This window comes from Lipophrys pholis (assembly GCF_963383615.2).
Source record: "Lipophrys pholis genome assembly, chromosome: 6".
Classification (NCBI taxonomy): Eukaryota; Metazoa; Chordata; class Actinopteri; order Blenniiformes; family Blenniidae; genus Lipophrys; species Lipophrys pholis.
The window spans coordinates 23,012,763-23,072,596 of NC_137629.1; the positions used below are offsets into that span (position 1 = coordinate 23,012,763).

The 59,834-nt window shown below is 43.2% G+C and overlaps 5 protein-coding genes across 13 annotated transcripts in view; all 5 read right to left on the bottom strand.

The window, feature by feature from the left end:
• kctd12b (potassium channel tetramerisation domain containing 12b) overlaps positions 1-12,515 on the bottom strand; it is a 15,975-nt gene extending 3,460 nt beyond the window's left edge. Inside the window, exon 1 of the mRNA XM_080465749.1 lies at positions 10,741-12,515. Within this exon, the coding sequence (XP_080321875.1) occupies positions 10,741-11,584 (844 nt within the window). The 5' untranslated portion in view covers positions 11,585-12,515. The remainder of the gene's footprint in view (positions 1-10,740) is intronic.
• Positions 12,516-19,804: 7,289 nt separating this feature from the next.
• Positions 19,805-25,702, bottom strand: znf711 (zinc finger protein 711). Of its 2 annotated transcripts, none has more exons than XM_080465882.1 (8): positions 24,525-25,702; positions 23,696-23,778; positions 23,492-23,592; positions 22,464-23,321; positions 22,216-22,362; positions 21,895-22,074; positions 21,361-21,495; positions 19,805-21,239 (listed from the first exon to the last, which is right to left on the bottom strand). In XM_080465882.1, exons 3-8 carry the CDS (start codon positions 23,568-23,570, stop codon positions 20,059-20,061), a joined length of 2,580 nt encoding a protein of 859 aa, XP_080322008.1. In that variant the 5' UTR covers positions 23,571-23,592; positions 23,696-23,778; positions 24,525-25,702; the 3' UTR covers positions 19,805-20,058. The 2 variants fall into 2 exon arrangements, with proteins under 2 accessions (XP_080322008.1, XP_080322007.1); XM_080465881.1 differs by having other exon boundaries at positions 25,299-25,460.
• Positions 25,703-26,865: 1,163 nt separating this feature from the next.
• LOC308111175 (SLAIN motif-containing protein-like) lies at positions 26,866-39,055 on the bottom strand. 6 transcript variants are annotated; one of them, XM_080465966.1, is made up of 9 exons: positions 38,693-39,055; positions 36,520-37,142; positions 33,559-33,695; positions 32,275-32,394; positions 30,081-30,221; positions 29,529-29,858; positions 29,264-29,407; positions 28,240-28,525; positions 26,866-28,143 (listed from the first exon to the last, which is right to left on the bottom strand). In XM_080465966.1, exons 2-9 carry the CDS (start codon positions 37,131-37,133, stop codon positions 28,089-28,091), a joined length of 1,827 nt encoding a protein of 608 aa, XP_080322092.1. In that variant the 5' UTR covers positions 37,134-37,142; positions 38,693-39,055; the 3' UTR covers positions 26,866-28,088. The 6 variants fall into 6 exon arrangements, with proteins under 6 accessions (XP_080322092.1, XP_080322095.1, XP_080322093.1 ...); XM_080465967.1 differs by having other exon boundaries at positions 27,116-28,117; XM_080465969.1 differs by lacking the exon at positions 29,264-29,407 and having other exon boundaries at positions 26,867-28,143.
• Positions 39,056-47,191: 8,136 nt separating this feature from the next.
• LOC308110701 (solute carrier family 25 member 53-like) lies at positions 47,192-50,162 on the bottom strand. Its single transcript, XM_080465181.1, has 2 exons — positions 49,975-50,162; positions 47,192-49,825 (listed from the first exon to the last, which is right to left on the bottom strand). Exon 2 carries the CDS (start codon positions 49,822-49,824, stop codon positions 48,964-48,966), a length of 861 nt encoding a protein of 286 aa, XP_080321307.1. The 5' UTR covers position 49,825; positions 49,975-50,162; the 3' UTR covers positions 47,192-48,963.
• A 2,057-nt stretch (positions 50,163-52,219) lies between these two features.
• Positions 52,220-56,124, bottom strand: prps1b (phosphoribosyl pyrophosphate synthetase 1B). 3 transcript variants are annotated; one of them, XM_080464945.1, is made up of 8 exons: positions 56,007-56,098; positions 55,786-55,911; positions 55,227-55,410; positions 54,662-54,760; positions 54,189-54,313; positions 53,766-53,939; positions 53,519-53,678; positions 52,220-53,339 (listed from the first exon to the last, which is right to left on the bottom strand). In XM_080464945.1, exons 2-8 carry the CDS (start codon positions 55,905-55,907, stop codon positions 53,247-53,249), a joined length of 957 nt encoding a protein of 318 aa, XP_080321071.1. In that variant the 5' UTR covers positions 55,908-55,911; positions 56,007-56,098; the 3' UTR covers positions 52,220-53,246. The 3 variants fall into 3 exon arrangements, with proteins under 3 accessions (XP_080321071.1, XP_080321070.1, XP_080321069.1); XM_080464944.1 differs by having other exon boundaries at positions 55,221-55,410; XM_080464943.1 differs by having other exon boundaries at positions 55,221-55,410; positions 55,786-56,124.
• Between the last annotated feature and the right edge of the window lie 3,710 nt (positions 56,125-59,834).

Below are 59,834 nucleotides of genomic sequence, written 5' to 3' on the forward strand. Positions count from 1 at the left end.
ATATAAGAGAAAAAGCTGCTCGTGTCAAACGGAGGCGGCACAGAATATTGTCCCACTGCCTTGGCTTTGTGGACACCTGAGTAGTAGTGTGCAAGTGTGTGACAGACAGTGCTTGAGTCAGTGTGTGAGGCCAAGTGAGTGTTGTCTCAGGGTGCATGTTTATATGTGCATACTGTATGTGTAGGTGTGGTTGTGCAAAGGCAATGCATGTGTGTGTGAGTGTATCTGCGCACCTCTACACCTCTGTGTGTGTGTGTGTGTGTGTGTGTGTGTGTGTGTGTGTGTGTGTGTGTGTGTGTGTGTGTGTGTGTGTGTGTGTGTGTGTGTGTGTGTGTGTGTGTGTGTGTGTGTGTGTGTGGCTTTTCTGGGCGTATACTGGCATTTGAAAGGACAAATAAAGGTAGAGAGTCCGAGGGGGGGGGGGGGGTTATCGGCTGGCATGAGCATGTTCTCCACCGTGTTTTCTTGTGTGTTTGGTGCATTCAGTGTTTCTCAGAATGAATACATGTGTTTGAGGGCTGCCTGAATGTGGGAGTATGGGGGCTTAGCAGTGTCGAGAAGAATAATCCACTGGGGGGGGGGATGGGCTCCACGCTTTCCTCCACCACTAAGCCTTATGGAGGAGAGCAGCGAAAGAGTGCACTCAACCCTTTCCCCCAGGCCACTTCTCCAGGGATATATGCAAAAGCTGAAGCGTTTTCACAGACATCCTCTCCCCTCGCTCCCTCTCCCTCTTTCTGCCTCTCCCATCTGTTCAGTGTGACACGTCTCTTCGTTGCCATCATTACTGCTATTAGCGACTCTAATGTGTCACTGTTTCCAGGGTTTAACATGTCTCCATTATAAAACGTATCCCTCCGAGTTTGTGATACTACTAATACTACCTGAATCTCTTTATCAACCAGACACAACAAATAGAAAAGGTTATAGAAAACAGTATTAAATTGGATATTTCAAAATTTGATAGATTTCTGATCGGATAGATGATTTGACTGATCATCTGCTTGTACTTGAATCAGTTATTTAAAGTTACTTTGGCCAAATCTGTTTTGGGTTTAGAATTAATTTCATTATTCTATTATGTGAAATTCACAGATGACAGATTTGAGAAACAGAGGCAACTAATACTCGTCAGATCCTCTCTACTTATCTCTGCTGACTTTAGTGAGCATCAAACCTCATAAATTCAAACAAGGCTGTCAAGTGTTTTCTTTCTAAGGATATTATATCCAGAAAATGGGACGAATGGGACTCACAGTGATATTTAAACTTTGGAAGAAAATCAAATAAGGGACTTGGGTGGCGTAGACAAACTGAACAAAACTTATTTCGAATATAAAGATGACACCGAGACAACATAAAATAAAATAACTGTAATTGTAACTAAAACTCAGCATAAACTAAGTAAAAGCAAACAGGAGCCTGTTTGCAAGCTTTGCCCCAATGTTCCCCGACATAACATAAAATCAAAGGCTCTTCTTTTGTATCTAAAAAAAGATGCACAATCATTGTAGTTCACGTTCACCAACATGATTTGACTTAAAAAACAGAGAAACGAGGCTGAATCGACTCCAAATATGTGAAAGCGATAGTGTCGTTACCTTGAATAGGACCCGGTCAATCAGCCTGTGGGAACTTTTTAAAATTCACTGTGGCCACTGACAGGTGTTGTGGCCTGAGGACGAGGAGACTGGCAAACAAGAGGAATCGCCGTCGCCATGGTAACGCCACAATGATGTGCAGGATGCAGAGCACCGCAAATGCATAGTAATGTCTCCGCAGACGAGCGGAAGCGTTTTATCCAGCGTGAAGCTGCACATATGGCTCCATCCTGCTGTTCTAAAGGGAGCTCACACTACATAGTCAGGGCAATTTGCAGCATGTTTTATATCTAATTACCTCATATTCAGCTTAGATTTCTGACTCCGCTTTGTGAAATGATCCGTGCAGCGCCTAATGAGAGTGTGAGCCCGACCTCCCACGGTCTTGTCATTCATTGTCTTTTCTCTCTGACAGCGAGTGCAATCAGACGTAGTGGTACTATATTCTTCAGACTAACTTTACACGCCGGGGCGTAAGCACAGTTGCCTGTACCAAAGTCACTGGAGTGCAGTCACGAGTCTCTGAGCAATTACAAATCTGTCAATCTACATAATGTGAACGAAATGTCTGACATAAACAGCAGGAGCCCAGAGAGCTGATGCCAAGTAATGAAAAGCAAAAAAGGGAGAAAGAGGTGTAAGAAAGAACAAGGTGGGTGGGCGGGGGGGAGGTGCTTGTTTTAAAAAAAGAAAAGAAGAAGAAATAACTCACAACATTTTTCAAAGCATCTCAAAATAAACTAGTGTTTTTTTTCCATTTTTTGCATCAACATCACTACCATGCCCCTGTGACCCGCTGATTTGACTCCTCTCTTTATCTTCTCCTGGTTTAAGAAGCCCTGAGCTGCAGCCTGGCTCCCTCTGCCCTATGACCAGCCTGCTGAAGCACCCTACCCCCCCCCCCCCCCCCCCCCCCCCCCCACCAACACGGTCCCTACAGCCTCCCCTGCCACCTGCTTCTCCTCGCCTGCCTCCTTTCTGCCAGGTTCTCACCGTGCCCTGCAGCACCAAGGACAGGGCTGACTGTTCAGATTACTGATAATTAGAAGGACAGATTAAGTATCCAGATGGCCAAGGTGAATCCCAACCTGACAACAGCACTGCAGACACATTGACAACTCAACTGCTTAAACAGAGACATGTTAGGTCAACAGAGGCCTTGACGCTCACTCACAGGCTTAATCCCCGCTGACAGTGACTGGTGGCATGCAAATATTATCATCATCATTACTATACTATTATATTGAAAGGATTCGAAAGTAAATCCTGTTTGTCATGCAAAAGAAGTCAGCATAGATATCACAGGTTGTTTGGCATGAGGATGTACCTTCACTGCCCACGCTGACCCTTGTCCTCTGCCGAAAGCACCAACCGTTACACTAACATCCGACGTGGACCATCAACCTGTTTGGAGGCGCCACAATACTCTGCCGTGGTCATAATGTCATGTATGTATGTAATCATTGTGTACAAATAGAAAGATAAATACATCAAATGAAGCGTAAAGTCCAAGCAGTCTTTAAAGGTCCGTATTCCCCTGCGACTCTGTCATAAAAGTTGTTCCCACGTTCCGGTCAAAATCCCCTGACTGTCAGTTTGGTCATCGCTGCTCACCATCTAATGCTTTTCTACCAACTCTTTTCTGTCTTTTAAAATCTAACTTAGCTTTTCATCTGGCTGCTTAGTGCCTCTGATGTGCAACCCGTGTCTCCCCCAGAAGCATCTCAGCAGCAATTCATCTGGGTCATCTCCATAATGCTGCCAAGGTCTGATGTGAGTGTGCTGTATCTCCCAGGGAAAAGTAAACCAAAAGGCTCCAACACAAACCAGGAGAAGAAAATAAATACTACCACACATTAGATCTGGTGTATCTAAAAATACTTATAGTGAAATAAAGGATAGGACTAACTTAAAAATAGAGATGCTGTTGTGTGTAAACATTTCAAAAAGAGTATTTTTTTTAAATCGCTGTTTCTCTAAAATACTGTGATTGTCACCCTCTTGTTAGAGGCAGGTTAAGTATTTAAATGCTGTCTGATTCATGCAATGAAATTACACTAAAAGCAAATTTAAAAAAAAAGTAATGAGAGGATGCTGCTTTACAATACTAATGCTACAGTCACTTCCTGTGTGAGGCAGTGGCTTTAGGACCCCTGATCCCACGGGGAATATGCTGCATTTAGAGCTGCAATAATTAGTTAAATAATGAATTGAAGGATGGCACTGGGGTGTAGTGGTTTGCACTCCGAGAGGTTCCCAGGTGCTGGAGATTGCACATTCTTGCTGTGTAAGCTTTGTCCAGGTGGTCTGCTGTACAAAACCTCGATATTGACTCTGTGTTGTCGGTCAGTTTGAGTATTAGTTCGACACATGGTTTTTTTCTCTGTGTGTTTGTTCTGTAAAGGATCTGTGCAGGATTCACTCCGTCTTCACCCACAGTCACACCTCCAGCCCCACGTACAGTTATTTATAACGTTGAGTCATTTTATCAACCAATAGGAGCATGGGTTTTTATGTTAAGGTGTATATGTTCAGGCATTTCTGAAGTTTAGATAAATAAAGAGCAAGCAGACAAAGAAAATTAACAACGGTTTAATATTTATTTAGGGTGTATTTCTAAAATGTTCTTTTTCCCACTTCTTAAACCTGTATTGGGCAAATAACCATATTTGATTCATTCCAGCTTCTTTTTTTTTTATAAAAGCTTATAAGAGCTTTTTTTCACAGGACATTGACACTTTGTTGTGATTAGGATGACATTTCCTATTTAAAAATCATTTTTCTAACTGTAAGATGTTACATATAGTGTCTTTTTGATCAGTTTACACAGTCTTATTGTGTGAAATATATAATTTTTGCAGTGCTTTAAGACTGACTCTGCCAGTCAGATCCATAAAAAAGTAGGTTCTTAAATATTCCTTAACAACAACTGAGTCTTGGAATTCTCTATTTCATGGATTGCCCTCCAAAGAGCGAAATACGATTATTTTCCTCATCAAGCGCTTCGTTCAATCAGCGCCAATCAACTCATCAGCGATGAAAAACAACGGTTTCTTTCAGTTCTATCCGTGTTTGTGTTAAAATAGGTTGAGCAGCTGGAAATAGTAGGGGAAGTTTCACAAACTTCCAACTGCTTCCTCTATCCGTTATTACCACAGCTTCCACCTCCTGTTGCCTAATCCAAGGTACAGTTTTATATTTATTTTGTCTCACTTCTTTGTCTTTCAAATGGTTCTGTCCTCGTCACATGTTTATAGCCTCTGCGGCACTGCATACGCAGAACTTTTTGAGTCTTGAGTTGTTCTTTTTCTTGGTCCCTCTTGAGCTGAAATTGGCTCTTGACACCTTGACTCACGCCGTATGTCTAATTTCATGCTTGCTTGTCCCCACCCCACGTCTACCTGGTGTTTTAAGACATCCCTCGTGAATGAGGTCCTCGGTCAGACATTATTTATGTGTCTTGGAGCTTGAAAGACAAAGCAAAAACTGTGAAGTCAAAGAGAATAGTGAGGTTCAAAGAGTGAGAGAGAGGAGATGATACAGTGCTGTGCATTAAGACGGACCCAAACTGCTTATTTTTAAAACCACTACACCTTGTCTAACTGCTGCAACCCCCCCTGACCCCGCATGGCGGAGTCCCCCTGGTGTTCAGAGCCCCAATATGTTTTTGTGACAGCTGCTCTCTCTGGGACATGTGTGTGAGGATGAGGGGCCGGGGCAGCTGAGCATGCGTGCCTGTGCTGGAGGACAGAGCGGTGCAGTGAATAAGGTACACATCTGGCTCAGTGCCCCGCTCACTATAAATAACCCCACACACAATGAGATGAAGATGCCCTTAGCCAGTGCTACTGTACTCTCTGTTTGTGAGCTCTCCTTGGCAGTGTGAATGAACCGCGCTGCCATCAACGGCAAACACAGGAGGTCTGGAGCTCACGTATGCATGCATACATGTGCAGATGAGCAAAACAAACACATCCCACACACTGATGGAGGAAAGAGCAGAAGGCTTCAGGCTGCTGCATGCTCTGTTCTCTGAGTACTACTTATCCTCCCATTGGACGAACCCTATCACCATGTAATTATTAGTAATAATGCTTTATACTCCTTATTGCTGTCAAGACAGGATGATTGGGGAAAATGGCTTTGGAGGCTAATGTATTCTCAACCGTTCAGATAGGATGGCGAAAAGAAAGCGGCCAATTAGATGTAAAAGCTCACGGCTCCAGGTCATTAGCCCCGCAGAGGAGGCTTGTTGCACAGCTTCTCCTAGCAACTTCCCTCCCTGTGTGCATTCGTGCGTCGCCGTGTTTGTGTCGCCCAGAGATGCCAACTGCCCGTTCAGCATGTTTGCGAGACAGGGAGTGGACCCAGCTCATCGTCTCAGCAGTGATTCACAGAGCGTGGGGGTCTAAATGCCAACCGGCGCCCTAAAAAAATAAAAAATAAAAAATAAAAAAATGTAATCCAGCATTTAAAAAACAAACAACAAAAGTCGATATATTCTGACACACATATCTAAAAGGTTCTTCAAATGCCAAAACATAAACAAGAGAGAGCCACAGATGGTTGCGGCTCATCGCTCATAGCGAACGGAGACGGGAGCACGCCGACACATCTGATCGTACACTCAGCTAAAGATGTGGAGAGAATGACTCACTCCATGTTATCACTCTAACGCATGCTGCATGTCTATTGATAAAAGAAGCCATCTGCAAACCTGAGATTGTTGTCAGTTTAAAGGTGCAGCTCAACAAAAAATAGCATGTCGTCTTTTTTTTTTTTTTTTTTTAAAGAAATATCAGCTTTCCCGTTTCTGTTGATGCAATCATACTATAGATCGATTTTAATCTCGACCTCACTGTGTGTGCTCGTGGATCTATATCTGTCAAGTGTGGTGTAACAGAATCTCTCTATGAGTGTTCACGGAGATGACTGACCGCAGAGGAACACATTAGAGTGTGGCCCCCGAGAGGTCGGCGTCAATATGATCTTCCACCTCCCAAATAACAGGACACTTGATGCTGGAGTTGCTTGGGGAGCGAGCTCGGATGGGAGCGCCAGATCCTCCTTGGTTAAATACCCTCCCAGTCTCCTTTCACTCGAGTCACATTTTCAGTCTCTCCTTGCCCTAGTTTCCAGTCCACTTTGACGTGCATCCTCGGCTCCCTTCCTTTCTTCTCCCAAATAGGGGAAGCACTGACCCAGCTGGCTCAGAGTCAAGGATGGTTCTAAGACAGGAAAGCAGACTGGCCAAAGCATGTTGCCACGTAGAGCTGCACAGGAATACACCGTGGCTCCAATCAAATCCCTCAAGGGAAAAGGCTTGAAGATGAAACACTGTTTTCTTTGCTTTTTGTAATTGGAAGCTCCAGGATCAGAAACAAATAAATATATATCGAGCAGATTGGTCGTGTACTATGTGTTGAAAAACGTTTTCCGAAGCACAAAGAAGCAAAATTGAATGACAAAATATCTTTATTCGATCACTTGCGGATAGAAAAAGGCCTAACAGTATGGCCACACAGGAAAATAAAAACCTGCTTGTTAAATATTTAAAAGGGGGAAAAAAAAAAAGGAAAACATTTTCTCACAGTCCGGACTGTGTGCCTCTGCTGCTGTTGTTCAGCGTCTGAGTGTCAACACTTCTCACACAGCGACTGTTGAATGTCGAGTCTCGGGGCAATTCGTGCAGGTAAAGACGGAGAGCGGTTTAGAACACCGATGCCTGAAATTTCACACGAGAAGCCCGGCTCTCCATGTCTGTGCTAATGACTGACCTCAGCACTCCCCGTGGTGCAGCGGCGTGCCGGAGGACAGTGACGGAGGAATGCTGCCTGTGACTGTGTTTGTTTGGGCTGGGGTGGGGGGAGGGGGGAGTGCAGGAGATGTATTGTCCTGGTCCCCCGAGGATTTGTCAGACATTCCAGACCGCAGCAAGAAGTAAGGTCTGTTTTCCAGGAAGAGAGCCCCATGAATTTTTCACAACTTCCGAAGAAGCGATGCGTCTGTCTGAGTCAGAGCGGGGATTCAGAGGTCTGCTCAGCATGTTGCGATCTCTCACCCGTGTAGACTATAACCACTTTGCAGTTCAGTTAAATACTCTTTATATTGGCAACGGGAATTCATTTCCCCCAAAACGACACTGAAACTGTGCAGAGAACCCTTCCTCATTGAAATCCTTGAAAATGTCCACTCCCGGTGTGATAAAACGATATGTCAAGACATGGATAAACACACTTGTACTTTTAATTATATTAAATTCAGTTGAACCAAATGATTTTTTTTTTTTTTTACCGGAATTGAAATTCATTCAAGAATGGATTTCTCGAATAGATTAGTGAAACACTTTATTAACTCTGCCCTACAATCTATTGTCTTACTTGCACTAAATACCCCTAGAGATTATTAACTGGCAGCATTTGGGGCAGGAAGTATGTTTCACAATAGACGCACTGTCACATGCTCTCCTCTCAAGAAAAGCTTTTTTTTTTTTTTTTTTTATAAGATTCTTTTTAAACTTATTTTCAAGGCACATAGATTCTTTTCTTCTTTAGCTCGATTAATCAAGTTACAGTTTGAATCGATGTCTCAGTCCTGAAACTTAGATCTGAACTTCACCGCGTTTGTAACCGTGGCAAGTAATTAGGCCATTTACTGACAACAAAAACAGGGTTTTGTAATCTGCTTTAACAGAGCCTGTTATCTATGCATGTCCCCGTTTCCATCTTGGCTCAGTTTTCTGGTCAAGTGTTCGATACAAGAACAAGCTGAGGGGGAAAGAAAAAAAAAGTGGGAAAGCAGATGGAAGGACGAGGGAAACAGTCCCCGAGGGTGGAGTACTGCACATTTAATATGAAGTATAGTTTGTGTCCAAGGACAGCGCCTGTAATAGCAAAAATGAAATGAAATGAATAGTTTGAATGGTTTCATTTTTGATTGACTTGTATTGTGACTGAAAATTAAAAAATTTAAAGCGCCATAATAAGAGGGCAAGTATTCGGTCGCGTGCCATTCAAAAGTGGAAACATTGCTTCTTTTTTTTCTCTGTGTGTGTGTGTGTGTGTGTGTGTGTGTGTGTGTGTGTGTGTGTGTGTGTGTGTGTGTGTGTGTGTGTGTGTGTGTGTGTGTGTGTGTGTGTGTGTGTGTGTGAATGGAAAATACAACCAGAATAGAAAGAAAACATCTTTTATTTGACAAGTCCATTTACTTTCTGCGGAACACTTTTAATTTCAGTGTCGTCTACGCCTGCAGCGGGCCTAACATATTGACTCAGATGTCGACAGCACTTCATCACACCGTAACACATTGTGAGCTTTTAGACAGTTTCAGAATACATTTATTGTCACCGTCAGACATGAAACTACAACCTGACTCCTCCTTCTAGCTCAGGTGAAATCCTGCACTACAATGCCTCGCTGACTGCTCCTCAGATTCATCTCATACTAAACCTCTTTCACAGACTCGACGTGTCGGATAGTTCTCCGACTGTGTCCGCATTTAAACGTAACGTACCGGATCCCATTGAATCTGTGTCTATAACTCATGTTTTAGTCTGAGGTATATTGTGCACAGGCCTGTCCTGAGGCAGAATCTAGAAATAAACCTCTTGCTTTACTCACCCCTGGATAACTTTAGTTATAGCCGCTCCCTATAAACTGCCCCCACATTGCCCCTGCTACAGTGGTGAGAAATCATTGGGCTTTGGCTGGCTACGGTATAATTCTACCCTTTCTCATGGGTATTGACTTACAGTAAGTGAGAGCTATCATCAAATATGCAGCAGCTCCAACTAATACTGAACCGAGTATCAAGAATAACATTGTTTACAGGACACTCAAAACAGGATCTGCCAGGGCGACTACTTTTTTCTTTTTTTGGTTTTTTTTTTTTCTTCTGCGAAAAAACATGAAGACATGGCGTAAGTCTATCCTGAACCATGAGTCACCGAAGAAATGCTCTTTGACATGGCGTCGAACGAAGAAATGCAAAAGAAGCCGAGCCAAAAGATAGAGCGGTGGGCTGTGAGTGATGTAACACCTTCCATCTCCTCTGCCCTCCCAGAGCGGGTGATTAAAAATACTGAAAGCTCTTTTGCACAATCAATGCACACACTTCATCTGACAACCTTTTTTTTTTTGTTTTTTCTTCTCCTCTCCCTCTATGAGATCTCCTGATATTTGAGCTTTCATCGTTGCGCATCAAAGCCTGTTGCTTGTACATTTCCCACACACACACAAAAAAAAACTGTCTTCTTTGAACAGAACACTGTTCAAACACACAACTGCATCCTGCTTTCACCCTTTCAAAGTTGAAAAAAAAAAAAAAAAAAGAATCTCACTGCATCTGTGTGGCTGTTTCAGCCCTCCTTCAGTCAAAACAACTGAATGGAGAAACTATGGCACGTTTCCAAACCACATGGTACTGGACACATTTAATAACAACTGAGGGAAATTAGATTACACTTCTTTCTTGTGCTGGGGCTGCTCATGTCCCTCAAGGCTGATAAGATGTCCAATTATTTGGTAATTTAGTTCAGAGGAGCAGCAGAGAGTCCGATCTGCTCAAGTAAGCTGGCAAATTATAGCACTGTACATCATGGCAACTCTTTGAAGCCCTTTCCCTTATGCCCTTATGACCGATTCAATAGTCATATAGACACACCAGGGCGCTTGTGTATAACAAGTTAGCTCTTGGATACAGTATTGTGCTTCACCAAGGCAGATGTAATATACAGACAGTACAAAAAAAGGGAAAGTATCAGTCTCTGCAGGAGAGGATGTGGGGTTGCTGTGGTTGAGGACTGGGGAACTACAACTAAGATGGAGCAACGGCAGAAGCGAGGGTAGAAGTTGAACCTGAGGGTGAGGGGGGGGGATAAGGTGTTCGGAGTGGAGGGGTAAAGCTGCAGATTGGACCTGCAGAGAAGGTATGAAGAGTCAGAGCAGCGGCTGGGTACTGTTCACAGGATAAAAGCTGGAGGCTGCAAAAGAGAGGTGGAAGGGCACAACATCTACGGTATATCTACTGGTGCAGAAGCCATCAGAGAGAGAAGGACAGGATGGCTGTAGGCTGGAGGGAGGGGGGCTCTTGGAGGTGGGGTGGGGGGACCGGGGGGAACAAAGCCGGTAGTCTCACTCACGGTAGAACACATATTCAGTGTAGCTGGTCCAGATCTTGTCATCCGTCTGCTCATGGGCAAAGGCGCAGGTTCCTGTGGAATTACAGGCCACCATGTGGAAGCCTGCATCTGCCAGCTTGTCAAAAGCCTGCTCCAGAAAGGTGAACTTCAGGTAGTAGCGGGATGTGTAGCGCTCAGGGGGGCGGTCAGGGTCACGGCTCTCATTCAGTGTTTCCCCAAACACCTCTTTGGCCAAGGAGGTCTTCCCGCACACCATGATCCGCGCAACCCGCCGGAATTTGGCATCGGTGTGGCTGTCCCGGCCCAGGGTGTACGAGCCTCGGTAGCCAATCGTGATGAACCCGGAGCGTTTGCCATCCATAGCACTGGGCACCAGGCTGGCACAGGCAGCTGCAGCAGCACCAAGGGAGCCAAGGTTACGGACAGAGTCAATTCCAGGTGAGGAGTCCTCTGGGTCGCTCTGGCAGCCCTCGTCACCCAGGGAGTTCTGCTTGCTGATTTTGGGTGCCAGGAGCTTGACGAGCTCGGGCAGGTTGAAAAACTCTGCCTCCCTCTGCAGACGGCCACGCTCTGGGAAGTGGTCTGGCAGAACGAGCTGCTGGTCCCGCATGTAGTCCAAGATGTAACGGAACAGGAAACCATCCCGGTCCACGAAGAAGCGTCCCTTGGTGTCCCTGGCCAGACCTTTAGTTGACTTTTGACTGAACATCTCCCATAGCAGAGAGTCCGGCACACTTGTGAGGGTGGAGTAGCGGGTTATATACACCTGGCCACCAACATTGAGCTCTATTATCTCTGGGAAGGGCACCTCCTCCCCGGATATACCACTATCGGGTAGAGCCATGGTTCTCTACACAGGTGCGCCTGGATGCAGCTTCAAACACTCTCTTTGCTGGTGCTAAAGTTCAAGCTGCAGGACTTGGGAGAGAATCCTCTCAGGGTGAATTGTTGTGGCCTGTTGCCTGTCAGCGGGTCCTGGTCCTGCTGCGGGTCGCCTGTGGCGGCGGAGCGGCTCAGCTGCGGTGCGCAATGGCTGTGCGCGCAAAATAAAAGCTCGCAAGTTGCATCCAAGACGGTGGAAATTAACAGTCACACAAGAAGCGGCTCCTATTCTAACTAGGCTACAGCTTCCACCTCTTAATTACTAAATCATAGCGCGGAGTGGATCAGGCAGCCGTGAATGGAGGCGTCATTTCCATGTCCTTTACGCGCAGAAAGACGTGGTATCCGGAGGATGAAATTCTGCTTTTCTCACCAGTTCTCCGCGCAGGAAATGTACCGTTTGCACAAGCGCTCATAACGGCCTCTCTTGATTCTAATTGCGGTCGTTTGTCCTGGCGCAAACCGGATCAGGTGGCCCAACTTCAATTAGGCAATTCATAGTTGCCGAGGTCCGCTGGTGTCGCGCTTCCAAAAACCCACGAGACGAAGACGTCGTGAGAGACCAGGGAGGCGTACGAAAAGGCGTGCGTCTTTTCCATCACTTGGGTTTGAGACTGACGCGTCCTGTCCGGCTGCTCCGTTCTCCTCCGCTCCGGTCTCGAGTCAGACTGTAACTCAAGCTGCAGCGGAACGGAGGACACGGCGTTTATTCCTCCCGGGAAGCCACGCCCACCCGAGGTGACGCCGCCTCGGTCCTGATCTAGGTCAAAATGCCCTCCTAGAATACTGTAAATGTAAAAAAAATAAAATAAAAAGAACCTTTACCTTTACCTTTTGGTGCAGTCTGAGTGATACTGAGGTGCACTCACTAATCTACTCATTCCCTCGTGTGTGTGTGTGTGGGCGGGTTTATCAGTAAGCTCAATTAACAGACAAGAAATAAAATTCCCGAAACAAAATTGTACCGCTTACAAATTCTTCATTCGAACTGATTTGCAATCGGGTATGATTTTAATTTAATGAGTTATTTTATGAGCGTTCACAAGGATTGCGCCTGGTGACTTCTACAATGATGGAACAGTGACATCTAGTGAATATTGTGGAGATTAATTCTCTTCATGATGAACTGGAACTGCAATGAATTATGCAGAATTGTCAGTGGAGACGTGCAGTCATCTGAACGGGTTTGAACACCTCTATGACTGAAGGCGTGTGTGGATTGTCGTTGCATCACTTTGATATTTGACCTTCAGTGTTGCAGAGTGCTTCAAACTGCTGCAATACTGCAAATTTATCTGCTGAAGAGGGGAAACGTTTCTCTTTTTTTGTTTTTCCTCAGCTCACCTGAAATCTGACTTTATCTGATCTGCGTGTGAAGCTTATACAACCTCCCTGCAAAAGCTTCAGACACCCAGCTCACAGTTCAGCCTAGTGAAGCAGAATAAATCCTGCTTCCAGCAAATAGATTCACCTTTACCTGGATGAATCATTGTTATCCCATTTATATAGGTACCCCCACAGGAAGAACATGCAAGCGCCACACGGAAAAGACCACAAGCCCTCAATCAATCATCAATTTTTGAAATTTGAAGTGTTTTCAACAGTATTTCAATATACTTTTCATTTTATGTCATCAATGAGAGAGAGAGAGAGATTAAAAGTCTTCAACTTTCTTACTGTAAAATTACAATGTTTGTATGTCTTTGATTTTTGTGCCGGATTTGGCCTTTCGATAAATGTCACATTCAGTCCATAATATTTAAAGATGACAAATAAAACCATCCACTCAGAGGCAGAGCTCCATTAAATACTCGCAAAAACAAGGCAGGATACATAAAACAAATCACACGCAGCAGTGGAGCGGGAAAGATTATATATGTTAATGTAGTTTTAAAAGAAGATGGTTGGGTACTAAGCAAAGAAAAGCAAAATGCGCAAAATAGAAATTCAATTGGTTGCACAGTTGAACAGTCTTTGGTATATTTTTCAATTTGACTTTAAAGATACCAGCTGAGCTGCTATTTCTCCGCCTCATCTAGTGCTAAAACCTGCAGCAAATATTTGGGGGAGCCCCATCCATATCTGTTCAGAGGACTCTGGGTTGTCATGCCAGCAACTGAACACTCATGGGTCACGCTGTGACTTTTAAATGCAGTTTATCAGATTAATGAACATCACAGCCCAAACACACACCTGTGGGCAACACAGGGGGAAGTCACAGACCTGCGCAGTCAACAGGCTGCCAGGTGTTAAAGCAATTTCCCCCTCCTCCTCCTCCTCCTCCTCCTCCTCGCCTCCCTGTCTCAGTGGCGCGACGTCCACCACCTTCCTCTCACTAATCAGCAGGCCAATTTTGCCAGTCTCCCAGCAATCTGTTGCTGATTTCCCTCGAGGACCCCGCCAGTCTCCAGCTGGCTCGCCGCTCTGCAGCTTCATCGCTATGGCAGTCTGGATCCGACCACTCTGGTTATGTGGGCCACCACAGGATCGGGAGGTAACATGACTGTGCCGACTGCCAATGAGATGAAAGTCCCAGCGTTCATTTGCTGAAATATGCAGGAGCAACATGCAACGCAACGGCAGAATCTTGTGGAGCCCGACACAATGTGCGTGGATGCAGGCCTGCATTTAGACATCTTAAGCATCAACCTTTTTGCACGGACTGCATATGAGCACATGACCCCCTGTTGGTTTCATCATTCTAATCACATCCACACCGCAGTTCACTGATCCCCGCAAATATGGATAAAATGACTGCATCAGTTAAATTAGTTTGACCTTCTGCAACTGCTGGATTATCTGTGTATGTCTGTCAATTCTCATCACAGTGATGGCCTTCTGAGGCTGTTAGGTGTGCCGTGTGAGCGCGTGTTTGATGCTCCGCTGATTCAAAATGGGCCGAGAAGAGGCTTGAAGCCCACGAGGGCTGGGAGATAGAGGCTCAGCACAGTCAGGCAGGAAATGGGGAAATGTGCTTACTGCCGTCGCTGTAGCTGAAAATGCATGAACACACAGACGAATTTAAAAACCAGAATCAACATGAAACTCCCTCTTTCTGAACAGTCAGATGATGCAGTGACAAAAGAAGGGTTACTCAGAGGAGGATTTCATGGATAGGTTTACATATTGATCCGTCGCATCCTTGGAGGTTTTTTTTTTTTTTTTTTTTTTGCTGACAGCAGCACCAGTTAGTGATTTATGAGTCGTTTTGTGGGATCAACGGAAAAGAACAAGCTGTTGCATCTATTTTCTAAGGTGTTTGCGGTGCGCAGGTGGGCCCAATTGCACAGCCTCATTTCCCTCAGTGCGAGACGTCGTAGATCTTTCATGACAGGTGATGTGGGGGCAGAGCAACACAACTGCAACACATCTCAGTGAGATTTTACTGCTGGATTTGTGCTTCTAGGGGAAGAGCCCCTGTAGGTCTTTGTACAAGGAGGACGCAGTCGTTTATCTATGAATGACGATCCTGAAAAACGGGTTCGCACGAGAAAATCGTGAAATAAAAGAAGACAATACGGAGGCTACAAGTTACGACAACAAACTTTTTTGATAGAATCAGTTCATTCTACTTTTCTTTTTTCCTGACTCAGTTTGTTCGTCCCCTTCGCCTTTCAGTGGTTACGCCCAAATCTTTTAATCAATCTGCTCACATCTCTCTGCCGCCTCTTGCAAACAAATCAGATCTTCTCTATAAAATATGCAACGTATACGAGTTTGACAAATGTGATTCAGCATTCATCTCTATCTCTCATTGATTTTTTTTTTCCCCATCCTTCCTCTTCTCAGTCGAGAAGTTTGTGATCTGATTTTGAACTGCTGATGAAATTCACGGTTTGAATCTGTGGATGATGCTCTTTTCAAATTCGTTTTATTTAAGAAAAGGACACTTCCCTATATGAAAAACAGTTTCAGGCGTGAAGATGACTACAAAGAATGTAATCAGTTTCAACTGTGTTTGTAGTTACGACAATGCGAAAGTTTCTCAATGTTTTTTGATGGTTTGGATTGTTTTCCATCCCTCAGCTCCTGAAATCCATTCCGCACATTAGACGGCAACACCAAACATGAAGCTGGAATAATGAAGCGCGATCACCAGTGGTGAGAATAACCACCGAGAAACCGCTGCAGAGCTCTGGGCTCAGGTCGGAATAAACCAAGAGATGAAAGACCCTGAGCTCCCCACAATGCATCACACTACCCACATGCCAAGCAGCCACGGAAACAAAAGCCAAGATATTGTGTCAAAAGTGGGGGGAAAAAAAACCTTGAAATGTTGTCAGTCATCCCAGTTCAATGGAGTTTTTTTAAACTCAAGGTTGACGGGTTTTGAAAAGCTATATGTGTGTATTGAGGAACAGAGCGACGTTGCACATCCTTGGTCTTCGAAGCAGAAAGCCAGAGCGTGCACATGGAGAACATGCAACCTCCCCACAGAACGACACCGAGGCCTGGAATCAAACCAGGGACATTTGATGCCGTGAGGTGAGGCCGCGAGACACTAACACATATAAAACTGGATTCCATTTCTTTAGTCTGATAAAAAAAAAGATAGTTTTGAGTTGGATTGATTGTGGGTAATTTTCTTCTTCCTGCTGCTCGGATGTGAGCCTGACAAAAATCCAGGCACATTAACTGTTGATGACAGAATTCCTTTCTGCTGCCTCAGTTTCTTGATTGGGTGTAACAGTTTGTTTTTTTCCCCTGACAAGATCCCTTGTTCTCAAACCAAAGGCTAACAGGGCCCAATTAAACTCATTTTGACATAAATAATGGAAACATGAACTATTCTCCAGCCTGTCAGAATTTCTCTCGGGGTCGACATGTAGTTTGAAATTGATAGATCCTAACACATGCATCAAGTTTACATTAAAAATCAATCACTTCTTGCAAAGACAAACTCAGCTATGTGCTTCTGACTTGGTGGGAAAACAGGGAGTCATATTCTCTGCTGGTTTACGGACTGACTGTATGGGCTGATTTTCCTCCCAGTGTCTGAGCTTTCTGGAAAGCCGCAGAGGCTCTGATCTCCCTTTGATGTGCTTGAAGCACCTCAGCCCGTACAGTATGTATCAAATCTTATTGCTGAGTTGAAAACGCCGTTAATACTGCAGTATTGCATCATAGCAGATGGGGGGGGGGGGGGGGGGGGGGAGACAAGTGAGAAAAGAAAAATCAGTATGCACAAAAGGAGAAGTCGGCACCAGGACAGAACTCTGAATGGCTTTAGTTTCCTCACATTTGAAACGTGGAGCTTCCAGAGTATCAGAGCAGTTTCACCCTGCGGTCCGCTGAGATGCTGCATGCAAGGCAGCACGGGAGCTCAGCCTTCATTCCAACACAGAAAACCTCAAATCTATATGAAGATACGTGAGATGATGGAGAGGCGTATCAGGAGGAACTCTGCACTCCCCTTCAGTGGCCAACCTCAGGCTCTGAGGTTTATATGGGCGTATTTCATCATTTGTAAAAGCCCCACTTCAGTTGAACAATCAGTAAATGTTGAAACGGTGCGACACAGAAACGGCCGTGACACACACACACCCCTCAACCACAAAAGTTATATAACTGAAGATGCATCTAAGGTCGTAGGCATGAAACAGGACCAAATAAATGTGTGTGAAGTGACTGTGAACATGAAAAGGTTGGTCTGGGTGTGTTTCATCCAGTGCAGCTCGATTGAAATTGTCTACAGTGAATGGTCTGATTATAAAAATAAAAAGGAAGCAAACATCTAACTGATAGTTGTTTTATATCACAGCCGACCTGGGAGGAGTCTGATGTCTCCTTCCAGCTCCCGCCATCTTTTTTGTTTCATTATCTGTGAAGTATTGGGGATAACTTTGTCGTATAGAATAATTTTTAATCAAACTATTTAAAGTGTCCCAAATTCCTTTTATATTATTTTTTATTATTATTTAATATTTTACTATATTCCTTTACACATACCCTTATATTTTTTTGGGGTAATTTATTTCTATACATTTTATATTTATCTTCCGCTTCCATAGTTCTTTGCTTGATCAATTGTCTGTAAAGTGTATTCTTCTTTTTACAGGCATTCTGTAAACCTTTTGTCATCCATGGTTTATCTGTATGTCTGTGTTTTGCCTGTGTAAACACTGGCAGGTGATCGCTGATGTCGTTGATCAATCGTGCACTCACTGTATTGTTTAATATGTCATCTGTAAATATGTTGTCAATTAATGACGCAGGATGTAGGACCAAATGATTTCTTTCTAATTAGGACCTAAATTATACTCTCAATTACGTTCATACGGTCAACAAAAAGACACGATCAGAAACTCACCCTCTCATCTACCTGTCGCACAGGTGAATATAAACCCAGTCAATCAACCCACACCAGCAACACACACACCACATCCCATAAGTGACGTCGGCAAAAAACATACTTTACTACAACTTTTATAAGATATTCTCAAAGACCCAAAAATCACTACGTATGATAGATGTGTTAACGAGAAACGAGCATGAGAATCATACTGAGCTTGTGACTTGTGCTAAAATTGATTATTAATGTATTATTACAGCACGGTGCTGTAGAGGTTAGCGGTTTGAAATTATAATCCAAACATTGTTTGGCTTTTAGGGCGTTTTATTCCCCCCCCCCTGGTGGCACTATTTCCTTCCACAAATTAAATTAGATGACTGCGTGTCGGCTTCAGCGAGTTCTTGTTGGATAAAAAGTACAAAGAAGGGTAAAAAGATAGTTGTTTATTTTGGTTCTTCCCCACCAGTAGTTTATCCACAATCAGACTGAAAGAAAATATAGACTAAAGGTACACGAAATGCAGGGATTTTTTAATATATACCACAATTAATTTCATGGAGACAGCATATGTGCATACTTTAAGGACTAATGCCAATATGATGACCACGGACTTGGGAGGAAATGGTCCCACGCTTCGCCTGGGATTGAGAAGGGAGGGGGGGGGATTTCTTCAGGACTGGAGGACTAGTGTCTGGGAAACTTTTCAGTGAGCACAAACAAAACACGAAACCAAATCACTTATCCATAGAACAAAAACAGTAAATGGTTTCACCCACCACTTGCAATGACAATTCGGTTTTTGATGTGGTAATGGATGGTGCCCACTTTCTAGATAACACTCAAAAACAACCTTTTACCCACTCACGAAGCTCGGTATGTTTACTACAACAGTATTTATAGATAGATTCTCGGATATATCTAAAATACCACCCCCCCCTCCCCTCGCACGTCTTTAAAATACAAATAAATGATTAAAGTGCTTTCTACTGACTCAAACACAATCTCTGAGAGAATGGCATTGATACAGCATGTTTGAGAGTTAAAAATCACTTGTTTTCTGACGAGCCGTGTTCATCAGAGCTTTACGGGAAAACCGACCGACGGGTGTAAGGCGTGACCGCAATCTAATGGTTAGCTGAGAGAGTACGTCTGTGTCATAGGTAATGTCACACATATGCAACTTGCGGTGGCAGTAGGATAAAAGAAACCACTTCATTCAGGGGTTATTAATGAGGCCAACCATCTGTCAAGCTCATACAATAATAATATTAATACACTGGTCGATTATCTGCACCATTATAGCAGGTTTGTGTGTCAGAAACGTGTACACTAGGGATATTCTAATAGACCAACTGCGCTCCTCTCCTCCGCGCCAGACACTGCTGAGCAAACCAGAAACCTTCCGATTCCATTTTTAAGACATATTTAACAGAATACAGCCTATAGTATTTATACATGATTAATTTAACGGAACTTGAGTGCTCAAGACTCGGGAGCAAAACTCCAAAATCATTTTAAGATTAACGGTTAGGTTTAATGAGACATCTTTTCTAGATGCGTTCATGTGTCAACAACGCTGAAAACCAATTTGAAACTGATGAATGGCCCCGTCCACTGAAGACCAGATGACTGCGAAAACAATTGTCAAGAGTAAAAGCTGGTTAATGAGGAAAAGATACAAGCTCATACTATGGAGGCGAACTTCTCCTGTACTCAGTCCGTGTCATTTGAAGAACTAGCACGACGTTTACAAAGCACCGCTTTCTGTTTTACGTGACAGTCGTCATCTTGCAGCATTTCAGCTGAGTGGGTATAAAAATATAGACATTTGAAACCCTGAATATATGTTCATATGTGATTTTCTGCAACAAAACAAAAGACAATTTACAGCTGTTCCACAGTACAGTCTTTTTTTTTTTTTTTCTTTTCCTTTAGATTTCACCACCATCTAAAATGTGTTCTTGGATTTTCCCCGGGGGAAGGAGGTTTAGACCCAATACAACATAGAACAGCATATATAATGTCGTCTTAATCAACTGCCGGCATCCGTGGGTTCTTTAATACACTAAAATTACCTCTGGGTGTGTGACACAGAATTACTCGGGAGAGAGAGAGAGGGGAGTGTGTTCGTGTGCACGACGACGTTACATCAACATGTCTTTGTGATGCCTGGCTATGTGTTGGCTCTTCTCTGAAGGCCTCCTAAAGCCCTTGGTGCAGTAGTCGCAGCGGTGGGGGTAGTCCTTGGTGTGGATTGAGATGACATGCCGTTTGAAGCCAGAAGCGTCCGTACTGTTGTATTCACAATACTGGCACTGATAAACCTTTCTACCGCTGTGTGTCTTCATGTGCTTCTTCAGCTCCGCAGGCTGCCGGAAACCTCGCCGGCAGCGCTTGCACTTAAAGGGGAGATCCTTCGTATGCAAGGACAAGATATGGCGACTTAAGGTGAACGTGTCGGGGGCGTTGAAGTTACAATGCCGGCACTGGTGCACCTTGTTGCCCTTGTGCGTCTCGGCGTGTTTCTTCAACTCCGAAGGCCGGTGAAAGCCTTTTTCGCATACGTCGCACTGGTGGGGGAAGTCCTTGGTGTGAACCGAGATAATGTGCCGCTTCAGGTCACTAGAGTTGGTGCTCTTGTGCTCACAGTGCGGGCACTGGTGGGTCTTGTGGCCTTGGACCATCTCTATGTGGCGCTGGAGCTCCCGGGCATCCGCGTAGGCCTGGGGGCAGTGGCTGCACTTGAAAGGCAGATCCGCCCCGTGCTTGCTCTTGATGTGAGTCTTTAGGTTGGACTGATCTGCGCAGCGGAACTCGCAGTGCGGGCAGTGATAGGGCTTCTCGCCCGTGTGGGTCCGCATGTGTTTCTTCAGCTCCGACGGGTGACGGAAGCCTTTGGCGCACTCGACGCACACGTGCGCAAAGTTCTTGCTGTGCACGGCGAGCAGGTGACGGTTGAGCAGACCCTGTTCGGCCGTCTCGTAGTCGCAGTACTTGCAGTGATGGAGTTTGGGCTCGCGGTCCTTGACGATGAGCTTGTCCGAGCCCAGGGGGCTGGACTCATGGTAGCGCCGCGTGTATTCAGTGTATTCTGGAGATCGCTCATTGTTGTGACTCAGGAGCTTGTGACTCTCCAAGTGGTTGTGGAAACTGATTTTCTTGTTGGTGGTGAAGTCACAGTCTGTACACTGGTACTTTTTCTTGAGCAGATGATCGGGGTGGTTTTTCATGTGGCATTTGAGGAATCCGCGTGAGCGAAACTTCTTCCCACAGAGGTGGCAAGGATACACAGTCAGCGGCATTCCATCTGGTCCAATGATAACAGCTGGAAGATGAGAGGGAAAGAAAGAAGACCACATAAAAAACTGAAAGATCAGTATTTGTTAAGCAAAAAAAATATTAGGAAAATACAACATATAGTATCAGTGCTAATAAGCGAGATTTACCAGTCTGACACTGCCGCGTGTCCCCTTTCTTCCTTTTCTTAGTTTTGGGTTTGACTACACGGTTTGCGCCGAGCCCCTCACGGATTTGCAGAAAAGGTGCGGCTGCTCCATTCTTCACCTGGTCAATAGTATTGCCTGTGCGGACGATGCAACGGATGAAAATGTATTGCCAACAGGTTGAATATTTAAATTTTACTCATCTTCTCTTAGGAAATCTGAACAATAGTATTTTTACTTAATTGGTTGTGTGACAATGTTCCGTAGTTTTCTTTTTTTCTAGCTATGAGCCACTTTCTCCAGACATCTGAAAGTATTCATGTAACAATTGGTTCTAAAGGAACAATTCCGTACGTGTGATTAAATGTCACGAGGGAAACATGCATGTGCCCAAGTTATTTGCCACTGCTGTACAAACTACAAACTTCTCAGTGTTGAGGAAGTCATGTGAAAGGAATTCTGTTGTACAGCAGACTCTACCTCCTGCTTTCTAAAGCAAACAACCTGCCTGACACAACAGACCGTAAAGGAACGTACCAACGTCGTCATCGTCATCATCGTCACTGTCATCTTCGTCATCCTCTTCTTGTTTCGGCTGGTTCTTGACTGCCATGTAGACCATCTTGTCACGGCCGACTCCCAGTCTGCCCGATGACGCCGCCTCGAGGTCAGGGTGGCCGTTGTGGTAATCATCCTCAGTGATCACCTCCGTTCCACCTGGAAATTAAAGAGACAGTTGTGTCACTGTGATGATCCACGTTTACTTCAGGAGTGATGACTTACTAACTTTTCTGTTGCACAAACACTAGAGGTATGTTTGCTGAAAGGGAGACAGGGAAGTAAATTAAAGGTTCTTGCCCAAATCATCATCTGCTTCGGCTTTAAAGATGTAGACCTTGATGACCTCAGAGCCGTCCTCTTCCTTCGAATCCTTGTCCTCCATCACCTCAGTGCTGATCTCAAGGGGAGTGTCTCCTATGTCCAACTTCTCTCCGACCTCATCCACTTTAACACAAACACCAGTGGTTATGCAAAAGAAAAAAAAAATACCCCAATGCAAACGTTTATTAATTTTCGTTGTGTTGGCATATGAAAAGCTGTCTTACAGGAGATCATGAGGTAATCCTCAGAGCTGCTTCTTGCATCATCCTCCTCGTCTGTCTGCAGAGGAACAGCCTCATTTGGCAGCTGTTCATGGATTATGGTTTCGGAGTTGGCTTCTGCCACCATCAGCCCTTCTGACACAAGTTGGTGGTCCAGTGTGTTGTCCTGATGGTCAGACAGCAGCTGAGCTACAAATACCTGGTCTGGCATGTCGTCATGATGGTGATTTGAGTCCCGAATTAGGTCAGATGTTAGGACATGGTGGTGATGGGCGTCCAGAGCTTCCTCTATTGCGACCTCGGTTCCCAGGATGTTTTCGGGCATGATGACACTGTGTTCTGAAGCCTCCATGTCCTCACTGGTGATTTCATGGGCCTCCACTCCTTGAGATTGCAGACTTTCCACATCTACCTCCAGACCTTCCACAACCTCAGCTTCTAAGCCCTCCACCTCCACCTCCTCCTCCAGGCCTTCGACAACATGAGCTTCTAGGCCCTCTACGTCCACCTCCGATTCCAGGCCCTCCACTACTTGGGCCTCGAGACCCTCCACTTCAACTTCCCCCTCAAGGCCCTCAACAACCTGAGCCTCCAGCTCTACCACATGTGTCTGTAGTTCGTCAACATCGTCGTCCAGCCCCTCCACATCTGCATGCAAGCTCTCCACGACTTCAGTCTCTAGTCCTTCCACCACTTCTGTCTCAAGACCTTGAACCACTTGAGTCTCCAGGCCTTCCACCTCAAGTTCATGTTCCAGCAGGATGCCCTCATCCGTCATCACATCGGAAAGAAGCATCCCCTCCGGAACAGACACCACAATGTGCTCTCCGTCGATGTGAGCCAGTCCCCCCATACCTGCAACTGTTAGAAACAAAAACAACATTTTGAAGTTATAAAAGTGGATTAAAACGTCCACAGTTCCTTAATTTGAACAATAATTTTATGAATAAAATCAAGATTATTTGAAGGACTTTGAATATTTTCAGTTGGAAAAATTTCCTTTTTTTTTTTGGCACTACTCAGCCACCTACCAAAGTCTTGCATGATCATAGCGTGGGGCATCTTCAACTCTTGAGTGTGAAGCTCCAGCACCCCTCCTCCTTGATCCATGTCTTTGCTCTGTGAAAAAGGACTGGGGGAGAAAAGGCATACATGTCACCAACATGAGACACACATTCTGACAAAACAAAGAGAAATGAATAGTAATATCACTGTGGTTACTATTACACACATACCTTCACATTTGCTGACAAAATCTTTTACCATAAAAGCAACAGGATACGTGAGGTGATTACTTTCATCAAGGTAATGAACCCATCTGAAAAACAAGGAGAAAACAAATTCTTTGTAAACATACTAAACATGTTTACTGACAACAGTCTATGCTGAGCATTATAGCACCCTCAATACATTATTATAATTATCTGTGTTGGTGTTACCACACAAGTTCTAAGTCTGTATGGTGTAGCCATAAAGTGTGCAGAATAGCAAACAAACTTTAAACTTGTGTAGTTAATCTAAACTAAATACTAAATAGCTTCTATTCCCAACAGCTTTCAAGATCACCTTATAGAAAATGCAGAAAGAGGAACTTCCCCAAGGGGATCAATAAAATATCAGTTTTTATTAGGTTTGTATCAGGTCTCTCAAGGTTATAGAAGCGCAAACAGGATAAAATTCCAATGTACAAGTTAGCCTAACTGCAGTGCAATAGATTTTTTTACAGATGTTTTGAAAACAGAACACGCAGAAACATAAAACATGTTTTATGGAATGGTCAATATGTTTATCGCTATCACAGATAATGATATTAATTTTAGATCTTTAAAACTGTTAATTTACACACGCTGAACATAGCTTGTGTCTCGGCCATAATGGATGTGATACGAAATTTTCATTCAGTTGCATTTTTAATAGAATCCGCATCCTGCTGTCACAGGGGAGGATGAAGAGGAAGAGGAATAGGAAGAGGAGGAGCGTGGTCGTGTTGTTGCGCACTGGCTCCACCCTACGACTGACAGGGGAACTGCAGGCAGCTCCGACCTGGGCACGTATAAACTACACCTGGTGCTGGTTGAGCCTGATGGCTGCAGCCCAACTGAGACAAAGCACGGCTCCGCTCCGCTCAGCGAACCGAAGCCGGGCTGGCGTGCATGCAGCTCGGCTTGCTTCTGGGAGGACGAGTCGTACTTGTTTTGGTGGGAGGAGATGCAGTGTCGTCACATGATGGTTCAAAATAAGACTTAATATGTCACGACTGCATCGTTCCGTGGTGACGTTTCATGTCGTTTTTTTTTTTTCCCCCACTCGGGATAATATTGAACATTAAAATGAGGCATTGGGTCTTCAACCGTATGGCATTGTGTCTGCACAAAAATAAAAAACATGCCCAGAGTTTGTGGACGCCAATGAAACTACGTTGGTTATGCAATCCAAACTAAAGCGGCTACCGCCCTCCACCCACCCGAGCTAACGTTAGCAAGCAGGCTAGGGCTGATTCTCCAAGCGCCATTTTGTTTTAGCATACCGGCTAATACAAGATGTGTAAAAACCGATCTAATGTGGCCTTCGGGACACCGTTTACAGACACACACATATTATTAATACAGCTGCAAACGCGGCCAACACCCTAAGATACGACGCGGTGTTATTTATGCGAGTGCGGTTCTTATCTGCGCGTCCATTCGGCTAGCTAGCGTGCTAAGCTAGGCGGAGCGGCTCGTGCCGCATTATCTTCCATGTTGTTTTTCCAGGAGGCTGAAAGAGGCCCGCTACGTCCGAGTGGGCCCCACGCGTCTCATTTCGTGTACCTTTATAATCGATTCGAAATAATTTTACCTGGTGACGCCGTCCTCTGAGTGTACCGGTGTTTCTCCCCCTTCTCAGATTTGTCAGTTATTGTTTTGGTTTATTTTTGACGGTAAGCTAAGTGCGGCCTGCAGTTTTGGATCCCCGGGCACTCTTTGCTAGGCCTCGGCCAATCAGCTTGCTTCCTGACGAGCAGAGGGAGGGCGGGGGGCACACAATGCGTGGCCTCGTTTACCGCTGATCCCTTACTATTTGCGTCATGCATAAGAGAGCAGAGTTACATTAACGCGGCCATTCTCTTATTAGGGGACACATGCACGGCCGCAACGGACACGCAGAATTCGCATATTACCACAACGGGAAATAATAATAATAAGTTTGAGCGGGCACTGTATGCATTGAGAGTTTGTGTGCGCACATGAGGCCTGTAGGCCATTTTGTCACAGGGGGTGGGGAGCAGGGAGCGCTCTTTTGAAACGCCTTTTTTTGCAGACTACAAATTTACAACGCATACAAAATAAAAGGAAATACTGTGGGAGACTGAGTTGACACCGTCAACATAATAATCCACAAGTGCAAAGTAGAAAGAAAAAATGATTTACATTTACTAATAAAATCTATATGTAATAGAGAAACTTAGTTTAGTTAAATTCACATTTACAGAAATTTATAGTGTGGATCCTAGGGTAGAAGCTACACAGAATAGAGACGTAAAAGGAGCAATATGAACATTGAGGGGGATTTAAATATTCTCACTAGATCAATACTCAATCTAAAATCCCGATGAACACGACAAAGAAGATATATTGAACTCCTAATGGCTATGTTGATAATGGATTATGATTATTGCATATTGATCAAATAATAAAATCTCAAGAGTATTCTTACGATGGAAAAATTCACACATTAGTATAAAATGTATTTGGTATTATTGAATAAGGGGCTGAACAATGGCTCTCACCTCACAGCGAGAAGGTCTGGGCTCAATACGGGCTGGGCTCTGTGGAGTTTGCATGTTCTCCTTCGTGTGTGCGCCGGTATGTTCAGGGTATTCTGGTTTCCTCCCACAGTCAAATATAATTTGATCACTAAATTATATTCACCTGTAAAACTTTATAACCATCAGATAGTTTATATTTTGCACATACAAAAATGGCTATATTTACCATAGGTCTTAAAAAATTCAATGCAGACAAAAAGTACTGTTTTAACCCTTCAATTTCCCCTCTGTTGCCACCAATAGGATTTTGCATGTGTATTTCTCAAAGATCATTTGTAACATCTGCAATAGTTAAGAACTACTAGAAACCAACCATGTGCTTATATGCAGTAAGTCATTACAGTGGTGTCAGGACAATGGTCCAATCAGAAGAGAATCACTCGCCTGTCACACATTTGAAAGATGAGCTACTTGTGACTGTCAGAAACCTAGCGATACTGATTTGACCGCCAGATATTGAAAGATAAAATTACCTTGGACTACAATCAACTCATTTCACATTATTTTGACAATTTTCATCCAAAAAAATCAAAATAATTCCCATCAATCTGCATATAAATTGGTTAATATCAGTTGATATACAGAAAATACTCCACTAGAAGTTAAGATTTTTATTTTAGCAAATACAGAAAGCACTTAGGAAGGTAATATAAACTTAAACTCCAGTACATGGTGTTGACACACAACCGTTTACACTGAGGTCTATAATCATACTAGCAAAAGGTCCGAGGCTCATTGGAGAATCGCTGGTTATTCACTCTGGGAATATGGATATACAAGCACCCTCTGGTCCGTGCAGCAGGAAGGTATGCAACGTGTTGGAATAAGAAAAAACAAAAATACAATTTGAGTTTCAGGGTCAACTTTAATAGTTTTTTTTTTTTTCACAGCTCCAAATTTTCAGAGGCACTCTTCACGAGGGTGCATAGCTGACTAAGGCAAAAGGCCTTTTTGTGCATAAACATTTTCTTCATTACAGTTGTTTCCAGAGGCAAATGCTCAAAATCTCCATGAGATATACAGTAAAAATGCCTGGAAAATACAGTACAGGAAGAGTACCTTCAACAATTCAAAAAGTACATCTGGAATTAAAAGAGTTGCAGCTGCATTGCACCTTGGCACAAACCTTTTCAGTGTTTTATTGTAATTTTTAAGGGCAGTGTGGTTTACAGGAGTTGCATTGCTGTGTGAGCAAAGAGCAAAACACCAATACAACACAAATCTAAAGAATTTCACTTTAAAGCACTCAAACATTCATAAGATTGCGCAAATCTTTGAGGAAAATAAAATGGAAGATTTGTCATATTGCAGTTGTACAATGGTGAAAAGGCAATCGGGCCACGGGGAAACGGCAAAACCAAGCATGCAATACTCAGCACCTTCATTTAAGTAGTATTCACACAAAAGGAAGAAACCAGCAATTTTTCTTCAATTAAATTGTCTTCATAACAAGTACATCAACAAAACAGCAACAACAACCCTTAAGATTCCAGCGGTTTCTCTCGATTACCATAGAAAAATAGGTGAAATAGACACATAAATCTTCTGGAAGCTCCAAGTTGGTCCATAGAACAAGTGGAGTGTGCATGTGGCGTGTCGTCACGTCTGCCTACACATCTTCTCTCTGTGTGGGTTGACAATGTTTCATGCGAGGGAAGGAGATTAACTCAAAATCATGTGCATCCCAGAGCTCAGTCTTTAACGGGGGACTGAGAGGTTGTACGACGCATTTGTGTAGAACGCAACTGTGTCCTTCGTGTGGAGACTTGATGGAGAGGAGTACAGCCGGGGTTGGGAAGGTCCTTCATCTCAGGAGAAACTCAGTAACAGCCATCTTTCCAGGATTCATCTGAGAGTTTAGTCATGCCAAAAGACCTGATTAAAAAAAAGTAAAATTGCAATCAACTTAATTACACATTTATAATTAGTAATATTCATAAAATTTGATATCGGTTTTTCTTGAGGACTCACCTCCTGGTAGGATGTGCGAGTTTACTTCTTGTCGACGCCTGACCTCGCCCCACGCCAGGCCTTCCTGTCCCTGTAGACGCCCTCCCGGGTGCATAGCCACCTCCGTTTGCAGAGCCCGGAGACTGGACCCTGCGCCCTGCTCCCGAAGACGGCCCCTGTATGACCGGCAAACCTCTGGAAGGCTGACGACCGGGTGTCATGGAGCCCACGGGAGTGACGGCTTTGACCGGCGTCCGCATGGAGAGAGGAGACTGGCCGTTGCTACGCATCCGACTACACGTCATGCCTTGACCGGGACACAGTTACAGTTGTATAACAGAACGTCAATCCACACGAAATTAAATATGGAAAGAACAGAAAGGCATTGAAGTTAAAATCCTCTTGTGGTGTCTCGGAGTTGTACACAAGCTTTGCAGGGTGTAGTAGCGAAGCGAGGGAGCAGAACTATGGGAGTACGATGTGGGGAATGTTAGGCGGGATGGACAGCCGCGGAGGAGAGGGTTGAGTTTGGGATGCATTTCATCACTGCAATTAGTTTTGATATAACTCTTACAGTCAATAGTCTGTCGTATTATTTAATGCGGAGCTGCTTCAGGGTCAAAACTCTGTGCGGTTCATTTTAAAAATCTGCTCCGTGCAGTTCGACACAGCTTCCATCAAAATAGACTAGATAAGTATTTCAAAACCAGAGCGAAGCCCCAAGCTGCTTCTGTAACGCATCACTGCACGTCTGGCAGAATCACAAGCATTGACCAGAGTGGCCTTGATTAACTTAGAAGGCTTGTGTGCCGGAGCTGGAACTCCAGTCGAATCCAGTGGAGTGGATGTCAGTGGTTACTGGTGAAACATTTCTCTAGCTCCCTTTAAGAACAATCCACCTGTGAAACTGGAGGAAACCTCACAAGTGATCATGCAGCGGCCAAGACGGGGTAAATTGGTGGGATTAGACTGCATCCAGCTGTACACATGCTGGTGCAGTTACACTGGAGGAACAGTGTGTGCAGGGTAAGGACAGGAGGGTTACCTGTGGAGGGGGTGTGAGTCAGGTGAGACATGCGGTTGCCAGAGCTCTGGAGGTTAGCCTCCATGCTGCGGCTGTTTCTGACTGCTTCCAGGGAACGTAGGCTGGTGCGGGGGGCCAGGTTAGGCATGCTGTGCCTCAACTCCTCTGGAACCACACACATTTAACAATAACATACTTATTACAACTGAGGTGCAAGAATCTCTATCCCTGATCAAGGTTGCAAGCTTCCTGATCATTGGTGAAAATACTCGTTATTACATCTCACCTTCACTCTTGGCAAATTTGAGCAGCTCTGCACTGGGACCCTGGAGGGATCGTCTGGGTGCTCTTGTGCGTGGGGCCCCGAGCCGGCTGCTGTATTCCTGACCATGGTTGGATGTGGAGGGAGAGAGGCACCGTGGCGAGCCCAACGGAGAGGGCGTGAAGCGGTGTCGGCGCTGAGGCATGGAGCAGCACTCGTCGTCCTCGTCCTCCAGGCTGTACGTGTCAAACTCCTGGTCGCTGTAGGTACCGCCGCGGCGCAATGACTGTAGGGAGGCCGTGGAGCTGCGGCGTGATGCAGATGCTGAGGTGGAAGCATAATCCTGCCTCAAACCTGTCAACAATTACAAACAAAGAGAAAGAAAAAGCACTTACAATGAGCCACACATTTAGAATAGTTCCTGTAATAAAATCATAAAGTGCATCCACAAACTATCTGCCCCACTTAAGATAACTGCAACAATAACCCTACCTTTACTGGCTCAACCACTTTGTCCACCAACCACCATAAACCATAAACCATGAAACACAAACAGACTGTATTTGTTCTACTCACTCTCTTCCTGAAGGCGAGCCATGATCTGCACATCAGTGAGATCCTGCAGCTTGTAACCCATAGAGATGGAGTCATCCGATGTGCTGAGCTCACTGTCGATGGACGACTGGGAGCTCAGGGCTGAATGCATACTGGTGACACCTGCAAACACAGAGCGAGAAACCTGTTACGACAACACAAATCAAAACAACGACGACCACGTCTAATCCTTCAATCTCTTGGCAAAAGACAGCACCGAACAGGTAAATCAGAGTACGCTTTCCTAAAAATCCAGCTTTTAATCCGATTATTGTACATTGTTTTCCAGAGCGATTTAATTCACCCCAAATTTATTTCTAAGGTGCATAAAAGACATTTTATGTAAAAGCATCCCTCTGCCCTGACTTCAGCTCCATTCAGCAGGACTCATCTTTAAAAAGCCCGTCTGCTGATGCAGCCCTGAAAAGCTGAAGCCAAACTTCCCCTGTGAGGCAACTGTCTGACCGACAACACACACACACACACACACACATGTGGGAAATGACACCATTGCCCAACAGCATTTGGTTATGTAAAACACCTGGGATTAGATAGGCTCACCACCCAACAAGCCAAGCATTCACAAGATCATGCAAAGATTGGTTATTTACGGGTTTTTCACAACGACGCAGCGCTGCTGGGCACTGCACAGCGACGTGCCAGATATTGTGTAACAATGTGAGAAACAACAACAAAGTGCGGGATATTTAGCGTGGGCGAGCACTGTGTAACAAAACGCCATACACCAATGTCCACAGGTCCTGAAAATAAAAAAAAAACAAAGCAAAAAACATATACCTTACATAATTACTGACCATCTTTCATAGTGCAATCGTATTATCTGCCAGGAATGCTGTGATCAATTAATTTGAATAATTAATGAGACTCATATAAGACAGATGTTCCATCACAATGTATGAGTATGTTTAGAGCGACTTAAGCATTCCGCATTTGAGAATGATGCAAGAAAAAAAAAGGTGTTTTAACACTTGCGATTATGCAAGGAGGAGAAGTTGAAGTGAAGCCAGGACAGTGTTTAATGTCCACAATCAATCCCGGATTCTGACGGGTGTAATGTACCGCTAAGGGAGTGGCCTGAGGCCAAAGGGACAGAAAAAATAAATGTTGGAGATGAGACCATTCAGCAGCGAAGTTTGTTCAACACGAGGATCACCGTAACCACCCTCAGCACTGTTCTCCTTTTTTTTCTAAGTTTTTTCTTCTTCCACACCGGTAATAAAAATGTTGCTTGACGAAGGTGAGATTTTATGAAGCAGCAGCAGCAAGAGCCAATCAAAATGTCAAATGGAGTTCACTTATATAGATAATTTTCCGCCGCTTCAGCTGTCTTTAAACACTTTACACCGTGGCCATTATGCAAGGTGCTTGACATCCAGTGGGAGCAATTTAAGATCTAAGTGTCTTGCCAAGAAAACTTCCAACACATGGACATGATGAAGGGATTGGACCACTGCTGGTGGGAGATGACTCACTCATCAAACCGGTGCATTCTTCATGACCACCTTATATTTCTGGCAATAGATGGAAACACTAACTTCCACATCACGGTGTCTTCTAGTGACGCTGAGCAGATAAGAGATGTCTAATTTTGATCAAACAAACGAGAAACAGTGATTTCCCTTCATTATGTGAAATCTCTAATTCTAATGTTTACATAATTACATATCTCATCGTGCTGGATGTAAATGATCTCAACTCATAACCGGGACTCTGAAGCCCATGGAAACATTATAATAGAGATAATGCAAAAATAAATCTGTTTGGGGTATTGCTGATATATGCAGTCTTACTATAATAGCAATCGTTGCCATGCAGTGTGAGCAATTACGTTCTTTTCGGTAAATACGTATTTTCTTTTTTGATGTGCATAGATAATTTGTTGAGCAGTAAAAATGACGTTTGCCTGGTCGATACGTCAAATCAATCCAGAGTAATTTAACTGAAAGATGGTTTGCAGTAATTTAAAACATATGTATTGAGTAAAGGAGGAAAAATCATGCAGAAACACAACATTTCTCAACAATTCAAATCCCCGTGAAGAGACACACTCATATCGAGTGACTTGCGTCTTCGCCATAACCGGCGTTACTCCCCCCCCCCCCCGTTTGTGTTGAGCAGACAATGAGGAGCACAGTGTGTTAATGTCATGCCATACCTGAGCTGCCACAGGTTAGTAGGGATTTGTTAGTCGATTTGTGGTACCCAGGAGAGATCAGGCCGGAGCCTGCTGAGCCTGCCTCTGACGGGCTGCTGTACATGTTCCTCCACCGAGACGCTGCAGGGGACAGGACAGGAGAGATCAGATACTCTCAGAGAAGAACAGGAATCGTACCCAGTGGCGTTTAACAGCGGGTTAGTTGTACACTTGAGAGGAGATCTGAGAGCAAGCTGGCACCGCGTTAGTCGTGAATTGGGAGTACATTTTCTTTAACTCCCGTCATACACCTTTCAACTGATCAGACTGAAATCTGCTCTTTGCTCCCAGGTAGTTTTATAGCTCACTGTTGCATTTTTTAAAAATTCCCACAAAAGGAGAGAAGGTAATCCAACCCAGGCCGTGACTTCATGTAATCATTCAGCTCTGCTGTTCACATTCTGCAGTGGCCAGGAAGTACAAGCAGCAAGCAGGATGAATAATGAATAGGGGGCGGCTTGGATCAGAGGCAAACGCCTGTCCACACGTCGAGGCGTAAACACACCGAGGGCAACTTGCTCTGGCTTTGTCATATGAATTGGATACGAGCACAGCAGAGGTGAACATTAAATAAGAAGGCAGGATATTCACACTAAGAGGGCAGACAGGTGAACGGGACTAAACTGGCTTATGGGCAAGAAGCCCTGAAGCAGGGACGTGATCCAGCGAGTCAGGAGGAGACACTGTGCAGCTCCTACAAATCTATTTTGGATATAGTTTCATTATTTAATTTTCCATCCATCGTTCCACCACAGCTGACTATGGTGGAAGGCCACTACACCACTGTGCAGCCTGACTTCTGTTCATGTTCAATTTTTAAATATTAAAAAAAATCAAACCTCCGGTATATCAAAAATATTGACACATTTAATAAAGTCAGATTATTTTTTCTATCCCAATCAATCTCTTTAGTTTAGGTTGTGAATGAAGCCGGGCCAAACGGTGGTGCAGTGGTTAGCGCTCTCGCCTAACCACCGCAGGGCCACAGTCAAATACCAGCCGGGCCTTTCTGTGTGGAGTTTGCATGTTCTCCCTGTGTGTACGGGGGTGTCCTCCGGGTACTCCGGTCTCCATCGACAGCCTAAGGGCTCCCATAGGGAGCTGGGATTGGCTCCAGCGACCCCGAACAGGATTAAGCGGTATAGATGGATGGAATTTCTGTAGGAAACTTTCCTGTGTGGACTCTGAATATATCAGAGCTCAACTTTGTTTTCATTGAAGAGTCATAAATCATGTGGTGCCTACACTGGTCCAAGCGGTTGATGAAAGTCCGGCATGCGATCTCCGTCTCCGGGCTGCGGTGATCGAGAGCCTGCCGACACCACTTCATTGGCGAGTGTGGGCCCGCTTCGGCCACTTGCTTTTTAGGAGACACGTACAACCTGCAGAGACGAGAGACACAGGAGCAAAGCCTTGTTAGGAAAAATAAAGCTTTTCTGTTTCTTTTTGCCACCGAGTATAAGCAGTAAATGCAAACATAAAGACATCAGTGCAGGGTATGTGCTTAATAGCATGTACAAAGTATTCAAGGTTTTCCCACAATGTGCATTATATAAGCACGGACGGAATAGACGCCCAGTCCTTGAATGCTTTTTTTTTTTAGCAAAAGGTCATTGTGGTGCTGAAAAGATCCCACATCAAACACGCAACAATTTGGTTTTGTTTGAATGAGATCTGCAGAACAAACACGGCCTGATCCGTCACCTTAAACCAGCAGTGTACTTCAGTACATCCTTATCAGAGTGTACACCTGGTCACATCATAAATCCACATTTGACGTCTCTCATCTTAACAAATTCAGCTCATCTTTGTGTGCGCAACAACAGACTCTGACCGCAAACATGCTTTTTGCATCTGAAATGATCTGGTACAAAACTACAAAGGCTGACAAGCAATCCCTAAGGGATTCTTTTACATTTTAGGTCTTGGATGGGTGCTCCCTCTTCTGGCTCTCTTCTACTGGCAGTTCTCTGCAAAACAAATAATCAACGGTACCCTCTATAAAAAAAAAGGACACATGTGTCAGCCAAGCTGGGGTTTAGGCTGCCACAGCGATTCCTCTGCACCGCATCCAGCGTTGCCAGAGAGAGAGAGAGAGAGAGAGAGAGAGAGAGAGAGAGAGAGAGAGAGAGAGAGAGAGAGAAAGAGCAAACAGCCATTAAGTCACCACAAGCCTTAAAGCAACGTTCACACGGGCTGATCCTTCTGAGCCACATGCACAGGAGGAAAAGAACGAGAGGCCCGGACTGACTGGTTCTGAACCAATCAACTACAAATCATCTTCCCATTGAGCAAACACAAAAGCGGCCATTTCCCACTGGACTGAGCAACAATACAGAAAGCAATATTCAGGTCACACATCCTGCCACTGAGCACTGCTTTTCAGCACCGAGAGAGGAGCAGAGGGGAGGAGGGGAGCCGCTTGGTTCATGCAAAAAAACAACAAAACTGTTTTTCATGGAGGAGAATGGCGTTTTCATTTGATCCATTCAAATGGTCACTTTGTTATTGACGCTCTCGCACGAAACCAGTTTGCAGTAATCGCTCGTGGTTGACATTCAGGATGCTAATCTTCTGTAATGACTCTAAACTGGCCGCCATTGTAATGCTTTTAATTTTAGCTCCACATCTGAGAGAAGTCATATTTGTGTTCATTCGCAGCCGGGAGCCGTTTCATGAGACCTTACAGCCAAAACCAAGTGAACCTCAAAGTCAAATTTGTTCTGCTCCACTGTCTAAATAGCCCAAATTAGGACGTTGGAAGGGTTTTTTTTGGAGAGTCCGCCGTCCCCGGAAGACCTTTTACTGAGCTTCTCGTGTAAACACACATCCTCAGAACAACTGACAAAAACCTAAGAGCACCACACACACGTACAGAAGAGTTTGAGTTGCCCCAAAGGGGTTAATACATCGCGTTCCTGATCTGATAAAGTTGGGGTGCAGTGGAAAAAAAAAATAACCCCTACTACAATACCCCCTCCAATCTTTAATCCTACTCCATTAGACAGCTAATCATTCTCTTATACAACAACACACAGGCATTAATCCTGAGATTCCTGCCAGTGTTTCAGTCCCGGCTGCAGTCTGGTCACACATGGCGGCGGTGGGTGCGGTGGGGGATCACATGCTGCACAATCCCACCCAAAGCAGTTTAACCGTGCGGCTGCGTCCAGCGCAGAGATGATCAGATTATGTGGCCGTTTGGATTACGGCATGTTTTTGGCGATGATAACCTCACAAAGCACATATGGTATGGCTAATGATGGGGGACTGAAAATAAGCCTTGAATGCTCAGGCTGTTAAACTCTGTGTTTCAGCAGTTCAAGTCGCCATTAAGAGCACAATATGCTACCTGTTCTAGAAAATACAGCCCACGTGAACGTGTCCACACTGATCTTTGGCTTTAGCTTCTTGGGAAATATCCTACACTGCAGGTGCCGAGTAAAACTCAACGAGCTGCTCATATTCAGCCTCATTCGGGATGAGAAGAATAAATGAAACCATTGAGTTGAACAGTGTTGGTCAATCAGCCCATTCATTACTGCCTCTGTGAGACAGCTGGGCACGCTGGTAAACAACACCTTAAACACCTGTTGTCTCATGGATGAGAAGCTTCTCGCTTTACAGGTCAGTCATCCGGTTTCTAGAAATATCACTTCTGTAAAATTAAATACATTTTACAGCCTTATTTTATCTTTTTAAATGTCATTAAGATTTTTCATGTCTTTACTCCACTTGCTTTTACTTTTCAGTCACTGCACTACTTATGCTTTCCTCACCAGAGCCACTGTTTAAGATGCATCGTACCTTTCGGTTTTAAAAGTTTCTTGCATTAAATGACTAGATGCAGTTTGTGCGTCAGAATCTAATTTTACATCTAAATAACCCAGCGCAACACAGTCACTGCCCTGCGGGGGACCGAAGCACTTTTAGATCAGAGATGAAGCAGAAAAGGCTCCGGTGACGCATAAGGCTTGAAGAGTCTCCTCGACCCACAGGCTGGGAAATATTACCCAAAGTGTGAAATGTGACTTCCCCGCAAACCTGCTCTCCCAGAACTCGGCTTCCCCTGAAGGCCACTCACGTGAACATTATTTGCTAACCTCATCTCATGTGCAAATGTTCAGCAGCTGCAGGTTGTGACAGAAATAGATGTTGAACAACTACATACACAGAGAGGAACAGCGCAGATAGAAAGACACATACCAACTGTCCTCCAAATCCGCACACTCATCCTCCAAATCGAGGACATCCACTTCATCCAGCGCAGTCTGGTCCACCACTGAGTCGCTCTCTGCCAGGGTCTCTGATTCATAGCTCTCCTGAGACGGACTCTCCGGAGTCTGGCTGTCCCCCGGAGACTGCGCCGCTCCGTTGCTGCAGGTCAGAGTTAAAAATCCCCCACATGGACCCAGATCCTCCTCCAGCCTGTCCACGGGTAGAGGGGACATCTCCTCGCTGCTGCTGCCCTCCTGAGGGGGCGACAGCTTCAAGTCTGTGCTGCCCAAAACGTTGCTGGGCTCCAACCTGAGGTGGGAGTTGGCGACCTCGTCACATGCCAGCCTCTCGTTGATGTTGATGTCGGCCGCCGTGATGTTGCTGTTGGCGCCTCTGTGGATGACCGTCTTGCTCCCTCGGTTGCGTAGCGTTTCATTCTGGACCTCCAACCTGTGGACGAGCTCCTGCAACTTCCGGACCTCCTCCAACTCCACCCCCGCCGGCTCTCGCCCTCCTTCCTCCGCCTCCGAACTCTCAGTGAGGCCAGTCGGGCTGCCGTTGTCGGGTGGAGGGACCACGCCGGCACTGTCCGGGACCACCATGCTGCTACTCTGGAGGGAGAGAGCAGAACATATAAATATAAAGACAATATAGTATAGGTGGAAGAGGCTTACTACAGCCAATGTTTACATGTGATGATCCAACTACATTTTAAATAATACACCATATTCAAGACTTTAAGGAAGTAAATTAAGTTTTGTGATTTATATCATTTTAATTAAGTTTCCAAGATATAAACAGAGCAATGATAAAGTACTGATACTAAAAAAAGAAAATAACTCAACTGTATAAATGCCAATAAAAGTGCCAGGAATATCTGATGAAACACATTGAAATGGCCATATCTACTTAGAATTCGACTATGGCTTTGATAATTCAAATTATTTGCTCCAACTTTGAAGAAGCACTGAGGCGGTCCTTAGAGCTTTATGAAAATTGCCACAACAGAAACTCTTGTGATTTTAAGAGGTGGGACAAGAAAGTTTTAAACTCCCTCATTCTCCGTTAGGGCAAGTGAAACACGTGGTTAATTGTTTGGTTTGTTCAGTTTTTTTCTTGATGAACCAGTTCTTGTTTTGGTCCTTACTTCTCACATGTTTTGAATAAGCAAATAATAAAATACAATAAAATGAAAGAGAATCAAAGGAATAAACCTGAAGAGGTTCCCCGCCCTCTTGATCATATTTACAATATGGGAAGAGGAAGTCATCTAGGGGTTAGGAAAGTGATAAATAGACTTCACACATAAAGTACATTTTCTCTGCTTTAGTTAGTTACATTCACGAGATGATGGCTGCAAGGTGCTTCACCTCTTTTTGGAGCAATCTGGGGGTTCAGTGTCTTGCCCAAGGATACTTTAAACACGTGTGCAAGGCGAGATAGGGGATTGAACCATCATCAACTTTGGTAATAGGAGGCAACCTGATGCAACAACTGAACTCAGGCAGTGAGACTGTTACATCCCAAGCGTGTGTTTTTATTTACTGTGTTATAATTGATTTAAGTTAATGTGCAAAATGTAAACAGACTGATTCATGTGTATGTTGAGTCAAATGTCTGTTTGCATGGTCTGTCTGAGTCCAACATGATCTGAGCAACAGGATATTTGGTTTCTGTTGTCTGGATGGAGGTGGTGTCACATGCTTGTTGTCTCGCAAAGATGTTGAAAAGGTGCCATAAATACAAAAGACACACACACACACACACACACACACACACACACACACACACACACACACACACACACACACACACACACACACACACACACACACACACACACACACACACACGGAGTGTTGCTGTTGATTATTGTTCCTGCTTCGTTTATAAACTCTGCAGATGTAATTACAACCGCATGGTCAGCCGACCGGTGATTCCGGTAAACCGTATAATCCGTCTTCAAGCTTGTTAAATCTGCATCTCCCTCATGGTGTGTGTGTGTGTGTGTGTGTGTGTGTGTGTGTGTGTGTGTGTGTGTGTGTGTGTGTGTGTGTGTGTGTGTGTGTGTGTGTGTGTGTGTGTGTGTGTGAGAGAGAGAGAGCCCCGTGGTTGATGCTGGTCGGCTAGCATGCTACTAACACAACAACAATCATCATACCGGTAGTTGAGCCGTGTTGCTCCGGTTGTTCCCAGCGACCTACAGGCTGAGCTTTTAGCCGCCACTCAGCGCTCAAAGTCCGCCGCGCAGCGCGCACCAGCGCCGCATGAATGGACGAGCTAATTAGCGGCAAACCCGAACGGCTCCGTCTCTGACGCCTCAAGCCGGGGGACAGCGCTGCCTCGCCGCTAAGTCCATGGCGCCCGGCTGCTGGTGGTCAGGGTCACTCGCCGACAGCGGTTCCTCCGCCGCTCTGCTAACTAGCTCGATGATGGACTTTAGTTAGCTGAGTGAACGGAGCCGACCTGCTGCAGCGCGGAGCGGCGCGCACCCCTCCCCCCGCGGGCTTCCCTGTGCTGCAGCGGCCCCCTGCGGGGATACCTGGTACTGCAACAACATTACTGTGTGATGCGGTCGAGAGCTCCGGCCACTGGGTGTCGCGATACGATGCAGAAGTGCGCTGATAAAGTAATAATAATAATAATAAGAATAAGAAGAAGAAGAAGAAGAAGAAGAAGAAGAAGAAGAAGAAGAAGAAGAAGAAGAAGAAGAAGAAGAAGAAAGAATGGGTTTACGCTTTAACAAAATACCTAAATGTGTTGATGATTACCATCTTTTAGCATGTCAGCGTGTGTTCTGTGACTGCCATTACCTTACAATTGTTTCTTTGGGAAAAAAGAAATGTCTTGTTAGTGCATCCTTCATCAAATAAACCAACCACATTAACATAGGTCAAGGCTGTATTTTCTTTCTTCAGAAATGTAGAATTACCACATTAAAGAAATATATTCCCAAGCTGTTTCCATATCTTTACAATGTACTATATGTGACTTTTCACCAGTTGCATCAGACTGCAAGACATAGCAGCGATACATCCATTTCTCAAAAAATAATAATTGTGTTTCGGACCACTTTGAAACATTGACAATGTTCATACACCGGAATGCTGGTTGTGTTTCTTTGTTTTAAAACAAGTTCTTTATTTATACTTTTATGATGTTTGAATTTGATGGTAATATTGTCCAGTGTTTGACTAAAGCATTATAAGTTGCGCTGCTGAATTTCCATTTACATATATACTTGATATATTGTGTCCTATCATTTAAACTGTCAAAATTATTTAAAATATTAAAAAAGACCTCACTGTACCATTTTACCATGGATAGCCCAATTTCATCATTGCATTGTATCAAATATAATGTAAGATTTAAAATTAGAAGTCAAACAATCATATTCAATTATTGTGGAAAAAAACAAATGCATACACCACTAAATATATAAATATACATAAATAATGTTTTTTTGGGTTAAAAAAAAATTAAATAGCCTTTTTATGAACGTTTTGGTGTAATACAAAAAGTTTCTTCCAATTAACTTCCCTGAAGTTTATAATGATAATACCATTTCAGAATAGATGACATTGGGCCAGCATGATATACTGAAGACAAAACTTCTTCTCTCCTTGGTTGAGCGATCTGAAAATTATCTTTGTAGACCTGGTGATTTCTATGTATCATGGGACTTTCACCAAAAAGTATAAAAGCATCCTCAGAAAAAAACTGTAACAAGAACTTCGGAATAAGTTGTGGTTTGGCATAAATTCTCGACTCGAAGAGGAATTTACCAGGAAAGGTCAGAACAGGAAATAATGAATACTCTCATTAATTTCAAATTTGTCCTTGTCAATCTGTTTCAACAGAATCCACCAGGGGGCACCATTTGAAGGTTGATCACAGCATATTTTGTTCTCGTGGCGCAAGAGTGGTCGTCTCTCAGTCGGAAGGGTACTTTTCAATTCCCCACTTCCCCCTGTCCATATCTCGTAGTGTCCTTGAGCAAGACACTGAACCCCAAACGGCTCCCATTGGATGGACTGAGCACCTCCATTGGCATGTGAATTAGTGTGTGAATGGATGAATGTTATTAAACAATGTAAAGCGTTTCGGTGGGGAAACGCTCAAGCAGTGGAATCCTACTATATAAGTGTAATCCATTCACCATATTTTATTCAACATAATCAATACATGCTGACTGTTGCTATAAATGATTCCGAAAAGATTGCATTTATTGAAACATATGTGAAACTTTTTTATCGAGCATGATTTTTACCTTTAGAGTGGGGCGAAACTACACAAAAGCTGCTTTATGTAAGGTATAAATCTGAACTGAAGAATGGAGTCTTTCAGGTCAAATAAAAAAGATAAACCTTTTTTTTTTTATGTAGTTTATTATCTGAAGTTATGTAAAGAGCAATCTATACTGGTTCCTATGTTCATTGTATCTGGACATGAATATTACAATCAGGAGCACAGTGCTTTTTAAAAAGTAAAGTTTGGAGGAATAAGGAGGCCCATTTTAACTATCTCGTTCGGAGAAATTCTGCCTGTAACTAGCTTTCTGCCATGACTAATGATGTTGAGAACTCAGTAACAAAACAATAACAACAACAGTTCAGTAACATTGACACATTAATAGCTCCAATGACGAGATGATGGCACAAGACACACGGGAGGATTTTCTGTGGACAGTTTTGTGTCCTCAGCTCTTGCTTGCACGAGTTTCTTCTTGAGCTCAACTTCCCTCCTCCAGTCCAAAACTATGCATTTCAGGTTGATTGACGACTCTGAATCGCCTGTGGGTATGAATGTAACTGTTGTGGTTGTTCGTCTCCCTGTGGCTGCAGTCTGATGTACTGCTAATCGGCTCAGAGTGCATCGGAACATAGTCAGCTGGGACCGGCTGCAGCACGACAGAACCTTAAGTTGAAGGAAGTGGAAAAAGAAGACGGATGAAAATGTAGATACACGACTATACACTCCCAAAAAGTTATGGATATTCAACTTCCAGGTGAAATTTTAGAATGAACCTGAAATGCACCATAGCCTTCACAGGTGAACTTAATGGGACCTCTTCTAAACTGTTAATGTTTCAGTAATGAAGTCACCAATGCAGGCATCGACTTAAAGGCTCGACTTTCATGAAATAATATCACTGTCATAAAGTTACTGTTTTCCATACATTTCACAAAGGGACTCTCTTAAATTGTTGGCTTGTTTATTATTTCTAAGGTGTATAGTCCCTGAGAAAACAGTGAGAAATAAACAAAACAGCAACTGCTGTTGCTTTGTGTAATTCATTGCTGCCTGTTTGGATTTGTACAGTGACATCAAGGCAGTAGTGACGCTTGTGAGAGGACCTGTTTAACTTGTTCGGCGGGAGTCTTCCGGCATAACATGTGATTGAAGCGGAGCAATCGAGAGAAATGTGAGTGCAACACAACAGGTGATAATCAGGTGGAAATGTTACGTTAATTCCAATGTACTGTACCTGTGCCATTGTGTTCTTTCTCTTGGGCAAATACCTGGGTCGAAGCACATGGACCAGTCAAAGAGAAAACCTTTCTACCGTCACACTCCACAGTAAATAAAGCCATGTTACTCTCAAAAGCTCTCTAAGAGCTCAAAGTGTGAATCTTCATCATAACATAACATCATTCCGGTGACAATTCCAACACTTCAACCAGAAGCCATATAGATGTGAAGTAGGACTATTGCTCTCAAGTATTTACATGCTGCCGGATGAACAGGTCCCAACAGGCGTGCCGTGGAAAAACCCAGTGCACGCAGATAAACCCGCACTCGTTGATTCATGCTCCTTCCTGATGACCTTTTCAATGCAAGGAAGAGGAGATGTATATTAAAGTACTGAATTTTGTGCATCATTTGGTTAGAAATGGAGTGGATATGAGCATCCGGTACATATGGATGTTAAACGTAAAACCCAGATTGTTAAACATAAAGCAAAGATTTTGCTGGGAGTTAGGAATGTGCAGAAAGAAGCAGCTCGTTGGCTCCCGCTTCCACGCAGGCTGGGACCTGTTACAGGTCTGGATGAGGTTTTAACCTGATAACGATCATATCAACTAAAATAAAGTACTCCTGAACAAATATATCTGTCGCCCATAGGCACGTAACATGCGGATAGTTTACAGCCTACGGTGGCAAAAGACAACCTTAATGAAACATGATGTAAGAAGAGAGGGTCTATACGTGATTCTGGGCCCGTACAGACATGTGACCTCAGACATGTCATCTATAAAAACAGAAATGCTGCAATAATGCATCTGTATTTTCCACCTGATTACTTTCTTTATCCTGCATATTGAAGAGATAGTTTCGCTTATTCACATGTGTAGGAAGTGAATGTCCTGAACTTACAACCTTGTTTTCCAAGATAGTAAGGATATTGCTTTAAGATGTTGTCTTATAGAATAAGGATATGCAAATATATGCCTATTCTAAACCCAAATCTGTTGCAATGAAAAAATAAACTCATCAAAATCAATTAATTTCATAGGTTTTAGGCCCTCTGAAAGATTTAAAGTTAAAGCCTTTGAGTACTACAGTCCTGCAACACAAGAAAGAAAAAGACTTTGTAAACTTATTAAAGTATGTTCAGAAATAAGAGTATCTGTGTTTAGTACGGATGTTTAGCTTTGCAAAGTGGCTTATAGGTCGAGACAAATCAGATGCACCAACTGGAAAATATGCTGCCATCATAAAGAAAACCTCAACCTTATAGCATTTCCTTTAAATACATTACTGGATATAGCTCATTGCCCAATAAAGAACAAAAATACATGTGATGCAGTTTGAGAGCAGCGCAAACAAATATAGCAGTCAGCTTTATTAAAGTTTCTCACATTTGCAGAGTGAATGTGGTGTAAATGATTGACTTTGTTTTACCAATTTTCCCCCCAGGGAAGAAAAACACACATTTTAAATAAAACACACTGTTTCTCAAAACTCTTGACACATCGTTTTTTTTTTTTTTTATTCAAAACAAAAATATAATCTTTTTGCGCCGTTTTCCATAACATTTTTTCGATGGCACCATTTACAGGCCTACATATGGTATTGTTAACAATGCAATTTTGATTGATTCCCATCGGACACTAACAATGTTATATTCCTCCCCCATTAGGTAAAAACCAACACCGTGAATAGTTGTTGCTCTGTTCAAAAGTTTTGAACCTGCATGAAACAAGCACAGTAAAAAGCAGCCATTGCAATGATTGAGCCAGGATAACAGACAGATTCTCCCCCCCCCCATAGCGTCAACCCATATACCATTTAGAATCAAAACATGGCGACACAGAACACTGAGGCAGGGATGATGGATAGGACTCCTCGGTGATTGTTAAACAGGGCAGGACTTGAAGATGGAGGATCACAGCTGGGATGTTTCACGATCCTCCCTGTTCCTTCTTCTCCTGGGCGATGTCTGCAACCGACAAATGGCAGGCGGTTATTTCACACACACACACACACACACACACGTAAAGATGGGCATGCACCCATTTCAAAGAAGAATCTGACCAGTTTATCATATTGCAAATGAACAGCTTGGATACCGATATTGACTTAGAAAGCAAATAGAAGTTTTGTTTGATTCACAGAAAGTACAGGCCTACATTATTAAGAAAAGTCCATAAATAATTAATCCCAAGAACAGATGTAATTCATGTTAGTGTGTCGTGTGGAGACGGGTCCCGAGATACAGAACACAACCTCTGTATAAACTAGATTTCTGACGATGAGACGATGCTTTAATGAAACGCTTGCATCAATATGTGTGGACTTCTTTTTCCTCCTGAAGATTAATTTAAATCTTAATTCTTTGTTTCTTTACCCCCCGCCCCCCGAAAACAAAGAACCAGGAGTAATCCCAGTCAAATATATTAACAATCAACACTTTAAAAAAAATAAAAAAACCTAACCGTGGTATAGAATAAATTATACATACACACTAAAATTGTCAAGTAAGTGAAGTTATAGACAAGTGGCCACTTCTCTTCAGAAAAACAAATAAATGAGTTAATTGTCACTGAATTATACATTTAAAGAAGAAAATGTACAAAATGTGATGAAAAATGCATTATTTTCCATGTCATCATATTGAATATATATTTATACAAAAAGTTAATTGGTATCTAAAAGAATACCATAGACATCTTTCTCAAGTTTATGTAAAAGATGAAATACAATTTACATAGAGCTGACCAATAGATTACAGGTATTTAATTGTAGGCAGTTTCTTTTATTTTTATAAATTGTCTGTGATAGGACTCAATTTATTCCAATATCATGAAACTAGATCGGAGGAAATTGGATAAGTTGATATCCTCAGCCTTTAGCCGGTGTAATGATTTGAGAAACGAGGGGAAAATAAAGCTTAAAGACTTCAAATGTGGGATGTCGTATCCAACCCAGATTACATGACTAATAACTGAGGTTTTCTCTCGAGACTCAAGCAGCTGCCTCCAGATCCATGAGGGAAGCGCACAAGACACCTGTACTTAGCACAGCGTAGGTGGCGACAATGACTAATGTCCGACTCCAAGTTGAGCCGTTATATGCAACATGAACGATGAGAGTAAACGCAGATTATATAATGAGTTTGGCACAAGAGTCAAAATAATAAGGGAATGTGTTTAAAAAAAAAAAAAAAAAGTCATGTCAGCTATAGGAGAGGGAAAAAAAAAAGCACATATTTTCAACAAACTTCAGGTGGAAATGGGGACAAGATTGAAGAACACAGTGAGTTATGACTCATAAAAACATGCACCAAACAGTGCCAACAGCTTCTGTGCCTCTACTCTGATGTACCTCTCAGGGCTGTATTCAGATTAAGACAGCAGGGAGCCTCTCAGCAGCAGGAGGAGCATTTCGACACACTTGCATTCCCCTGTGGCTTATCGACAACACAATTTATGATTCAAGTCTGCACTTTATTGCTTTACCCAACAGATATGGCAGTTTAGACTTCCGTGGAAGCTCAACCCGTCTATGTGAGGTCGAGTTATGACACGACAAAGAAGCCATAAAGTGTAAGGGTGCGGTGTGTGGGTAGTACAAGAAGACTAACGGGTGTGTACCACTAGTTAATCAGTGATGCGTTTCATTGCAGTCAGTGCAATACGCGGGGAAGGAGTTGAACCATAAATGAGCCACGATTGAAACAGGGGGCAGACGAGACGCCTCGGGAGTCTTTTCTTACCCTCTTTAGTTGGAAGAGGGTTTCTCTCTTTTGTGTCGGTCTTCTTCAACTTCCCCTTGTCGAACTTTGACACTTCTTCCTTGACTGGATTGGCGTCTCCCATTTTGGACGAGATTTACTAGGGAAGAATAAGAAGAAAAAAAAAAAAAAAAGAGAGGGAAAGGTTATCTTTCTCATCCAATCCTGTGTGTTTGAATGGTGGAAGAATGCAGGAGTAGGCGTGGTAAAGTGATCTCAGTGACAGGATAAGATGTTGTCTGCAGTACATGTGCAGACAGGTATACAGGCCACACCTTAGGCTTCATTTTTTTGCCTGAGCTATGCAAGTCAGTCACAAAAGGACAAGAAGTAGCTTGTACTCGCCTGAGCACAATGCACAAACGCTGTGGTTTCATATTCCACTGCATTGTCAGTGCAGAGTCACAATGGAGAAATCGTGCATAATAGACTTGATTTACTTGCACCTGCACTGCATGTATGTATGTCATTCAACATAAAAGTGCATTCAATGCAGCTCAAGGCATGACGAAAGGACTTTCAAGGCGACCATGTTTTCTGCATTGTTCATCCTGCAGTGATTGGGGAAAACGTGTGAAGCTTTCAGCCAGGCCATTTTCTCATCGACACCTCCCACACCTTCACATTGCACAGTCTGCATTTCAGACGACTGCACAAGCACGGTGGGTGTATTTTACAGGAGTGTCAACACCCTATGTTGGGTTATGGCAAAGTAATCATTCTGTAAAAAATTATCATTTTAAAGAAGGACAAGAGAAATGACCTGCGAAACTTTTAGCTGCCAGATCATTTCCGTCTGCAGAGCATGTGCAGGTGAGACAAACATTACAGTTGGTGTGCAGAGGAATGCAGCCCCTGTCAGGTGTATATATATATACATATATATACAGTCACATATGTCTGGACCGATATGAATTCATGGCCTTTATAAAAAAAAATGTTGCATAACACCACCGACTATTGGCTTTAAAAAAATATACATTTCTACAACTTCCGTCATATTACATCCCATTAACGACACGCACATTTCACAGCGTCTATTCAACACTCAAAAAAAAAAAGAATTAAAATTATTATTTTTTTTTAAAAAGAGTGGTTTTACCTGGTGCAGGAGTGCACGATGAGACTGAGTTCTGCAGGTAAGATGCGTCTGTGTGGCGTAATCCGTGCAAAGCCAATGGTTTAAATAGAGACAACACGCCCTTCTGCACGCCAACATGGACTCTGACGCTCCTTCTCCCATTGGCTCCCAAAGCTCCCGAGAAGGATTTTGACTGGATGGGTCTGATTCCTCACCGCCCCTTCCCATCTCCTCACTCACACTACAGACCCGGACAAAGTTCTTGCAGTGCTGTGTTGCAATCATTTGAATCATCTGTCAATTCATGTACTTGCACGTAAGAACGGCTGAAGTGCCAAATAAGCTTCTAATCTCCTTTTATTGGCGCCATGGGTGCTTTTATACGTTTGTCTACCGCCATCTAGTGGACGATCCGTAACACGACAGGTTCATAACGCTCCATCTTGTAAAATGCAGCGAATGTCTGATTAGATTTATTTATTTGTTGAAGCACTTTAAGAGGAAATGTGGCAATCTTCTGTTATGGCCTCAAGGTACCGATTCAGCACAGTAAACAAGCATATCTGTCTATCCACTTTGGGAAAAGGAAAACTTAAATCAAGCATAAACTGAGTGACAATGCACCAACTGTTCAGTTCCTGATTCACCCGACCAGCATATGCTTGAGCTGCACATCTTGTTCAGTCATGCCAAGAATAGAAAATATTCTAAAATACTCTTCTCTCTTTCTCCGAGCCCTGGCATATAACTCAAAACACTAAATTTATGTGTTTGGGTCTATGTCATGATCGTGGCAATTGTACGTAATTTAATAATTGGAAACAAGAGAATGAGTGTGTGCCTTCAATGGATGAGATTAGACAGTTTTGCATATGCATCTTCCATAGTTTACGTATACAATGTAAATGCTTATCTAAAAAGAAAAATAACAAAATACAGTTACAGTTCGAGAAGGCAAGTAAATTAATGGAACATTATAAAAGTTCAGAACAAAAATGTAATTTTCACTAGCAAAAGACATTTAAATGGCCTAACAAATGACCCTGGAGTAAATAACAACATGTCATTTGCATAAAGAATGAGCGACAATGACAATCCTGAGAAAACATTGATTAAATACAAATCCGAGACATACACCATAAATATATATATAGACTATAGAAGCATAGAATCCCTAAGATTTGTCATAAACAAGCTCACAAAACTTGCTTTAAAGGAGACCAAAAAACAAAAACAAATATCCCACTTCATGTTATTTGTGACATATGCTCGCCCTGCTTGATCAATGTGTCTGTTTATAAACAGAAATGTCACCATTCCCTATCATTTGTTATGATTTAGCATACCTCACACAGTCACCCAGGCAGTGTTGGGTGTGGCTGAGCAGGGCAGATTCCTGCTCCACACCTTTACCATTACAAGAGTAATACAATACTACTAGTACCTGCGAGAGGCTGGGGAGACCCCCCTCCCCAAGAGGTAGAGAGTCAAAATCAAGGTAGCATTTGCTAAATTACTGTATGCCGAATTAAAGTTCCACACGTGGGTCAGCCTTTTGTTTGTTTCCTTTCTCATCATGCAACTCTTTTTGTTCACTTCTCATGCTGAGGACTGAGTACGGCAACTTTTTCCACCGCAATGCACCGACTTCCTGTCATGAAGAAGTCGTCTTTAAAATGAAACTGAGTCGACTGATTCCTTGTCAAGCTTCTAAAAATAGTGTGTAATCACTGCATCCAAGATGTGTTTTAGAAAGTGACTTGTGAAATCAAAATAAAGGCCTTTGTGAGTCACCAGCACCATATAATCGTCTCGTTTGTTGGTTTGAACCAGGATCATGTCCTGCAGCTACATTTAATCCTCATAATGGTCGTTTTCCACTTTGGGCGTTTTGTTCACAAGCTCAGCCGTAAATAATAAACCCGAAAGGTGTCCGACTCCCTTTGACTTCAGGCTGACGTAACGTCACACTGGCTCAATGTCACACAGTAAAATCTTACAGGACACTTGAATAGACAAGAGCCATTTCTACAGGTCAAATATGTGCTCTTCTTTTTTTACCGAGTCATCAGAACAGTACAAACGCTGTAACCACCAGCAGTGTGTGCTCAGGTCACTTCTTCTGGAGGTCGTAAATCGCAGTAGTGATTCCCCATGTGATGCACGATCTCAGAATAACCAGGGAGCCTCCTCGGTACAGGAGAGCCAGACTCCGATGTCGGGACCTCCACAGGAGCCTCCAACAAGCCAGGACCCCTTTCACCTCTGCCCCCACCTGTGCCTGCATGTTTGCCACCAGCACAGAGAGCGGGTACAGGGCCAGGCTGATGGCCATGGAGGTCAGCGCTCCTGAGATGAAAGAGGAGGCCACCGGGGAGAGTCCCTGCCCCGCCACGACCGCACATACCGGGCCCTTCAGCCCAAAGTAGAGGGAGCTGCCGAGCGTGTTGCGAGCCGCGATGGGCAGGAAGGCTCTGTAGAACCCTGAGGACATCCTCTGTGCTTTCAGTCTGACAAGGACACTTTTCAAGGAGGGCAGCTGACGGTCATTCTGGCCATTCTGTAACACATTCTGAACACGTTCGAAGGGAGCGAAGACCACAGCTTCTACTATACCTGCACCAAACCCGGCCAGAGCGGGCAGGGCAGAAGCAGGGACGGCATTCTGGGGTGACTCGGAGAGTTGGTGATGGATGGTGTCTTGGAGGCCAAAGAGGAGGGTCCCATTCAGTGTCCTCATCAATAGTGGCGGAGCCACACCCCTGTACAGCTTCACCGGTCCCTCCTTGTACAGCTGTCCCACGGCCTGGTGAACTGGGGTGTTGTGGATCTGTTGACGGAAAACGGTCTTATAGACTGGGAAGACGACGAGGGTGGGGAGAGTGGACACCAAGCTGGAGGTCCCCCCGTGCAGGTAACTGCGGAAACGAGCCATCGGCTCCCCATCGGGCTTAAGGTCAGCACTTCTTGCCATCCTTGAAAAAAATTTAATAAATAAATAAAGCTGTCACAAATCATGTCAGACTTGCACTGATTGAAAACAAACACACGGAAAACAAAGACCACCTGACAGAGAAATGATCCTCGGCTAACTTAAAGCATGTGGACATAAACAATTACTCACCCAGCAAGCTGTCACCAGGCTGATGCAGAAAATATTCACAGCTGCACTTTATTCTCCGCCACTCATTGCAGGAAGCCTTTTCGTTTCAAAGTACTGCACGTGATTTCCAGTGTCTCGTGCAATCAAGCTGGGCGATACCACAATGTGCGATGTATATGCTGCGGTGTTGAAGAAAAACGCACTAATCTGCAGGACCGGCGTCTGGGGTTGACCCGCCTCATAGGGAATGACTATTGGTCAACACGATTGCGTCACGTCGTCGTTGATTGGCTGGATCATCTGTCAATCAAAGTACTCAGCTAATAAATATGACTTTAACCCTCTACGGTACACATTGATGCCTATCAGGAAACATATTTTAAGGTTTTTGTTATGTCTTAAGATTAAAAATAGATATACTTTTGCTAATAGATTTTATTTATGAAGGTGCGTATGTGAATAAAAGATAAGTGTAAAAAACGTAATTTTTTTCTGAATATTATTTATTTCTAAAAATGTGTAAGATATTCAGAAGCTTCAACTTGTCTTTTCAAACTTCAAAACATTTTTATATGAACAATTTTAAAACTTTAAAAATACTTATCAAAACAAAAATGATAACCGTTTGCAAAACCGGCAACTGGTGTCAAATTCAGGTGTTGTTGTTTTTTTTTTCCATCAATGCTGAATTTGACTACATGTGACCTGTCAGTCTCATGTATCTATCCTGGGTATGGGTTCCTGTAAATGCTCACTCTTTATGGAGAGAAATTTATTTTATCAGTGCTCAATTTCTGCACAATAACTTTGCTACACTCTTCCCTCTGGAGTATTTGCACACAAATTCTCCACACAGACAAGTAAGGCCACAGTGCCGGTTCTCCGTCAGGTCTTATTCGAAGGTCTTCCCCTTTTTCTCAAGACCTTCCTTTCATTGTAAAAGTTCAAAAGCGCTGAATGTCCTCTGGAACTCATCTTCTACCTGGGTGTTGAGTATATTCCGCTAATGGTTGCTACTGGATGTCTAACATAAAGTCTGTGGGCCAAAACCAGCCTGCAAGAGTCTCCAATCCAGCCCGCTAAACCTCCAAGCAAATTGCAAAGATTTCTAAGAAAACAATGACTTTTTAACACATTTCTTAGCAGATACAATCACTATTTTACCATTCCGGCCCACTTAAGATGAAATTGGTTTTGTTTGTGGCCCCTGAACTCAAATGTGTTTGACACCCCTGATCTAGCTGGGAAAACTCTGAATTAACCTTATGGTCATTTTTCTGGTGTCACCATAACAGTGGATTTATTACACAATCATTATTATTAACACACAGACATGTTTAGAAAAAACTAAGATACCATAGAATTATTTTCAATGTCAGTATCTTTTTAATATTACTGTAATTAAATTGTGATAAACCTCTAGTAAATCACTTTAAAAAAATACCCCAGCTAAACAAAATGTGCCCTTTCAGAGCATCACATCGTTCAAGTGATGATCAAATAATAAGATAGGGGCGGGGTCATTCATTTTTTGCTTGAATAAATTGTCAAAACCTCATTCAAAAGAAGCCACTTTACAAAAACGCTGATAGGACCGCAGCGCCCCCTGCCGTATGATACAGGACCCGCGTATCTACAACTATATTAAATGAAACGGATGAATAATTTTTCACTGCGACACACACACACACACACACACCATTTGCGTAAGATATCTGTATTAGTAAAATTCATATCAGTATATTTTATTTAAATGAGCAGCTGTTGTATTGAAGGGTTATGAATCATCACCTATCGGTGTAAATGGTCTTGTTTTGTAACTGGATAAGGTTTGTCATGAAATTTCACCCAAAAGTCAAATATCCTAAATTTTCCGAGTAGGGTACATTCCCTTGGCTATTAAGTAGCTTATCCAACTACATTATACCCACATCGATTGCAATTAAAAGCAACCATCATTAAAAGTGCAATAAAATCCCTGATGGTGAAGGTATGCCTCTAGTTGTGTATAATTCTTTAGAACTTGCAGCCCTAGTGTAGTGTGAACCAGTTAGCTGGAAGAACCACATCAATTTAGCCAGAAAAGGCTTTGGATGTTGTCCCTGGGTCAGACAGTTGCTTGTTCGTTATTGGTGTTATGCAAGAATCTTGTCCTCCTTGGTTTTATCCACCTCAACTCAGCTTGTACTTAAAAGTAATTTAAACTCACACAGTATGCTTGTAAATATAGTTCCAGATACCAGAGACCACAATAACGCCATGTTTTAAAATTTTACTCATATTTAAGTTTTATTGAGAACGCAACCTCAAATATGTGGAACATTCTTTCTACTGGAACAAAAAAAAACAAAAAACAATAGATTTGGAACACACACCAATGACAAATCTTTACTCCGGACTTACAAAAAGAAACAAAACAGAAAACCTGGAGAGAAAAAAAAAAAAAAAAAAAAAAAAAAAAAGCAGGTGAAGATTTCTGAAGGAAGCTCCAGCCTGCAGAGACCCCAAAGCTAAAAATCCAATAGTTTTTTAGATTTTCATTCTACACCTTCGAAGGGTAAATCTCACACTGAGCAAGCCCCACTCAATGAGGGCACCTCAAGAGTTGAAAGAAACTTAAAACATTGGTAACAGGCTGCAAAGACACAACAGATATTTTTAAATCCATAAGAAAACAGTAAAATGGGAGGGGGTGAAGGAGAGTGCCATTTCATTTCAGACTGTTGAGGCACTCTTGGTTGAGTGGAGCTTCAGTGGCACTGTAAACTATTTCAATACACATTCACTTCATTAATTATAATCTTTCCAATAGCAGAGGATACAAGAGCGACATGATAAACAACACTCATTCTTTTGTAACAGAAAGCACTGTAACAGCTTTAAACGCCAGAAGCTTCTGCCGACCACAGGAGCCCACCGGGGGGAATTCGTACATAAGCTCTTAGATAATTGTATGAAAGGGCTCCTGGGAGGTCGGCAGAAACTCTGCAGTCAAACGTTATGAAACGACGAAGTTCACAGCGGATAAGTAACGGTTTATCCATAAACAATAAATACGCCAGCTTGCGATTGCGCAGGTGCCAAGAAACGAAGACACTCCACTCTGAAGAGAAGGGACTCGAGTGAGGTGGGGGGGTGGGGGTGTCGACATTAGTAACAGACGTCACAGTTCATTCATTATTTCCGTGGTTAATTAGAAGAACATCTTTGTTAATGGTTGTGTTTGGGTAGGATTCCCTCTTTTCTTTTTTTTTTGGTGTTAATAGCGTACAGCTGATGGTTGGTACCAATTGTTACAAGGGAACATGGCTGAACAGGTATGACACAGACTCGCCGTTGTGAGTTCTACGAATGGCCTCTGCAAGGATCATGGAGATGTCGATAACCTGGAGGGAGACAGGAGAGGCTAGTTATGGATGAAATGTAAATATCAACTCAAATAATCTGGCATTGCTGTGACCCGAGGACTTCCAACTTTAATCCTCAATTCATTTAACCTACTGCCTCACGCAGTGTCATCAGGTGACCGTCCTGCCAGCACATCTCAAGGTGCTGGCATACTTACTTGTATTTTGGGACAATGCTTCATTTTATCCTCCTGAGGAATTGTATTGGTGACGACCACGGCCTCAAAACAGGCGTTGTTGATGCGCTGAATAGCTGGGCCAGAGAATATGCCGTGGGTCAAGATGGCATACACCTTGGTGGCACCGGCAGATATTAATCTAAAAGGAGAAAAACCATAAAACAAACCACACATTTTCACGACTGAAATACAAGCACCACCAAGGTACTTAAAGGAAGAGGTTTACTTGTCAGCGGCGTGGCAGATGGTGCCACACGTGTCGGCCATGTCGTCCACTAAAATGGCGACCCGGTCCGTCACGTCTCCAACGAGAACCATGCGGTCCACCTCGTTTGCTTTTTTCCTCTCCTTGTGGATGAGGGCAAAGTCCACATTTAATCTGTCTGCTATAGAGGTGACCCTGTGAAGCAGAAGGGAGATAATATCAATCCAACTTACATCTCGGGTTTATGGGAAATATTCATACATGGCTAATTAGAATACTGTCAGTTAAAAAAAACTAAAAAAAAGATTCTTCTCGCAGAAGTTTTTAACCTGTAAAGCACTTTGTGCTTCATTTAATTGTTCTGAAAGTCCCCAATGAATGAAGATTGATTGACTGGAACTACGCTCAAGAGTGGAACACCGATGAAAAGGAGGACCAGCGTACCTTTTGGCTCCTCCGGCGTCCGGAGAGACGATGATGCAGTTCTTCCATTCGGGGATGTTTTCTTTGATCCATTTCAGCACAGCCGGCTCCGCATACAAGTTGTCGACTGGGATATCAAAGAATCCCTGGGAAGAAAATAACAATGCGGTTGCAGGAACGTGAGGATTCAAATGTTGACAATCATGCGCAGATTTGTTATTGTAAATGCATGACTTTTATGTTTCCCTCTGTGTATTTATTCTATGTTCCAACAGCTTTTGAAATCAATTCCTAAGGGACGGTTGGTCTCTCCCTGCACTGAACTTCAGGTGTTTTCCTTTTTGAGTGACTTAACTATGGACATTCAAAAACACCCAGACACACCTATGTAAATGCAAAAGAAACCAGTTTTATGATGTAATTTCCGCAGAAACGGTTAAGTAAATAATATGAAGAGACGTGAAAAACTACAGAGTGGTGAATCAGACGCTCACCTGTATCTGTGACGCGTGCAGGTCCATGGTGATGATGTGGTCGGCGCCGGAGACAGACAGCATGTTGGCCACCAACTTGGCAGAGATGGGGGCGCGGCTCTGAAGTGAAAATAGATCTCTTCAGTCACATGGAATAAGTGAACAAGCAGACATAGCTCACAGCTAAAAATAAACACTCAACCGAGAGCTGAGCAATAGAGGGAAATTGTACCAGTCTAATGTTTTCACTTTTGACTCTTAATTATTAAAAATATCAACAAGATTGTGCTATAGAGCGACATTTATATAAATAACACATCAATTATATGTTTAATAATCATGGCACACCAAGTATGAGTCATTCCAATCGTGCAATATTTAAAAAATAAGTTAAAATGAGAGGAAATGTTGTGCAAACACAAAAAACAGAAATTAGAAGGGGGGGGGGGGGCAAGCAAACAAAAAACAACAGCAAATACGCCTTGTCGGGTGGCAGGCTGATGGTTATGGCTGCAAGCTTCTTGTCATGGTGCTGGATGGCAAATGGCATGACAGAAGTAAGTAGACAGATATCCCTCACCCCCACCTTGTCCTTCTTGTCTTGCCGGGCATAGGGGAAGCAGGGGATGACAGCAGAGACCCTGGAGGCCGAGGCAATCTTGCAAGCATTGATCATGATCAGCAGCTCCATCAGATTGTCATTGATCTCCCCACAGCCGCTCTGCACGATGTAGACATCCTCACCACGGACGCTCTCTCCAATCTCCACGCTGTCGGGGTGGGGGTGGGGGGTGACAAGGCAAACAGCACTTAGGGGAGCAGACACGGCCTGGCTGATGAGATGAGTAAACAATGGCGCGTGATTTAATCAAAGTGGGGCCAGATAAGAGGCAGGCGCACGTAAACGGAGGTCTAAACGAGCTCTGCCGTGTGGTTTTCTAACGGGTTCGTTCGCGAGCAGAAAGGGTTCGTAACAGTGAGCATGAGTTTACAGGCCACGCGTGGACTACAAGTTCCCGGTAATGCTGCGCGGCAAAATTCACCGCGACACCACGTTTCTCCTTCTATGTCGCCAGGTTACAACATTTGCGTACAAGCGATGCCCCGGATTAAAACTGTCCTTCGAAGCAGCGGCGACAACTCACCATGTTTCTTGGTTGCTGAATTTTTTCGTCACAACCTTCCCCAGCTCCAGACCCAGGCGGTCTGCTATTTTCTGAGACAGGTCCGGATGCGAGCTGCCGCTAAATATTTTGATGTTCGGCATTTTGCTGCGGTCCAGGGCTTCGTTCAGTCGAGCGGGCTGCGCCACGGAGCGTGAGGCGGGGCGAAGAGAGGCCGGGACGACCGCAGCGAAAAGACCAACAGCTGACGGGTGACTCTCAGCGAGCTTAAATGTGTTCCCTACCTATCCACCATTATGTCCCACACACATCACGCGTGAAGAAGCTCTTCCTCTCGGGGCGCGCGCGCACGCTTTCACTGGACGTCCTGCCGCGGTGACGTCATTACGCATATACGCACCCGGAGCTTTCACATGAGCAGCTACAGCAAACGATTTTTCAAAAATGTACTTATATCCCAAGGTCGACCAGGTCTCTCATTATTTTTTAGCACATTTTCTTTATTTTCATATTCCTGCCCTTTTGTGGTAAATACCAAATTAAAAGCACAAATCTTCAGTGACTAGTCAAATTGCAATGGCTTCTTATATTGGGGTTTACAGCCATGCATTACAATCAGAATAACATTGGTTCAACTCCAGTTCGAGGCCTTTTCTCTTTGAATGCTATCCCCGAGTACTCGTGTTCCCTCTAGTAGTCAAAAAGTCTGTTTGAGGTCCATAGGTGACTTTAACACTGGCCTGAGGCATAAATGTGAGTATATATGTTTGTTTCTTCCTATGTTGGCACTGAGATGTTATGGAGCCTTGCCCCAACATGTTGATTATCTTGACCCAGTCAGCTGGGATCCACTCCAGCTGTATGATTGATGGATTAGAGGTTTAATTGTTGCATTATCTTTTCTGGTTCTAAACATTTTTATGCACTTACTATATAAAAACATTATCATACTGAAAAAATATTTAATGTTATTGCTTAAGTTTTTATTGTAAATGTTCAAAATTGTCTGAGACTTACCGAAATGTTGTTTACGAATGTACCAGAATGGTGTTGCCTTAAAAAAACCCAAATCAATGCACTTCTGTCAGCATTTTCTCCAGAGTCATTATATAATTTTTATATTGATATAATTATGAACTAACTAAATGAATAGGGGAGAAAAAATATACGCCTGAAACTACATGCACCACAGTCATAATAATGAACATTAGGTCACAACTCAGCTATTGAAAGCTTTTATTTTCAAAATCACCTGAAACCTGACCACTGTAATGTCAACTTCACAAAATAGAAGCATTTGCCCATCTGCCATCAGGTAACCCCTTTAGATCCTGTCAGTTTGTCTTATCAGTAGTTAAAGCTTTAGGAGCTGAAATGGAAACTTAAAGGAGTAACTAGTTAGTATTGACTGTGAGCTCATTATAGCACAGAATAAAACTGTTAATGTAACTCTTATCAATAAGAGCAGTATCTTGGTAAATTTGAACTGGGCTTCATTATTATTTTTGTGCCTCATCTTGACACACTTGGATGACTGTACCTTATTTAGTTGGAGGCGGTTGTTATTCAGTATCATTAATAGCAAATAATGTCTGTCAATACTGTTAAGGAGAAGTAACACCCTCTTTGATAAATACTAAATAAGTCTGACTCTCTCATTTTGGTAGAAACCCCAGCACCTCCCTCAGGTCTACAGAGAGAACACGCTGACCTTTAGAAGTTGATTAAACTGCTGTTCCTGCAGGAGGTAAGATTGGAAAACACATGGACAGAAAAGTGCAGCCATCTTGAACAGCACAAACATTTTTGCAGAAGACAGTTTGCCTCACCACAAAAAGCATATTTGTCAATAAGATTGGCACTATCTCAATGTAAGCATTGACATTGGGGCCAACATGCACAAAACCAAGCAGAAAGACTGTATTGAGGCATCGTCTTTAACATTAATCCCAGTGCTATTGTATTCTCAAGTGAATCTGCCTATACAATAACTTATTTTATAAAGACAGTTGGCGTGCATCATTTTGCATGCTGGTTATGATACTTTTTCCAAATAATCTTTCTTGCTGTCATTTCTGTAACTGAACACATCATTTGTTCTCAGCCAAGAAACCACCCTGGTGGTTTTGAGTATTTTTGCAATAATGCAAACAACACAGAGGAAAAATGATGTTAACTTGTATTAAATGTTAGCAAAACAAAGTCATTTCTACGTGAGCAATTAGTGTCAAATTGAAGCAGTTTGCAGTGTTGAGCCAGCACATGGGTTGTTGCCAGAAGTGGATGACTCTGCCACGGCAGTAATAACCTGCTGGCAGGAGCGAGAGAAGATGTGTCCTCGTGATATATCTTTCACATGTTGTCATTGGCCACTCTAATGGACACCCTGAAATCATCACAGGTTTAGTGCATGCAATGTCATTTCCCAATTCGCTGGAGGGGTTTATATAATATACTTTATTGCTCTTAAAACATGAGTTAACTTTGTACACAGACAGAGGACCACAGTGACGACAAGATCATTGACAGTAAATAAAGACAGGGATGAAAAGGTGCACATAAAGAAACAATGGATCAAGTCATGGTAGGCTCATCGTGTGAATGAAACACAGACTAATCCACACAGTTTAGCAAAGCAACTGAACAATGACAACCACAGAAAATGTTCAATATAATGTTGAAATGTTCAAGTGCTGATGAACGAATATTTTCTGATATTTTCTGTTTATAAAAATAAACATGTCCCATGCTTTATACTTATAATATATTCTTTAAAATATATGTTTTGCTATTAGTCTCTATGTTACATTACTACTATAAATAATAAACTTACAGACATGTTTTTATCTAGTATTTACAAAATATTGGAGGGATGGGACAAATCTTAACATTACAAGCGTCACTTTAAAAGAGAATTTTATTCCCCTAAAATGTCTATTTACATTTGCAGTGTAAAAGAATACATTTCCACACAGATTACCCGTGGCAAAATTTTATCACACTATCATCATAACCTTGCGGTTTTTCTTTCCCCCTAACATAGAATTGGAAAATAATCTGTACAGATAGCATCACTTGCCTTCAACACTCAAAAGTATCTGTCTGCCCATGAAAGTCCAATGTGTGAGAGGAAATACACTGTACAATGAAGGAGAAAACACAGCAGAGGAGAAACTATTAAAAGAAAGTGCTCCTAAATACCAGTACTGTGTTCTAAATCCAAGAAACAAAGTGCAAGAAAATTGCAAATAACCTGATTTTTGATCCAAAACATTCAAATATTAAGTGAGTCGGTGTGCTATATTCACTTTAATTGACAAATGATTATGTTGGGAGGATGAAATATTGCAAATTGAATATATATTTGTAACTAAAATGTGCCGTAGCATTGAAGCATAACTGTTTTTTGTGTGTGTGTGTGTGTGTGTGTGGGGGGGGGGATTTGTCAATTGAAATACATATTTACACAGCATGGCAATGAGTAAAATTGTTGTTACCAAAAAACAGTCATAGAAACACATAGGAAGAGTGTGCGTGTTTAGAACATATGGAACAGTATTAAAACATTTGGGTCTATATCGTCAGAGCAGTGTACCACAGGCATGATCAGTACATTTTTCATTAGATAAGAAACGTGTTATAATGTAGTTTTCTGTCTCAAGTACAGCAGCAGTCCGTGTCACTTTGGTTTTACAGCACTTTCTTTTAACAGTGTATCCAGTATACATGTGAGGCCAGCATGAGTATGAGGACTATTTGTTCAATTACCGGGAATAACAACAGTGTGAGACACAAAGAAGATTTCAGACAGGAAATTGTGTGTTAGTTTTATTAAAATACATAGAAAACTACTTTTTGTGTTTCTTATATATTTGCTAGATTGCACAATGTGTAACAGCACACAGAAAGCAAATTTGTTTCTATTGAATCTGAAAACCTGAACAGAAACAAATAAAACTATTGAAATGAATCGGCGTTAGCTTTGAGGAGATGAGATATGAAAAACTAATGTCGTCAAGTTAGTTATTCAGCAGCAGAGTGAATGAAAAACAAACACCGAATCCAACACT

Coding starts and splice junctions, on each gene's coding strand:
- znf711 (XM_080465882.1), bottom strand. CDS start 23,570: ATGGATCAAGGAGGAGGGGTGCTGGAGCTTCACACTCAAGAGTTGAAG. Junction 21,496..21,894: donor TGATGACGATGACGACGTTG/GTACGTTCCTTT, acceptor TCGTCCGCACAG/GCAATACTATTGACCAGGTG. Junction 21,240..21,360: donor CACGCGGCAGTGTCAGACTG/GTAAATCTCGCT, acceptor CTCATCTTCCAG/CTGTTATCATTGGACCAGAT.
- LOC308110701 (XM_080465181.1), bottom strand. CDS start 49,824: ATGGCAAGAAGTGCTGACCTTAAGCCCGATGGGGAGCCGATGGCTCGT.
- prps1b (XM_080464943.1), bottom strand. CDS start 55,907: ATGCCGAACATCAAAATATTTAGCGGCAGCTCGCATCCGGACCTGTCT. Junction 53,679..53,765: donor ATCTGCCACGCCGCTGACAA/GTAAACCTCTTC, acceptor TTCTCCTTTTAG/ATTAATATCTGCCGGTGCCA. Junction 53,340..53,518: donor AGCATTGTCCCAAAATACAA/GTAAGTATGCCA, acceptor GTCTCCCTCCAG/GTTATCGACATCTCCATGAT.
- LOC308111175 (XM_080465966.1), bottom strand. CDS start 37,133: ATGGTGGTCCCGGACAGTGCCGGCGTGGTCCCTCCACCCGACAACGGC. Junction 30,222..32,274: donor ACTAACCTGTGGCAGCTCAG/GTATGGCATGAC, acceptor CTGTGTTTGCAG/GTGTCACCAGTATGCATTCA. Junction 28,526..29,263: donor GACTCACACCCCCTCCACAG/GTAACCCTCCTG, acceptor GTCCCGGTCAAG/GCATGACGTGTAGTCGGATG.